A 72,089-nucleotide genomic window follows, 5' to 3' on the forward strand; every position below is an offset into this window, starting at 1 on the left:
GGGGCGTGGTAACAAACGAGGAATCAAAATAAACGAGCAGGGCGGGACAAACAGGCAGGGAACACAGACATGAGGGAACCCAGAGTGACAGCTATGAGAGGGGGCGTTGCCCTACGTGACAGTGTGACACTAGTGTGCAATATTCTGTAAGATTCTGTTTGGTCATGTAGAGTTTTCTTTTCACCTACTGCTTGAGTCCACATCAGGTTCTTCCAAATGGACAGCAGAATCCTTTTCATATCTAAAAGGTAAAGACATTGAAGAGAGTGTGATACAGGACACCAACATTTTTTTTACTGAATCATGATTGATGCAATGACATTTTATATTTTTCACTCTTTATGAGTTTTGGCTGACTTGGTCTTTTTCATTTTTCCACCCATACCTTTTGAGCACAACTTGAACGGAACAGCAGAGGACAGAACAAGCATTAGAAGATGAAGGTAATCAAAGACACATTGAATACAACATGTGTACATAATAAATTGTCTGCATTAAACAGTAATTGGTGTGACACTAGTGTGCAATATTCTGTAAGATTCTGTTTGGTCATGTAGAGTTTTCTTTTCACCTACTGCTTGAGTCCACATCAGGTTCTTCCAAATGGACAGCAGAATCTTTTTCATATCTAAAAGGTAAAGACATTGAAGAGAATTCGATACAGGACACCAACATTTTCATTACTGAATCATAATTGATGCAATGACATTTTATATTTTTCACTCTTTGAGTTTTGGCTGACTTGGTCTTTTTCGTTTTTCCACCCATACCTTTTGAGCACAACTCGAACGGAACAGCAGAGGACAGAACAAGCATTAGAGGATGAAGGTAATCAAAGAGACATTGAATACAACATGTGTACATAATAAATTGTCTGCATTAAACAGTAATTGGTGTGACACTAGTGTGCAATATTCTGTAAGATTCTGTTTGGTCATGTAGAGTTTTCTTTTCACCTACTGCTTGAGTCCACATCAGGTTGTTCCAAATGGACAGCAGAATCCTTTTCATATCTAAAAGGTAAAGACATTGAAGAGAATTCGATACAGGACACCAACATTTTTATTACTGAATCATGATTGATGCAATGACATTTTATATTTTTCACTCTTTATGAGTTTTGGCTGACTTGGTCTTTTTCGTTTTTCCACCCATACCTTTTGAGCACAACTCGAACGGAACAGCAGAGGACAGAACAAGCATTAGAGGATGAAGGTAATCAAAGAGACATTGAATACAACATGTGTACATAATAAATTGTCTGCATTAAACAGTAATTGGTGTGACACTAGTGTGCAATATTCTGTAAGATTCTGTTTGGTCATGTAGAGTTTTCTTTTCACCTACTGCTTGAGTCCACATCAGGTTGTTCCAAATGGACAGCAGAATCCTTTTCATATCTAAAAGGTAAAGACATTGAAGAGAGGTTGATACAGGACACCAACATCTTTATTACTGTATCATAATTGATGCAATGACATTTTATATTTTTCACTCTTTATGAGTTTTGGCTGACTTGGTCTTTTTCGTTTTTCCACCCATACCTTTTGAGCACAACTCGAACGGAACAGCAGAGGACAGAACAAGCATTAGAAGATGAAGGTAATCAAAGACACATTGAATACAACATGTGTACATAATAAATTGTCCGCATTAAACAGTAATTGGTGTGACACTAGTGTGCAATATTCTGTAAGATTCTGTTTGGTCATGTAGAGTTTTCTTTTCACCTACTGCTTGAGTCCACATCAGGTTCTTCCAAATGGACAGCAGAATCTTTTTCATATCTAAAAGGTAAAGACATTGAAGAGAATTCGATACAGGACACCAACATTTTCATTACTGAATCATAATTGATGCAATGACATTTTATATTTTTCACTCTTTGAGTTTTGGCTGACTTGGTCTTTTTCGTTTTTCCACCCATACCTTTTGAGCACAACTCGAACGGAACAGCAGAGGACAGAACAAGCATTAGAAGATGAAGGTCATCAAAGACACATTGAATACAACATGTGTACATAATAAATTGTCTGCATTAAACAGTAATTGGTGTGACACTAGTGTGCAATATTCTGTAAGATTCTGTTTGGTCATGTAGAGTTTTCTTTTCACCTACTGCTTGAGTCCACATCAGGTTCTTCCAAATGGACAGCAGAATCTTTTTCATATCTAAAAGGTAAAGACATTGAAGAGAGTGTGATACAGGACACCAACATTTTCATTACTGAATCATGATTGATGCAATGACATTTTATATTTTTCACTCTTTATGAGTTTTGGCTGACTTGGTCTTTTTCGTTTTTCCACCCATACCTTTTGAGCACAACTCGAACGGAACAGCAGAGGACAGAACAAGCATTAGAAGATGAAGGTAATCAAAGACACATTGAATACAACATGTGTACATAATAAATTGTCTGCATTAAACAGTAATTGGTGTGACACTAGTGTGCAATATTCTGTAAGATTCTGTTTGGTCATGTAGAGTTTTCTTTTCACCTACTGCTTGAGTCCACATCAGGTTCTTCCAAATGGACAGCAGAATCCTTTTCATATCTAAAAGGTAAAGACATTGAAGAGAGTGTGATACAGGACACCAACATTTTTATTACTGAATCATGATTGATGCAATGACATTTTATATTTTTCACTCTTTATGAGTTTTGGCTGACTTGGTCTTTTTCATTTTTCCACCCATACCTTTTGAGCACAACTTGAACGGAACAGCAGAGGACAGAACAAGCATTAGAAGATGAAGGTAATCAAAGACACATTGAATACAACATGTGTACATAATAAATTGTCTGCATTAAACAGTAATTGGTGTGACACTAGTGTGCAATATTCTGTAAGATTCTGTTTGGTCATGTAGAGTTTTCTTTTCACCTACTGCTTGAGTCCACATCAGGTTCTTCCAAATGGACAGCAGAATCTTTTTCATATCTAAAAGGTAAAGACATTGAAGAGAATTCGATACAGGACACCAACATTTTCATTACTGAATCATAATTGATGCAATGACATTTTATATTTTTCACTCTTTGAGTTTTGGCTGACTTGGTCTTTTTCGTTTTTCCACCCATACCTTTTGAGCACAACTCGAACGGAACAGCAGAGGACAGAACAAGCATTAGAAGATGAAGGTAATCAAAGACACATTGAATACAACATGTGTACATAATAAATTGTCCGCATTAAACAGTAATTGGTGTGACACTAGTGTGCAATATTCTGTAAGATTCTGTTTGGTCATGTAGAGTTTTCTTTTCACCTACTGCTTGAGTCCACATCAGGTTCTTCCAAATGGACAGCAGAATCTTTTTCATATCTAAAAGGTATAGACATTGAAGAGAGTGTGATGCAGGACACCAACATTTTCATTACTGAATCATAATTGATGCAATGACATTTTATATTTTTCACTCTTTATGAGTTTTGGCTGACTTGGTCTTTTTCGTTTTTCCACCCATACCTTTTGAGCACAACTCGAACGGAACAGCAGAGGACAGAACAAGCATTAGAACATGAAGGTAATCAAAGACACATTGAATACAACATGTGTACATAATAAATTGTCCGCATTAAACAGTAATTGGTGTGACACTAGTGTGCAGTATTCTGTAAGATTCTGTTTGGTCATGTAGAGTTTTCTTTTCACCTACTGCTTGAGTCCACACCAGGTTCTTCCAAATGGACAGCAGAATCTTTTTCATATCTAAAAGGTATAGACATTGAAGAGAGTGTGATGCAGGACACCAACATTTTCATTACTGAATCATGATTGATGCAATGACATTTTATATTTTTCACTCTTTATGAGTTTTGGCTGACTTGGTCTTTTTCATTTTTCCACCCATACCTTTTGAGCACAACTCGAACGGAACAGCAGAGGACAGAACAAGCATTAGAACATGAAGGTAATCAAAGACACATTGAATACAACATGTGTACATAATAAATTGTCAGCAATAAACAGTAATTGGTGTGACACTAGTGTGAAATATTCTGTAAGATTCTGTGTGGTCATGTAGAGTTTTCTTTTCACCTACTGCTTGAGTCCACACCAGGTTCTTCCAAATGGACAGCAGAATCCTTTTCATATCTAAAAGGTATAGACATTGAAGAGAGTGTCATGCAGGACACCAATATTTTCATTACTGAATCATGATTTATGCAATGACATTTTATATTTTTCACTCTTTATGAGTTTTGGATGACTTGGTCTTTTTCATTTTTCCACCCATACCTTTTGAGCACAACTCGAACGGAACAGCAGAGGACAGAACAAGCATTAGAAGATGAAGGTAATCAAAGACACATTGAATACAACATGTGTACATAATAAATTGTCCGCATTAAACAGTAATTGGTGTGACACTAGTGTGCAATATTCTGTAAGATTCTATTTGGTCATGTAGAGTTTTCTTTTCACCTACTGCTTGAGTCCACATCAGGTTTTTCCAAATGGACAGCAGAATCCTTTCATATCTAAAAGGTATAGACATTGAAGAGAGGTTGATACAGGACACCAACATTTTTATTACTGAATCATGATTGATGCAATGACATTTTATATTTTTCACTCTTTATGAGTTTTGGATGACTTGGTCTTTTTCATTTTTCCACCCATACCTTTTGAGCACAACTCGAACGGAACAGCAGAGGACAGAACTAGCATTAGAAGATGAAGGTAATCAAAGACACATTGAATACAACATGTGTACATAATAAATTGTCAGCATTAAACAGTAATTGGTGTGACACTAGTGTGCAATATTCTGTAAGATTCTGTTTGGTCATGTAGAGTTTTCTTTTCACCTACTGCTTGAGTCCACATCAGGTTTTTCCAAATGGACAGCAGAATCCTTTCATATCTAAAAGGTATAGACATTGAAGAGAGGTTGATACAGGACACCAACATTTTTATTACTGAATCATGATTGATGCAATGACTTTTTTATATTTTTCACTCTTTATGAGTTTTGGCTGACTTGGTCTTTTTCATTTTTCCACCCATACCTTTTGAGCACAACTCGAACGGAACAGCAGAGGACAGAACAAGCATTAGAAGATGAAGGTAATCAAAGACACATTGAATACAACATGTGTACATAATAAATTGTCAGCATTAAACAGTAATTGGTGTGACACTAGTGTGCAATATTCTGTAAGATTCTGTTTGATCATTTAGAGTTTTCTTTTCACCTACTGCTTGAGTCCACACCAGGTTCTTCCAAATGGACAGCAGAATCTTTTTCATATCTAAAAGGTATAGACATTGAAGAGAGTGTGATGCAGGACACCAACATTTTCATTACTGAATCATGATTGATGCAATGACATTTTATATTTTTCACTCTTTATGAGTTTTGGCTGACTTGGTCTTTTTCATTTTTCCACCCATACCTTTTGAGCACAACTCGAACAGAACAGCAGAAGACAGAACAAGCATTAGAACATGAAGGTAATCAAAGACACATTGAATACAACATGTGTACATAATAAATTGTCAGCATTAAACAGTAATTGGTGTGACACTAGTGTGCAATATTCTGTAAGATTCTGTTTGGTCATGTAGAGTTTTCTTTTCACCTACTGCTTGAGTCCACATCAGGTTCTTCCAAATGGACAGCACAATCCTTTTCATATCTAAAAGGTATAGACATTGAAGAGAGGTTGATACAGGACACCAACATTTTTATTACTGAATCATGATTGATGCAATGACATTTTATATTTTTCACTCTTTATGAGTTTTGGATGACTTGGTCTTTTTCATTTTTCCACCCATACCTTTTGAGCACAACTCGAACGGAACAGCAGAGGACAGAACAAGCATTAGAAGATGAAGGTAATCAAAGACACATTGAATACAACATGTGTACATAATAAATTGTCCGCATTAAACAGTAATTGGTGTGACACTAGTGTGCAATATTCTGTAAGATTCTGTTTGATCATGTAGAGTTTTCTTTTCACCTACTGCTTGAGTCCACATCAGGTTTTTCCAAATGGACAGCAGAATCCTTTCATATCTAAAAGGTATAGACATTGAAGAGAGGTTGATACAGGACACCAACATTTTTATTACTGAATCATGATTGATGCAATGACATTTTATATTTTTCACTCTATGAGTTTTGGATGACTTGGTCTTTTTCATTTTTCCACCCATACCTTTTGAGCACAACTCGAACGGAACAGCAGAGGACAGAACTAGCATTAGAAGATGAAGGTAATCAAAGACACATTGAATACAACATGTGTACATAATAAATTGTCAGCATTAAACAGTAATTGGTGTGACACTAGTGTGCAATATTCTGTAAGATTCTGTTTGGTCATGTAGAGTTTTCTTTTCACCTACTGCTTGAGTCCACATCAGGTTTTTCCAAATGGACAGCAGAATCCTTTCATATCTAAAAGGTATAGACATTGAAGAGAGGTTGATACAGGACACCAACATTTTTATTACTGAATCATGATTGATGCAATGACTTTTTTATATTTTTCACTCTTTATGAGTTTTGGCTGACTTGGTCTTTTTCATTTTTCCACCCATACCTTTTGAGCACAACTCGAACGGAACAGCAGAGGACAGAACAAGCATTAGAAGATGAAGGTAATCAAAGACACATTGAATACAACATGTGTACATAATAAATTGTCAGCATTAAACAGTAATTGGTGTGACACTAGTGTGCAATATTCTGTAAGATTCTGTTTGATCATTTAGAGTTTTCTTTTCACCTACTGCTTGAGTCCACACCAGGTTCTTCCAAATGGACAGCAGAATCTTTTTCATATCTAAAAGGTATAGACATTGAAGAGAGTGTGATGCAGGACACCAACATTTTCATTACTGAATCATGATTGATGCAATGACATTTTATATTTTTCACTCTTTATGAGTTTTGGCTGACTTGGTCTTTTTCATTTTTCCACCCATACCTTTTGAGCACAACTCGAACAGAACAGCAGAAGACAGAACAAGCATTAGAACATGAAGGTAATCAAAGACACATTGAATACAACATGTGTACATAATAAATTGTCAGCATTAAACAGTAATTGGTGTGACACTAGTGTGCAATATTCTGTAAGATTCTGTTTGGTCATGTAGAGTTTTCTTTTCACCTACTGCTTGAGTCCACATCAGGTTCTTCCAAATGGACAGCACAATCCTTTTCATATCTAAAAGGTATAGACATTGAAGAGAGGTTGATACAGGACACCAACATTTTTATTACTGAATCATGATTGATGCAATGACATTTTATATTTTTCACTCTTTATGAGTTTTGGATGACTTGGTCTTTTTCATTTTTCCACCCATACCTTTTGAGCACAACTCGAACGGAACAGCAGAGGACAGAACAAGCATTAGAAGATGAAGGTAATCAAAGACACATTGAATACAACATGTGTACATAATAAATTGTCAGCATTAAACAGTAATTGGTGTGACACTAGTGTGCAATATTCTGTAAGATTCTGTTTGATCATTTAGAGTTTTCTTTTCACCTACTGCTTGAGTCCACACCAGGTTCTTCCAAATGGACAGCAGAATCTTTTTCATATCTAAAAGGTATAGACATTGAAGAGAGTGTGATGCAGGACACCAACATTTTCATTACTGAATCATGATTGATGCAATGACATTTTATATTTTTCACTCTTTATGAGTTTTGGCTGACTTGGTCTTTTTCATTTTTCCACCCATACCTTTTGAGCACAACTCGAACAGAACAGCAGAAGACAGAACAAGCATTAGAACATGAAGGTAATCAAAGACACATTGAATACAACATGTGTACATAATAAATTGTCAGCATTAAACAGTAATTGGTGTGACACTAGTGTGCAATATTCTGTAAGATTCTGTTTGGTCATGTAGAGTTTTCTTTTCACCTACTGCTTGAGTCCACATCAGGTTTTTCCAAATGGACAGCAGAATCCTTTCATATCTAAAAGGTATAGACATTGAAGAGAGGTTGATACAGGACACCAACATTTTTATTACTGAATCATGATTGATGCAATGACATTTTATATTTTTCACTCTATGAGTTTTGGATGACTTGGTCTTTTTCATTTTTCCACCCATACCTTTTGAGCACAACTCGAACGGAACAGCAGAGGACAGAACTAGCATTAGAAGATGAAGGTAATCAAAGACACATTGAATACAACATGTGTACATAATAAATTGTCAGCATTAAACAGTAATTGGTGTGACACTAGTGTGCAATATTCTGTAAGATTCTGTTTGGTCATGTAGAGTTTTCTTTTCACCTACTGCTTGAGTCCACATCAGGTTTTTCCAAATGGACAGCAGAATCCTTTCATATCTAAAAGGTATAGACATTGAAGAGAGGTTGATACAGGACACCAACATTTTTATTACTGAATCATGATTGATGCAATGACTTTTTTATATTTTTCACTCTTTATGAGTTTTGGCTGACTTGGTCTTTTTCATTTTTCCACCCATACCTTTTGAGCACAACTCGAACGGAACAGCAGAGGACAGAACAAGCATTAGAAGATGAAGGTAATCAAAGACACATTGAATACAACATGTGTACATAATAAATTGTCAGCATTAAACAGTAATTGGTGTGACACTAGTGTGCAATATTCTGTAAGATTCTGTTTGATCATTTAGAGTTTTCTTTTCACCTACTGCTTGAGTCCACACCAGGTTCTTCCAAATGGACAGCAGAATCTTTTTCATATCTAAAAGGTATAGACATTGAAGAGAGTGTGATGCAGGACACCAACATTTTCATTACTGAATCATGATTGATGCAATGACATTTTATATTTTTCACTCTTTATGAGTTTTGGCTGACTTGGTCTTTTTCATTTTTCCACCCATACCTTTTGAGCACAACTCGAACAGAACAGCAGAAGACAGAACAAGCATTAGAACATGAAGGTAATCAAAGACACATTGAATACAACATGTGTACATAATAAATTGTCAGCATTAAACAGTAATTGGTGTGACACTAGTGTGCAATATTCTGTAAGATTCTGTTTGGTCATGTAGAGTTTTCTTTTCACCTACTGCTTGAGTCCACATCAGGTTCTTCCAAATGGACAGCACAATCCTTTTCATATCTAAAAGGTATAGACATTGAAGAGAGGTTGATACAGGACACCAACATTTTTATTACTGAATCATGATTGATGCAATGACATTTTATATTTTTCACTCTTTATGAGTTTTGGATGACTTGGTCTTTTTCATTTTTCCACCCATACCTTTTGAGCACAACTCGAACGGAACAGCAGAGGACAGAACAAGCATTAGAAGATGAAGGTAATCAAAGACACATTGAATACAACATGTGTACATAATAAATTGTCAGCATTAAACAGTAATTGGTGTGACACTAGTGTGCAATATTCTGTAAGATTCTGTTTGATCATTTAGAGTTTTCTTTTCACCTACTGCTTGAGTCCACACCAGGTTCTTCCAAATGGACAGCAGAATCTTTTTCATATCTAAAAGGTATAGACATTGAAGAGAGTGTGATGCAGGACACCAACATTTTCATTACTGAATCATGATTGATGCAATGACATTTTATATTTTTCACTCTTTATGAGTTTTGGCTGACTTGGTCTTTTTCATTTTTCCACCCATACCTTTTGAGCACAACTCGAACAGAACAGCAGAAGACAGAACAAGCATTAGAACATGAAGGTAATCAAAGACACATTGAATACAACATGTGTACATAATAAATTGTCAGCATTAAACAGTAATTGGTGTGACACTAGTGTGCAATATTCTGTAAGATTCTGTTTGGTCATGTAGAGTTTTCTTTTCACCTACTGCTTGAGTCCACATCAGGTTCTTCCAAATGGACAGCACAATACTTTTCATATCTAAAAGGTATAGACATTGAAGAGAGGTTGATACAGGACACCAACATTTTTATTACTGAATCATGATTGATGCAATGACATTTTATATTTTTCACTCTTTATGAGTTTTGGATGACTTGGTCTTTTTCATTTTTCCACCCATACCTTTTGAGCACAACTCGAACGGAACAGCAGAGGACAGAACAAGCATTAGAAGATGAAGGTAATCAAAGACACATTGAATACAACATGTGTACATAATAAATTGTCAGCATTAAACAGTAATTGGTGTGACACTAGTGTGCAATATTCTGTAAGATTCTGTTTGATCATTTAGAGTTTTCTTTTCACCTACTGCTTGAGTCCACACCAGGTTCTTCCAAATGGACAGCAGAATCTTTTTCATATCTAAAAGGTATAGACATTGAAGAGAGTGTGATGCAGGACACCAACATTTTCATTACTGAATCATGATTGATGCAATGACATTTTATATTTTTCACTCTTTATGAGTTTTGGCTGACTTGGTCTTTTTCATTTTTCCACCCATACCTTTTGAGCACAACTCGAACAGAACAGCAGAAGACAGAACAAGCATTAGAACATGAAGGTAATCAAAGACACATTGAATACAACATGTGTACATAATAAATTGTCAGCATTAAACAGTAATTGGTGTGACACTAGTGTGCAATATTCTGTAAGATTCTGTTTGGTCATGTAGAGTTTTCTTTTCACCTACTGCTTGAGTCCACATCAGGTTCTTCCAAATGGACAGCACAATACTTTTCATATCTAAAAGGTATAGACATTGAAGAGAGGTTGATACAGGACACCAACATTTTTATTACTGAATCATGATTGATGCAATGACATTTTATATTTTTCACTCTTTATGAGTTTTGGATGACTTGGTCTTTTTCATTTTTCCACCCATACCTTTTGAGCACAACTCGAACAGAACAGCAGAAGACAGAACAAGCATTAGAAGATGAAGGTAATCAAAGACACATTGAATACAACATGTGTACATAATAAATTGTCAGCAATAAACAGTAATTGGTGTGACACTAGTGTGAAATATTCTGTAAGATTCTGTGTGGTCATGTAGAGTTTTCTTTTCACCTACTGCTTGAGTCCACACCAGGTTCTTCCAAATGGACAGCAGAATCCTTTTCATATCTAAAAGGTATAGACATTGAAGAGAGTGTGATGCAGGACACCAACATTTTCATTACTGAATCATGATTGATGCAATGACATTTTATATTTTTCACTCTTTATGAGTTTTGGCTGACTTGGTCTTTTTCATTTTTCCACCCATACCTTTTGAGCACAACTCGAACAGAACAGCAGAAGACAGAACAAGCATTAGAACATGAAGGTAATCAAAGACACATTGAATACAACATGTGTACATAATAAATTGTCAGCATTAAACAGTAATTGGTGTGACACTAGTGTGCAATATTCTGTAAGATTCTGTTTGGTCATGTAGAGTTTTCTTTTCACCTACTGCTTGAGTCCACATCAGGTTCTTCCAAATGGACAGCACAATCCTTTTCATATCTAAAAGGTATAGACATTGAAGAGAGGTTGATACAGGACACCAACATTTTTATTACTGAATCATGATTGATGCAATGACATTTTATATTTTTCACTCTTTATGAGTTTTGGATGACTTGGTCTTTTTCATTTTTCCACCCATACCTTTTGAGCACAACTCGAACGGAACAGCAGAGGACAGAACAAGCATTAGAAGATGAAGGTAATCAAAGACACATTGAATACAACATGTGTACATAATAAATTGTCAGCATTAAACAGTAATTGGTGTGACACTAGTGTGCAATATTCTGTAAGATTCTGTTTGGTCATGTAGAGTTTTCTTTTCACCTACTGCTTGAGTCCACATCAGGTTTTTCCAAATGGACAGCAGAATCCTTTCATATCTAAAAGGTATAGACATTGAAGAGAGGTTGATACAGGACACCAACATTTTTATTACTGAATCATGATTGATGCAATGACTTTTTTATATTTTTCACTCTTTATGAGTTTTGGCTGACTTGGTCTTTTTCATTTTTCCACCCATACCTTTTGAGCACAACTCGAACGGAACAGCAGAGGACAGAACAAGCATTAGAAGATGAAGGTAATCAAAGACACATTGAATACAACATGTGTACATAATAAATTGTCAGCATTAAACAGTAATTGGTGTGACACTAGTGTGCAATATTCTGTAAGATTCTGTTTGATCATTTAGAGTTTTCTTTTCACCTACTGCTTGAGTCCACACCAGGTTCTTCCAAATGGACAGCAGAATCTTTTTCATATCTAAAAGGTATAGACATTGAAGAGAGTGTGATGCAGGACACCAACATTTTCATTACTGAATCATGATTGATGCAATGACATTTTATATTTTTCACTCTTTATGAGTTTTGGCTGACTTGGTCTTTTTCATTTTTCCACCCATACCTTTTGAGCACAACTCGAACAGAACAGCAGAAGACAGAACAAGCATTAGAACATGAAGGTAATCAAAGACACATTGAATACAACATGTGTACATAATAAATTGTCAGCATTAAACAGTAATTGGTGTGACACTAGTGTGCAATATTCTGTAAGATTCTGTTTGGTCATGTAGAGTTTTCTTTTCACCTACTGCTTGAGTCCACATCAGGTTCTTCCAAATGGACAGCACAATACTTTTCATATCTAAAAGGTATAGACATTGAAGAGAGGTTGATACAGGACACCAACATTTTTATTACTGAATCATGATTGATGCAATGACATTTTATATTTTTCACTCTTTATGAGTTTTGGATGACTTGGTCTTTTTCATTTTTCCACCCATACCTTTTGAGCACAACTCGAACGGAACAGCAGAGGACAGAACAAGCATTAGAAGATGAAGGTAATCAAAGACACATTGAATACAACATGTGTACATAATAAATTGTCAGCATTAAACAGTAATTGGTGTGACACTAGTGTGCAATATTCTGTAAGATTCTGTTTGATCATTTAGAGTTTTCTTTTCACCTACTGCTTGAGTCCACACCAGGTTCTTCCAAATGGACAGCAGAATCTTTTTCATATCTAAAAGGTATAGACATTGAAGAGAGTGTGATGCAGGACACCAACATTTTCATTACTGAATCATGATTGATGCAATGACATTTTATATTTTTCACTCTTTATGAGTTTTGGCTGACTTGGTCTTTTTCATTTTTCCACCCATACCTTTTGAGCACAACTCGAACAGAACAGCAGAAGACAGAACAAGCATTAGAACATGAAGGTAATCAAAGACACATTGAATACAACATGTGTACATAATAAATTGTCAGCATTAAACAGTAATTGGTGTGACACTAGTGTGCAATATTCTGTAAGATTCTGTTTGGTCATGTAGAGTTTTCTTTTCACCTACTGCTTGAGTCCACATCAGGTTCTTCCAAATGGACAGCACAATACTTTTCATATCTAAAAGGTATAGACATTGAAGAGAGGTTGATACAGGACACCAACATTTTTATTACTGAATCATGATTGATGCAATGACATTTTATATTTTTCACTCTTTATGAGTTTTGGATGACTTGGTCTTTTTCATTTTTCCACCCATACCTTTTGAGCACAACTCGAACAGAACAGCAGAAGACAGAACAAGCATTAGAAGATGAAGGTAATCAAAGACACATTGAATACAACATGTGTACATAATAAATTGTCAGCAATAAACAGTAATTGGTGTGACACTAGTGTGAAATATTCTGTAAGATTCTGTGTGGTCATGTAGAGTTTTCTTTTCACCTACTGCTTGAGTCCACACCAGGTTCTTCCAAATGGACAGCAGAATCCTTTTCATATCTAAAAGGTATAGACATTGAAGAGAGTGTGATGCAGGACACCAACATTTTCATTACTGAATCATGATTGATGCAATGACATTTTATATTTTTCACTCTTTATGAGTTTTGGCTGACTTGGTCTTTTTCATTTTTCCACCCATACCTTTTGAGCACAACTCGAACAGAACAGCAGAAGACAGAACAAGCATTAGAACATGAAGGTAATCAAAGACACATTGAATACAACATGTGTACATAATAAATTGTCAGCATTAAACAGTAATTGGTGTGACACTAGTGTGCAATATTCTGTAAGATTCTGTTTGGTCATGTAGAGTTTTCTTTTCACCTACTGCTTGAGTCCACATCAGGTTTTTCCAAATGGACAGCAGAATCCTTTCATATCTAAAAGGTATAGACATTGAAGAGAGGTTGATACAGGACACCAACATTTTTATTACTGAATCATGATTGATGCAATGACTTTTTTATATTTTTCACTCTTTATGAGTTTTGGCTGACTTGGTCTTTTTCATTTTTCCACCCATACCTTTTGAGCACAACTCGAACAGAACAGCAGAAGACAGAACAAGCATTAGAACATGAAGGTAATCAAAGACACATTGAATACAACATGTGTACATAATAAATTGTCAGCATTAAACAGTAATTGGTGTGACACTAGTGTGCAATATTCTGTAAGATTCTGTTTGGTCATGTAGAGTTTTCTTTTCACCTACTGCTTGAGTCCACATCAGGTTCTTCCAAATGGACAGCACAATCCTTTTCATATCTAAAAGGTATAGACATTGAAGAGAGTGTCATGCAGGACACCAATATTTTCAATACTGAATCATGATTTATGCAATGACATTTTATATTTTTCACTCTTTATGAGTTTTGGATGACTTGGTCTTTTTCATTTTTCCACCCATACCTTTTGAGCACAACTCGAACGGAACAGCAGAGGACAGAACAAGCATTAGAAGATGAAGGTAATCAAAGACACATTGAATACAACATGTGTACATAATAAATTGTCAGCATTAAACAGTATTGGTGTGACACTAGTGTGCAATATTCTGTAAGATTCTGTTTGGTCATGTAGAGTTTTCTTTTCACCTACTGCTTGAGTCCACACCAGGTTCTTCCAAATGGACAGCAGAATCCTTTTCATATCTAAAAGGTATAGACATTGAAGAGAGTGTCATGCAGGACACCAATATTTTCATTACTGAATCATGATTTATGCAATGACATTTTATATTTTTCACTCTTTATGAGTTTTGGCTGACTTGGTCTTTTTCATTTTTCCACCCATACCTTTTGAGCACAACTCGAACGGAACAGCAGAGGACAGAACAAGCATTAGAAGATGAAGGTAATCAAAGACACATTGAATACAACATGTGTACATAATAAATTGTCAGCATTAAACAATATTGGTGTGACACTAGTGTGCAATATTCTGTAAGATTCTGTTTGGTCATGTAGAGTTTTCTTTTCACCTACTGCTTGAGTCCACACCAGGTTCTTCCAAATGGACAGCAGAATCTTTTTCATATCTAAAAGGTATAGACATTGAAGAGAGGTTGATACTGGACACCAACATTTTCATTACTTAATCATGATTGATGGAATGACATTTTATATTTTTCACTCTTTATGAGTTTTGGCTGACTTGGTCTTTTTCATTTTTCCACCCATACCTTTTGAGCACAACTCGTACTGAACAGCAGAGGACAGAACAAGCATTAGAAGATGAAGGTAATCAAAGACACATTGAATACAACATGTGTACATAATAAATTGTCTGCATTAAACAGTAATTGGTGTGACACTAGTGTGCAATATTCTGTAAGATTCTGTTTGGTCCTGTAGAGTTTTCTTTTCACCTACTGCTTGAGTCCACATCAAGTTCTTCCAAATGGACAGCAGAATCCTTTTCATATCTAAAAGGTATAGACCAGAGGTGGGGACTCGAGTCACAACGTGAATTGTTACCGGGCGGGGTGTAAAATGGACACAAATTAAGTATTATATCGCGATCGATCGATCGCCAGTGGTTGTTGCCAGAGCGAACTTGTAACTCATTGAATCATAGATAAGGATCAGAGGTAAATAAACTAGATTTTTTTTTTCGGCGTGAGAAATCTGGGGGGCCTTATAAGAAAAGGCTCTTCCCCCTACTGTTACCTCATTCATTTGTGGAACTAATAAAAGACCAGCACTCTGTGATCTTAGTGGACGTGGGGGTTCATAGTAGAAAATAAGTTCCTGGAGGTATTCAGGAGCAAGCCCGTGCAGTGCTTTATATGTTAATAATAGAATTTTAAAATCAATACGGGGGAAGAGCCTTTTCTTATAACGCCCCTGTTACGGAACAGCTCCGGACCCTTCCCTGTGGGCGTGCCGCTATGTTGTCTGCGTGTCGTTATGTCCATGTTTGTACTTCCGTGGGTGTGGGTTGTTTGTGAGCGTGTTCGTGGTTACACCTGTGCCTTGTCTCGAGGTCACGTGGGTCTGTGTAATTCACCTATTTAATGTGCGTTAACGCGGTGTCTTGTGCTCGTCTTTGTCTAAAGTTTCGTGTCTGCGTGAGTGTGTCTGTCGTGCTGCTCGCGCTCCACCCGGAGCTTCACATTGTGCAAATAAAACGTGTGTTTACCGTCAACGGCGTGGTGCCTGCCTCCTTCACCTCGCCGTCACAGCCCCCCAGCTTTGGAACAACCTTCCAAATTGCATACGGGACTCTGACACAGTCAAAATCTTTAAGTCTAGGTTGAAAACCCACCTATTTGGTTTAGCGTTTGATAATTAATATCCCCCCTTAGATAAATGTACAGATTCAGGGGTTTATAGACGAAGGGTTTTATGGTAGACTGGGGCGCTGGTGCTGTCGTCCTGTCACTGCTCGTGGTCACTCAAGTTTGTTGACAGGGCAGTGGATGGATGCCATTGTCTCAGAATGCCCCCAAGCCTATGTTACCTTCTGGTTCTGCCTTTTTAGCTAGGCTGTAATAGTTTAACTTAATGCCGGAGTTGCTGCCACACTCCTGAAATGTGTTTAATTTTATCTGTCCTGTATATGTCCTCATACAGAGCTAATTTTCCCTGTTTTATTTTCTCCACATGGCTGCCCGCCTGCTCGAGGAAAAATGAGATGAGGAGAGACAAGCGATCCATCCAGTGCCAGCCACCTACTGCCTGACCGGATGAGCCTACACCATGATGGACATTACTACATCTTTTCCTTTTCTTTATTTCTTTCTGTTTAAATTGTTGTTGTTGTCATGGTGACCGGTGTCGGCCAGAGGAGGAAGGGTTCCCCTCCTGAGTCTTGGTTCCTCTCAAGGTTTCTTCCTCATGCAAAAAACTAGGGAGTTTTTCCTTGCCACTGTCGCCCTTGGCTTGCTCACTGGGGGCTAGGACTCAGCACTTGTAAACTGCTTTGTGACAACAACTGTTGTAAAAAGCGCTATATAAATAAAATTTGATTGATTGATTGAAATCGGATGTGTGGCGTGAGAGCGTGTGAAGACAGTCAAATGCGTGTGTCTCACGCTCAATGCGTGAGAGTTGGCAACCCGGGGTTCTGTATCTGAACTCAGGGAAGAGAGCCTCTCTCTGTCACCATCATATCCAGTTCTATCTCAGCATGGATTGTGTATTTGAAGACATCTACGTCGAGAAAAAAAAATATTGACAAAAGTGGAGCGAGTTTTCAGCTATGGGGACATCATTCTACGGCCTCATCGTGCACAAATGACATACAGACTTTTGGCCAGTTTGGTCTTTTGCAAATGCAATGCAGAATAGTTTACTGAAATGTCTAAAGTTGCATTCCTGATTCCTGTTCATTGTTCAGTTCTTATATTTGTTTGTCTTGTGTCACTCACACATGGACACACATGTTCTCCAAGAAACCAGATAAGAGAAGAGAGGGAAAAATGCTGTTATGGTTCTTTGTATTGTACTGTGAAAATATCAGCACTTTTTATTTGAACATGGAGTTCTACTTATGACTTTTTCACAGAATATTTATTTCTGGAAAATTGTAGTTTAAAGTATGAATATTTTTGCAGCTAATTTTAACAAATTGAACTGTGCAATAAAGAGGTGTAATTTAAATTTTTTTTATACTTCGTGTTTTCAGTTGCACATGTTTTATCAAGATTTGGGGAGAATACAGATTTAAAAAAGAACACATGTCTATTATTTACATTTAAAATATACCTGCAACATTGGTTAAAAAAAAAAAGACTCGAAAGGACTTGAAATTCCAAGTTTCAGACTTGGGACTTGACTTGACTGTTGCCTGTCTTGACTCGAGACTTGACTTGACTTGACTGTCTTTGCTTGAGACTTGACTCGGGACTTGAGGATAAAGACTTGGACTTACTTGAGACTTGCAAAACACTGACTTGGTCCCACCTCTGATAATTCATATCCAATATACAGTCATGTCCTTCAGGTAACTTCTGTTTACCCTCCACTGACTGCAGGCCTTGTTGCATATATTTTGCAATTAGTAAATCAATATAGGCCTACAATTAAGACAGTAAAAGACCGTAAAGTAGGAGAAGGAGTTATAGGCTACTGAATGTTGTCATTACATGAATGCAGATGGGCATTTTTCACAGGTAATGGGGAACTTCCCGTTTCTTCTTTCACAAATGAATGTAATTTATGTTGCCTAACAAAACCTATACAACAGAAGACGTTCAGCTTAACACATAGATTTGCAAACTCTACCTTAATTATTTGTATGTGGTCGTCCTCACGTTATCTATCATTGATTTCGGCTAGTGCGACTAGTTTATCAGGTGACCAGTCGGCTAAAAATGCTTAGTAGTTTAGTGCTGTATGAGACATTTTACAACACAAGAAAATGATTTCACGTTGGGCTTAGAGGGCAAACGGTACGATTTGACTTGATGTGTATGTGACCTGGCTGGTGGGGACGGGAGAAGAAGTCTATCTGTGAGCGTGTGTGCTGTGCTGAAGACGCTTCCTTCCACTCGCTGAACTGAACTGCTGCAGCGCATCTGGTGTTAAAGGAAGAGAGAGGTCGGGTGTGTGAGGTGGTGGCTCATTTCAGGGCATTGTTTTTAATCGCTCAGGCTTTCAAAAGATCATTTCAAGCCGACCTCAGTAAAATGATAATAATAAAAAAAAAAAAAACGAAGTTTCAAAAGGGCACTTTCGTTGATAAAGGGCAGAGTTGGTGGTGCTTTAGCACCACCTGATGTCTATGTGTGCACGCCACTGTTATATATACATATTATCATAACATGTATGTAAATTATCGAATGAATATCAAGTTCATTTCGGCATCATGGACAGTTAAATGACTTCATGAATTCAGTTAAATGATTTCGTTCATGTATATCAATATCAACATTGCACTGAATCCTATCGCATTATCAACGTGCCGAATTTGGAATGTTCCAGAAATCACAACAATTATTAATTTTATATGCTTTACAAGGCAATAAAATGACTTCATTGCTGTTTTGGTTAACTCATTTTGCTCGTAATCTGCCAGTTAAAATCCAAAGTTTTTGTTAGCCTCAGATGTGGCACGAAATTATCACTTTAATTCTGATGCTAAATTAACGAGCTAATCAAACACGTTGAGATGAGTTTTAGACATAAAATCAGTCAAGCAGGTTCCAGCACAAAAGTCAGACAGGTGCGCTGTAAAAGGTTCGGTCACACTTTATCGCTCGGGCTGCGCTACAGCGTCTGTTCTCAGATGCGCTCCCACTACTGATCGGTAAGGGGGCTTTGACCTGCTCTGTTTCCGACCTGGTGGCCCGAAGCTCCCTCAGGGACACCATATCGACAGCGAGCTTAGTGCGGAAAACCGATCAACACAGCGCGGTGCAGCCCAGAAGCCCCGAACTCACAAGCTCCTCCAAGCTCTGCCTCCAAGTAACGTGGATTACAGGTACGCACCACTGCGCCCGGTGGGTTTTGGAGAGATCTGCTCAGCTCTTAATAAAGAGACTTAGCCGGTGCTGACATGTTTCCAGTGGCCTTATATATGAATAGTCTGTTTTAAAAACTACAAAAAGTGTGAATACAAAGTGTGTTGGTCATGGGACTAATGTTTCAAACCAAATAAGCGCCTGGGGTTTATGGAATGAAAGTAATCATAAAATGAAGGTTAATTCAAGGTGGGTTCTTAAAACGCCTGATGAAATTAGTAATTTAATACGATAAATCGTTTCAAACTATAACTATAGGTGACCTTGCCCGTTCTTGGCGTAATGGGTAGCGCACTGGTCAGTCACGCAGAACGACGAGAGTTCAAATCCGCCACCGGGTGTGTGACCCCATAACTTCAATAATGATATTGAGCGTGGAGGCCCTGGATCAGGGAGCCGAGAGGAAACGCGCTGCGCTAGGTTTCTTAATGACAGTGATGAGAATGACGGGCTCAGTTACAGGAGGATCACAAGGGCCAATAGATCAATACCCAGTGCCCACCTCACCGGTGCCTGATAGCCAACAGGGCACATTTTTAGTTGCCACTACCGGTTTTTTTTTTTTTTTGTTCAATCTGAAAAATCGAACTATGCATTATTTATAATATATACGTAAAATATCCAATGAATATCAAGTTCATTTCAGCACCTTGGACAGTTAAATGACTTCATGACTTTATTTAAATGACTTCCTTCGTGTATATCAAAATCACCTTTCCACTATACAAAAGCTGTTCAGTCCATCTCATGACATTATGTCAATGCACAGAATTTGAAATGTGCCGGATATCCTGACGTCGTAATCGCAATGCGCATGCGCATATGTCGTGTATTTTAACATGCGCATATACCGGCAGTATCATTTCCGGTTATCTCGGGCTCGACTACAGAGACACGTCAACAATGACGTTTTACAACACGGAGACTGCTGTTTAACCTGTCTCAGGACTGAGTTATCTCACTTCACTATTAAACACATACTGTGATTAAGTCTATTCTTTTATTTGCATTTTAGTGTGGAACAAAGATCAGGTAGACAGGAGAGATGTGTGTGAGGGCGACCTGTTTTAGGTCGATGAAGAAGTAGGAGAAGCCACACGGCTCGAGTGTAGGGTGACAGTGCTTTAGAAGATAGATGCTATGAATGTTGTTTTTAGATTTATGTTTATGGGGACTAAAACATTTTGTTGGTGAAAAGTAAGTAGTGGAGTAATGTTTTGAGTAATGTTACCTGGCAATGTGAGTATGACTTAATGTCAGGAAAAGTAAATGTTAAAAGGCAAAACCCCCAGAAACTGTATTTGTTCAGATGTTTCCTGATTTACTTTATTGTAAATACTATTGAAGCTGGTAAATTGTTGATGTCAAATGAGGGCCACATTAGGCAACACTGTAGACTATTAGTGACAGTGTATTCTAATTATATAGCCTTTCCTGGCTGATTTTATTTTGTAAACAGTTTTTTTTTTTTATTAAATTGCACTTGATACTGTTTCTCATTGTATTTGCTACATTTTGTATTTTTGCAGATTTCTTTAGATGATTCGAGACCTGCTCATGTGTTGCTGGGACAACTTTGTGCAATCATGTGGTGGCATTGCTTTATCAAACTGCACATTATTCACAACTAAGAGTTCCTGCTGTTCCTCCTGTCCTGAGCTGCACAGAGAGTGAGCAGCAATGGCACAAGCCAAGATCTTTGGTAAGTAATAATATTCTAAACTTTGTACATTTGTGTAAAAATGTAGGGTGCTATGAAAAATGTCAATAAACACAGAATACAGTCATATTGTCACGTAGGGCTACGCCTCCTCTCGTAGCTGTCACTCTGGGTTCCCTCATGTCTGTATTCCCTGCCTGTTTATCCCGCCCTGCTCGTTGTCTCTGTGATTTCCCATTGTTTGCCACGCCCCTGTTATCATTGTTCGCACCTGGTCCTTGTCTAGTCCTGTGTATAAAAGTCCCTGTGTCTCCCATGTCCGTATTGGTCTTTTTGTTCAAACCTGTGCCTAGTCATTCCAGCTGTTCGTAAGTTTGCGCCTTTGTGTTATCCGTCTCCCATGTGTTTTGCCTTTTGTTCCTTAGTTAGTCTGTCTTGTTGTTTTCTGTACCCGTTGTCATGCCTGTGTATATTTCATGTATGGACTGCCTTCCCGATCTGACCTGCGCCCGTTATTTCGACTCTGTCAATGGAATTTCCTTTAATAAATCTCGCTCTCAGCGTTTGTGTCCGCCTCCCTGTTCTGCCCAGCGCAGGTCGTTACACATATACTACTTATTTTAAATTACAAAGACATCATTTCAGATATTAAGACTGCAAAATGTAATTGATTTAAAAAATAAAAAGCACATATACCACTGTGCTGCTGACAGTGATCCACCACCCATATAATATCTGCTCAGGGGTGGTCTGGGCCATAAATGAGTGGAGTGAAGACAATCAATCTATGCAGAGAAATTGAATGATCTTTAGTTGTTGAACTACTAAGCTGGCCTGAAAAGAATTGTGCCAACTAAAGTGGCCAATAATTATACCTACTCACCATAACGGAAGTACTGTTTTGCATAAACAAACTTTAGTATGCATCATTACAGTAACATACAAATGAATATAAAATACCACAGTATAGATTGAGTTATTCAACCATGCACATTAGCAGTATGAGTATAAATAAAGTGATCTCTGTAGATATATCTCTGATCATTAGGATCCTCTGCTCTGTAAGTTATGTTGACTGCTCTTACCTAGAAGCAAAGCAGGGCACACTGCAGCTGAAGTGTCATCATAACTACTACTGGCAGATCCAGGGGCAGATGCTCATCACAGGAATGGACTGGTGTGACTTTGTTGTTTTTGCTGAGGAGGACATGTTGGTGCAGCGCATATTGAAAGATGCACAGGTAATTAACACCATTAAACAAAAGGTGGACCATTTCTTTTTTCACATATACATGCCCAGATGTCTATAAACTCAGTTTGTATGTTTGTATATATTGTTGTATTTGTTTAAAATGTTCTTATAACCCTGATAAGGATCTGTAGAATAGAAAAACATTTGAATGTCATTGGCACAGTTCTGATATTTAAAAAAAAAAAACAACTCAATAGACAAATCACAAGCACTTTGTTTCAAAATAAAATTATTTATTTTCCTTCACTTTGTCATTGTTTTACATTTCGTCAAGCTTAAGTACAAACAAGTGAAACATTTATATTAAATATTAAACATTAAAAGTGAAGCCCATTAGATGTGAAGTAACTATTTAGAAAAAGTAAGTGGTCATAGTTCAAACTGCAGGAAGTGTACATGAAAAGTAAACACATGGATAACATGCATATGCACCCTTAAATATTTATCACACATTTGCAACATTGGTCCTGGGGGCTATTCCACGAAGCGAGCTTATGAAAGCGGCGCTTATTAGAGTGAGCCTCGCTTGAGTTAGCCAAACAGTTCACTTCCGTCTAGTTCCGTTCCACTAACGAAATCCAGACTCAACCTGTTCCCGCTAATTCAAGCCCGGCTTTTGTAATCGGCGATCATGCGCGTGCACACAGTATTTACACAGCCTCACTAATCGATATTCGAAAAGGCAAGAAAATGTCGAAAGAGCTGAAAGAACAAGCAGCTTTTTTTTCTTCTGCTGAACAGGAGCTACTCATACGTCTTTATGAGGAATATAAAGACGTTATTATGAAGAAAGGCAACACGTCCTGTATTAATAAAGCCAGAGAAGCTGCCTGGCACAATATTGCAGACAGATTAAATGCGTGAGCATATAATTTAATCCATTCATTGGCATTTTAAAAGTGTTATAGTAAATTAATAATGTTAATAATTTCCTGATGTAGAAGTAACATGAGCGGGGTTAGGAGAACGTGGCAACTGTATAAAATATTTTAGCAACCAGAAAGAAAACTGCTACTGCTGCTGCTGCTGGTGGGCCTCCTGTAGCAGCCCTCACTCCTGCAGAAGACCTTGCTTTAGAGCAAAACAGCGGACGCCCCATCATTGTGGGAATCGAAGGAGGAACATCATCTGATCCTGTCTGTCCTCATGATACACAGCCTTATGTTAAAGGTAGGTTCAGTTGTTTCTCAGATTTTACATTTTTGTTCTTTGTTTCTTCTGTCCACAGGCTCAGCAAGACAATTAATACATTTCTCTTTCCAAAAAAAACGCCTCTTGTTTTATGTTAATAGTGTTAATGAACAAATTCAAACAAAATATTCCCTTAACTAAAGTAAGTGTTTGCATACATGTCCCTCACAGCTCTACCATCCATGTGGTCTGCAATTAAAATGTCATCTTCCCATTGCTCCAACTGCACTCTTGGCATTTCTTCTTTTTGCAGTATTGCCACATTGTGCAAAACTGCACAGGCTGCTTTAATGTCACAGGCTCTCTCAGGGGTCACTCTGAGATGGCGCAAGCAGTTAAATCTGCTGTTTAACTGTCCAAATGCCATCTCAATGCATGCCCTTGTCTTTGAATGTGCATGATTGAACCTCCTCTCTGCATCTGTTGTAGAGTCTGCATATGGGGTAAGGAGAAAAGGTTGGCAGGGGTAACCCCTATCCCCAAGCAGTAAGCCAGGAAAAGCACCTACGATTATAAGGAGTAGAGTTAAACACTGAGGCCAAATCTGCACTATTTTGTGTGGTTGGAGTATTCTTACCTTGGGCAAACCTCTGTGCCAGTGAGGAGGCACGAAATATCCTGGAATCGTGCACCGAGCCGGGCCATTTTACCTCAATGTTGGAGAATAGAAATTGGCTGGTGCAAACCATTTAGAACAATGGCAAAAGTGACAAAGGGTGAAAGTTATTCAAACCCATGAACTGACATGCTTTACATTTTCTGTTGGGTAGGCAAAACTTGCATGTACCTGTACATTGATGCTGTGAAATAATTTTTTGGTTCACATAGTCTGCCTCCATGGGTACAGATGGAGCCTTTATCCAGATGTGAGTACAGTCTATAGCACCAATGACATTTGGAAATCCTAGACAATTCAATGCGTTTTGAATTGAAGGAATTTTAGCATGAAATAGTTGATTAAGATGAATACAAAGCACTTTGGTAAGTGCTCTGGATAAGAGCGTCTGTTAAAGTCATATAAATTTAACTCCAAGTTACTGATCAAACCAACACTACTTCTCATGAATACATGCCAGCTGTTCTGAAAAGGATGGGAAGGATGCCTCTGTGACCAGGGAATTTAATGAATATATTAAGGAAGCGCTTAAGCGCAAGGTAAACCTTTCGAATTTCGCTGCAGAACGTTGCCTTACTAAGATGTTATGCATCCCCAAAGCTGTACAGAAATGCACGACTGGCAAAGAAGCACAAAGCGATACAGACTGTTTGGGGTTTGGTAAGAGCTTTACTACGTCTAGTGGTCTTCTCAATATATGGCCCCGGTAATTTACAAAGATATATAATACTGTGTCTTCTGAACCTGTAGCATCGGCGCAGATGGAAATTCTGAAGTGAGGGGGACCAAGCTGTACAATATATGCGTTTATGCTTGTAGATGCTAGATTTCGGATGGGGTCAATATAAATCTGGAGGGGACATGTCCCCCCCGTCCCCAGTGCCATCTGCGCCCCTGACCTGTAGTGCTCAAATAAGTAGTCATCTGGAAAGCCCAGTGGATCTGTCCTGTCCTGGAATGACCTTGGAGCTGATAGCATGAATGCTCTGTGCACTATACACACTCCCTCATCTACTGGATTCTCTACAAATGGGCATGCCATGGTCAATCAGCCTTCAGCCTTCACTGTTAGCTGCTCTTTTTATAGCTTACATTTTGGATTATTTGTATCACCTGTATGAAAATCTTGGTAAGGTATTTGTCTGTATCCATTTCCTTTTTGCACCATTAAGTTAACCACACATTTACATTATTTATACTGAACATATGTAAATTGCAAAGTGATATGATTTGCTTGTAATTTGAACACAAAAGAGGAAGTATGGGGATAAATATATACCTAAAAGTATCTTCACCTAAATTACTCAGTATTAATAATTATTAATACTCAGGTACAAAGAATTGTATTTTTTGTGATATAGAGTTTATGCTAATGTATGTTTCTGCACCATAACTGCGATTAGACACTGTATTCCATTTTACACTGACCTGAATTTGTGAAGATTAAACCAATACATTAAAATGTGCAGAAACCTCACTGAATAACATTGAATATGTACTCTTAAGATCGAAATATAAATTGCATTTTGAAATATAATTATTAAATTTTGATAATAATAACCTGCAATCATTCCAAACTAATAATTCCCTTCCCTTAACTAAAGTAAGTGTTTGCATACATGTCCCTCACAGCTCTACCATCCATGTGGTCTGCAATTAAAATGTCGTCTTCCCATTGCTCCAACTGCACTCTTGGCATTTCTTCTTTTTGCAGTATTGCCACATTGTGCAAAACTGCACAGGCTGCTTTAATGTCACAGGCTCTCTCAGGAGTCACTCTGAGATGGTGCAAGCAGTTAAATCTGCTCTTTAACTGTCCAAATGCCATCTCAATGCATGCCCTTGTCTTTGAATGTGCATGATTGAACCTCCTCTCTGCATCTGTTGTAGGGTCTGCATATGGGGTAAGAAGAAAAGGTTGGCAGGGGTAACCCCTATCCCCAAGCAGTAAGCCAGGAAAAGCACCTACGATTATAAGGAGTAGAGTTAAACACTGAGGCCAAATCTGCACTATTTTGTGTGGTTGGAGTATTCTTACCTTAGCAAACCTCTGTGCCAGTGAGGAGGCACGAAATATCCTGGAATCGTGCACCGAGCCGGGCCATTTTACCTCAATGTTGGAGAATAGAAATTGGCTGGTGCAAACCATCTAGAACAATGGCAAAAGTGACAAAGGGTGAAAGTTATTCAAACCCATGAACTGACATGCTTTACAATTTCTGTTGGGTAGGCAAAACTTGCATGTACCTGTACATTGATGCTGTGAAATAATTTTTTGGTTCACATAGTCTGCCTCCATGGGTACAGATGGAGCCTTTATCCAGATGTGAGTACAGTCTATAGCACCAATGACATTTGGAAATCCTAGACAATTCAATGCGTTTTGAATTGAAGGAATTTTAGCATGAAATAGTTGATTAAGATGAATACAAAGCACTTTGGTAAGTGCTCTGGATAAGAGCGTCTGTTAAAGTCATATAAATTTAACTCCAAGTTACTGATCAAACCAACACTACTTCTCATGAATACATGCCAGCTGTTCTGAAAAGGATGGGAAGGATGCCTCTGTGACCAGGGAATTTAATGAATATATTAAGGAAGCGCTTAAGCGCAAGGTAAACCTTTCGAATTTCGCTGCAGAACGTTGCCTTACTAAGATGTTATGCATCCCCAAAGCTGTACAGAAATGCACGACTGGCAAAGAAGCACAAAGCGATACAGACTGTTTGGGGTTTGGTAAGAGCTTTACTACGTCTAGTGGTCTTCTCAATATATGGCCCCGGTAATTTACAAAGATATATAATACTGTGTCTTCTGAACCTGTAGCATCGGCGCAGATGGAAATTCTGAAGTGAGGGGGACCAAGCTGTACAATATATGCGTTTATGCTTGTAGATGCTAGATTTCGGATGGGGTCAATATAAATCTGGAGGGGACATGTCCCCCCCGTCCCCAGTGCCATCTGCGCCCCTGACCTGTAGTGCTCAAATAAGTAGTCATCTGGAAAGCCCAGTGGATCTGTCCTGTCCTGGAATGACCTTGGAGCTGATAGCATGAATGCTCTGTGCACTATACACACTCCCTCATCTACTGGATTCTCTACAAATGGGCATGCCATGGTCAATCAGCCTTCAGCCTTCACTGTTAGCTGCTCTTTTTATAGCTTACATTTTGGATTATTTGTATCACCTGTATGAAAATCTTGGTAAGGTATTTGTCTGTATCCATTTCCTTTTTGCACCATTAAGTTAACCACACATTTACATTATTTATACTGAACATATGTAAATTGCAAAGTGATATGATTTGCTTGTAATTTGAACACAAAAGAGGAAGTATGGGGATAAATATATACCTAAAAGTATCTTCACCTAAATTACTCAGTATTAATAATTATTAATACTCAGGTACAAAGAATTGTATTTTTTGTGATATAGAGTTTATGCTAATGTATGTTTCTGCACCATAACTGCGATTAGACACTGTATTCCATTTTACACTGACCTGAATTTGTGAAGATTAAACCAATACATTAAAATGTGCAGAAACCTCACTGAATAACATTGAATATGTACTCTTAAGATCGAAATATAAATTGCATTTTGAAATATAATTATTAAATTTTGATAATAATAACCTGCAATCATTCCAAACTAATAATTACAGTACTCAATTAAATGTATAAAGATGTTATAATATATGCTACATCCACAGCCATTTAATGGATAGAACTGCAGCGGAACCTTGTTCCTCAATTCAGTTTCCCGGATGGCGAGACTGACATCACGCTGCTCAGCCAATAGAAGCGGTCCGGCTAAGCTAAGCCTCAACTCTAGCCTGGTACGGAGCAGGTTAGTTCAAACGTATATGTTGCTGTAGTAACTGAGCGAGGCTCAAGTCTAGCCTCTTTTGTGGAACCGAATTTGAGCAAAATGAGCCAGGCTTGTCTTTAAAAGCCCGGCTTACTGAGTTAGCTCGCTTCGTGGAATACCCCCCTGGAGTACCATTGCCCTGCTGTTTTTCCTTATTTAGTAAACCTACCTCAAATCATGAAAGCCTTAATTGCAGCAGGGAAACATCAGGAGAAATTCTGTAACATTTCTAAAATAATAACAAAAAGCCCTGTACATGAATGTAAAAAGTATTCTTGGGAAAGAGCAAATGTTATATATTCTGTACTCATACAGACCTTTCCACCATCCGAGGCCCATTTCTTGACAAGAGGACCATTCTGGTAGCTGGAGAGAAGACATGCCACAGTAAACAATTTGATTGATACTTCCTGTGATGGAGAGTGGTATTACAGTGTCAAATAGTTTGTTTTCTTTAATTCGTCTAATCATCCTCTCCACATGTACCCTTAGACGTGCAATATGCTGGGTCTCTCTCACATCATCTTCCAGCATCTGTGTTCTCTTGTGCAGGAAAGCAGGCCTGTGTACTTTACAAGGAACCAGGTCATCAACAAGGAATCCCTTGTCTACCATAATGGCCATGTGAGGTGTCAGTAGAGATGTGATGCCTGACTGCCTGAAGATTTCCTTGTCACTAATGGACCCCTGGTAAAGTGCTGATACAAATGTCACAGCTCCATGTGGTGCCATCCCCAACATACCTTTGAAAGTGCAGTGGGACTTGTATGTTGAAAATACTTCACTTTGCAGCAGTAAAGATGATGGAGTCTGGCAGCGAAGCTCTGTGCAGTCAATCACTACCTGTGTGTCTGGGTACCTTGAGAACTCCTTGGGCAGGTGAGCCTTTATGACTTCGGGTGGCATCCAGATACACATGGATCCCAGCAGGGTGTAAAGGCCTGTAAAGGGTGTAAAGAAGTTGGCCCACGTAATGATGATCCGGCTCACAGTGGTGCGGTGAATAAAAAATCTGTGCCCAAGATCCCTCTGTTTTAGGCCAACCGACAAGTACATCAGAAAGAGGAACAGCTCTTCAATTGGTGTTAGCTTCTGGATTGGGCAAAAACAAAGAGAAAACATACACAAATTATATTTTTAAAAGATTAAAATAATATACACAGTCCGGTCACATTATAAACAGCCCTTGTAACCGTACTCTTTGTGGATGTTTTCAGTTAATTAGGTTATATAGGATCAGATCATATAGCACTTTGTAGTTATACAATAATCAGACTGTAATCTCAATGTGACCTCAATGTGACAGACTCCCCCACCAAGGGCACTACCCGTCCCGGGGTGCCAACAGGACCCGGTGCCCCGAACCCACATCGGGAGCGGGAACATGTGCATGTGTTTCCCTACTCCAGTTCTCAACACACCTCTACCATATTGTTCTTACTGATAAACATGTGTGTGTTAAGAGCTGGGTGAGGGAGAAAAAACATGAACTGTCAACATGGATAGCAAGGGTGAAATACCTGATTTAAGAAAATGCAAATATTTGTTACTACCAAAATAACGACATGAACTGAATTTTAGCCAGTCTTTTCAACATCCAAATAGTGCATTGAATACACCAGGGATATATTTTAGGATTCAAGCAACTGCTGCACGTTCGCCTGCTAAACTTAAAGTACATTAACTGCCTGTAAATAAAACGTATTTTGTATTCTACTTAGTGCACTACACAATGAGTGGGGAGCTATTTGGGTCATGATCTAATCAAACACAGCTACACGGTTACGCGGTTATGTCTTGTGATTATCCGTCTCACCTGTGGCTCGTCTCGTCATCACTTGGGGTTTATGGGGTCTGTCTATTTAATGTACGTTCGCGCAGTGTCCTGTGCTCGTCGTTGTCTGAGTCATACGTTTTCTGTGAGTAGCTGTGTGTTTTACGTGCGCCATCTGCGCAATATATGTACTCATATTAAAGTGACTCTGAGTGCACGGACAGCGAGCTATGTACGGAGGACGAGGGTAGTTCGCCACCCACTGAGCGTTCTGCCGGGACCGTCAAGGGGAGTAACAGCCTGGGGGTGAGCGCTCCCCCTTACCGCTCCGAGGGGAGCGCGATGGACGGCTCCCGGGGTGGGAGCCCAGCCACGCCCATGAGCTGGAGCCTGGGCAGTGAGGAGGAAGAGGAGATAGAGGTTACAGACAGCGCTCCCACTGCCAGGTTAGGAAGGCTCACACCCGGTGGAGGGTTTGCGGCGAGGGCAGGAGGAGGACCGCCCACCGCAGCGCCTGCAGCTCCCGCTCCCGACGTAAAACACACAGCTACTCACAGAAAACGTATGACTCAGACAACGACGAGCACAGGACACTGCGCGAACGTACATTAAATAGACAGACCCCATAAACCCCAAGTGATGACGAGACGAGCCACAGGTGAGACGGATAATCACAAGACATAACCGCGTAACCGTGTAGCTGTGTTTGATTAGATCATGACCCAAATAGCTCCCCACTCATTGTGTAGTGCACTAAGTAGAATACAAAATACGTTTTATTTACAGGCAGTTAATGTACTTTAAGTTTAGCAGGCGAACGTGCAGCAGTTGCTTGAATCCTAAAATATATCCCTGGTGTATTCAATGCACTATTTGGATGTTGAAAAGACTGGCTAAAATTCAGTTCATGTCGTTATTTTGGTAGTAACAAATATTTGCATTTTCTTAAATCAGGTATTTCACCCTTGCTATCCATGTTGAAAGTGCATGTTTTTTCTCCCTCACCCAGCTCTTAACACACACATGTTTATCAGTAAGAACAATATGGTAGAGGTGTGTTGAGAACTGGAGTAGGGAAACACATGCACATGTCTGGAGGAGTGCAAGGATCAACTTAGGAATCGGTGTTGGTTATATATATATTTTTGCCACACACTATGTTTGCCACATATGAGCATCTAATGGCCTTCTGGAGTCTTATTGAGCCATCAACATCCAAAATGCTTCGTGTTGGTCAGGCCAGTGGAGGCTCCCACTTGAGTGCCCTTGAGGAAGCGTTGTCAAGACCCACTGTAAGTACATCTGTTTTTTTTTCTTTCTCATATTTAATGTGTAATCTATACATGCCAGTCAGATTATTATGACCACCTCCTTGTAAATCAAGTCTTTGTGGATGTTCTCAGTTGCACTGATCATATAGGTGAACTTTAGGGTGGTAGATCTCCAGGACCAGGATCCAGCACCCCTGTTCTACAGTATCAGACTGTAGTCAGTACCTTTTTGTATACTTTATTGATCCTATTTAAACACTACAGAGCAGCTATTATTCAGGATTGGATCAGATAAAGCTTGATCCAATGTACATTTTTAAACACTCAGATTTACTGCTTGCTAAAAAAAGTCCACTAACCCAGTGTTTCTCCAAACCTGGTCCTGTGCATGCCCTGAACATTTGAGTGCTTTCACTGCTTTAACACCCCTTGCAACTTGAAAAGTGTGCTGGGAGCAGCAAAGACACTAAAATATAAAGGACAGGGCGTCTACAGGACCAGGATTGCAATTACCAATAATTTACAGCCAAAGGTATAATGTGTGCAGTGCTCTGTGAACACTGATGAATATCTAGATGACTTAGAAACTGTGAACAGACAGATCAGTTATTGTCTCTGACTTTACACCTACAAGGTGGACCCACATGGTAGGTATGCCTAGTAAAGTGGAAAGTATGTGGACAAAGCCACATTACCACACCACTACCACATCAGGGTCACGACCAGAGGCGGACGAAGTACTCAATTTCATTACTTGAGTCAAAGTACAGATACCACTGGTCAAATGCTACTCCGATACAAGTGAAAGTTGCATGTTCAAAATCTTACTTAAGTGAAAGTACTGAAGTACTTGCTTTTAAAAATACGTATTAAATCACATTAAATAATGTGACGGAAGTACACCTTCTGTCACATTTGTATAAAATACTTTATAGTTTAAAAGTATTATACATCCTACCAAATCCTCTTTGGGCATAATATTCATACAGTCTTTGATAATAATCAATAAGGCATATTCCAATGATGTACATCATTCAGGTAGTGGTAGCAGAAAAGTTTAACCTACACTTTAGTTTAAGGAACAAAAACATTTTCTAAAAACACAATTCACTGATTAGCCTAGCCTAACCTGTTTAAGCAAATTATGTTACCATATTAAAAGTCAATAATAAAATGACGGTTTTCTCTCTTTGCTAGTTAGGTATTCAGTCATCCAATACAACATTATGCTACAGTCAATATAAACAAAGACAAAGTAAAATTAGCAGTGTGGCATCTTGGTAGTCTAACCTTGCTACAACCTTTTGCAGTATGGCTAAAGCCCACCAACTCCATGCCACCCAACATGCTAACAAACTCTTTTCAAACTAGAAATCACAGCCACATTAGAATTATTGACATTAATTCTACACTGACATTAGAATGGAAACATTATTTGACAAGATTCGATTAACCCACACAGTTTCCCTTATTGATGTTTCCGTAGTTTGAATTACTTGCCAATATAATGTTAACATTATTTATAGTGATCCTAGCAGACCTAGCAGTGGAGTGAGCAGGCAAAGTCATTTCACTAGCCTTACTGCAAAGCTCCTCTGACTACATAGTCACTTAACAAAACATTTAGGCTGCATACCGTAATATACTTCCTCAGGTGGGACGGTGAATTTTGGTATGCAGTGATATAGTTTGTTTTTGGCAAACAAAGCATGCATTTAAAACGATAGGAATGATTCATCCGTTCAGAAAACTGGAACATTTTGTCGAGATACGGCCATGGGTGCAAAAGAGCATGCCAGGGTTGCCAGCTCTCACGCATTGAGCGTGAGACACACGCATTTGACCGTTTTCACACGCTCTCACGCCACAGTTCCGATATCTCACGCCAATAAAAAAATCTAGTTTATTTACCTCTGATCTATATCTATCAACCACCGGTGATCACGATATAATACTTAATTTGTGTCCATTTTTCACCGCCCCGGTAACGTTCGCCACCCCCCGATCAACAATTTACACTCGCCACCAAGTCCAGGTTCAAATCTCCCTCCAAGCGATCTTGAAAAGTTGGCAACCCTGGCATGCTCCATCACCGCCGTCTCCGCTCATGTTGCTGTTATTTAGGAGAAGAACGACTAGCGACACCGAACTTGATTTTACACCTCACAGACACATCCTTGATTGCTGATAGGCTGTCACCTGTGAAAATACTATCGGGGGAGGGGAGGAGAGTTGTGTGTGGAAGTAACGAGTAACGAGAGCTGGACAGAAATGTAGTGGAGTGATAAGTACTGTATTTGTTATTCAACTGTAGTGAAGTGAAAGTCATAAGTATTTAAAAAAAATCAACTTAAGTAAAGTACAAATACTTAAGAACTGTACTTAAGTACAGTACTTAAGTAAATGTACTTCGTTACTGCCCACCTCTGGTCACGACAGTGCTGGCAATGCTCACCCAAACAATAGCTGCTATTTACCGTAGAACAGGACAAAATCTGGTTAATAAAGTATACAGAGAAAGAGACAGATTACAGTCTTTTTTTTTTGTTAATGGCCCACCTCCACCCCCCAATCTTTGGAGGACAACTTTGTTCTTATGTACAGTTCAAATGACAATTATAACAATTCTGTATAATATAGTGATAACAATATGCAAAGTGATAATTATTGGGGTTAGGTGGACCAAGAAAAGAGGGGGAGAGAAAGAATAAAAAGGGAAAAGACAGAAGGGCAGGAGGAAAAACAACCAGCTCAAATGACTACTGCAAAGAAGAGCAGAAAGTGTACCCAAGACATATAGCACACATGACTGTGATGTATGTGTGTGTGTGAGTGTGTGTTTATGTGCAACCTAAAAGTGCAACATAGTATAAATGTACGGAATATGCTTACCAGCAAGGGTAAGAAAGCCGCGACAACATTCCCCCAGAGGCCAGAGGCAGGCAGAGAAAGACCCGGGAATCCCACCCACCCACGGCCCCTCCAGGAGCAGTGGAGTCCCAGGGCCGCACATCCCAGTGACCCTCGCATGCCCGCCCCCGCAGGCGGGAGAGGGAGACCCCGGAAAGCGGGGTCACGCAGGGTCACCTGCGGAAGAGAAACAGGTTAGCAGACTCTTCTAAAAGCAAGGCAAGCTACAAGACTGGGAGAATGCCGCCAAAAAGAGTTCCACCAGCAACGAGTCAACCACAGCAAAGAGAAGATGACCCGCTTCTAATCTCTAGCACCGAAGCTGCGTCTGGCGACCCACCCGCAGATGTAGAACAGCTGTGTGCAATGCTCCAGAGCTTCATGACAGAGCAAAAAGGAAGGGATGACTATTTCCAAAAAGAAGTAGCAAAACAGGAGCAAAGATGGTGCTCAATGCAGCACCAGTTCGGTTTACTGCAGGAAGAAGTCCACAAGGACCGGGCTGCAGGGAGACGCGAACAAGACTAGAGTGAAGAAACAACGGACTTCGCTCATTCTCGGATTATACGACGCACTCAAGCAGAGAGTGCAGACCAAGCAAATGAAAGTGAAACACGGCAATCTACATCGCAAGTTTCATCACACACAGTGTGGCCAACACCAAGACTGCCAACGCTAAAAGAGTCAGATGACATCGAACACTTCCTCACAATGTTCGAACGCATAGCGCAAACGGCAAACTGGCCAAGTGGAAGTTGGGCGCTACATCTGGCCCCGCTCCTGGAAGGAAAAGCCAGGGCGGCTTACGTAGCTATGGATGGTACGGACATCAGCGACTACCACAAAGTAAAAGACGTTATCCTGCGAAAATACAAAATAAACAAAGACACTTACCGCCAGAGGTTCCGGATGAACGACATACTCGAGGCAGAGACACCACGGGAGCTCTACACTAGGCTGAAAGGTCTCTACGAGAAGTGGATGACGCCACAGGAGAAGACTAAGGAAGAGATTGGCGACGTGATCATGCTGGAACAGTACCTGCGCATGGTCAAGCCAGAGCTCAGGAGGTGGATTATTGAGCGTAGTCCCGGGTCAACTCTCCAAGCGGTAGAGATGTCAGAGGCATTCGTGGCAGCGAGACAGACAGAAGGCAACTTCCGCTTTGACGAAGTCAACAAACCGCGTCAGCACAACGAGTTTGGTATGTTTGCTGGGGGACGGGGTAGTATTCCGATGCCACAATATAGCAGACCACCTACACACGGGCGCTCGAGTGCGATTAATGTGAGAGCAGCTAGCGATAGACGCCCCGCAGATAAAACACTACGGTGCTTTAACTGTAACCAAACCAGCCACAAAATTAGTGCTTGTCCTAATTTATCGAGTAGCTCCAGTCGTTTGTCGTACAGCCTGTGGTGGAAATTTGGTGACCTCCTGGTGCGTGTATACACAGGCGACGCCAGACGCAGTTCATAGGGAACTGTCAGGATCAGGGGATCTAACTCGACAAGAGTCGAGAGGTTTGGCGGTCGAACTCCACGGGGGTGGGGGGGGGGGGTTATACAGGTGGCACCATCGGTGGTTACCGGACAGGGTAACTGAGTGATTGGGAGTTTCACCCTCGACTGGGAGTCGAGCACCAGGTGGCCACACGCAACTGTGGGTTGACGAGCACACAGTTTGCATAAAACCAGTGAGAGTGAAGGTCGCGCTCTGTGTGAGTGTTTGTGGTATGAGAGAGCGTGGGTGAGTAGTTGTCTCTCTCCGCAGAAGCAGCAAAATGGGTGCATGTAATAGTAGCCGTACTGACGGTGAGGTCAGTGAGATACTGTGTGAACATCCTAGAAGGGAGTGCAGTGATTTGTTTTAACGGGGCATGGATTAACCCTGAGATCTCCGGGGGAGAACGGGCCTGAGTCCGTTTGAGATCTTATTTGGCAGGCCGCCAAATACAGTAATGATGCAATGATGCCATGTTGAATTATTGTGCAAACCTGTCCTCTCTCTTGTCACAAGTTCAAAGGGCGGTGAAAGAGGCGTTACCTAAGGTCCACAGCACAACCTGGAACATGGATTCACGCCAGCCATTGCAAGAAGGTTCTTGAACCTGAGCAGACGAAGAGCAGTCCTGAAGCATCCCAGCTTCTGTAGAGTGAAAGGAGGGTGTTCAGGCGCCTCAGCTGAGTGGGTGGAAGTGCAGATAGGGCGTGACCCGCACTCCAAGCACAACGGCTGTCAAGAATGGTCAACAATCACCCACCATGAACCCTGTGCTTTTGCTCATCCAGGGATGGAGCACAATGGCGATTGTTGTTGATGGCTTTCTGTGGGCCTTGTATGCTGTCACTTCTGAGGAGTTGTGTCTTGCAGGCTGCAGACACGGCGCCAACACCTGAGGACCTCACGATGTGGACGGATGTCAAGGCCACAAATCTACCACCTGATGTTGATTCTGTTTGTAATCAGGTGTAGTTTGTTTGACCATCCATGTACTTTCTGTAAGTGACACTACGATCGAAAGCCTGTATTGGAGTGGTCTGTAGTCGATGTGATTTGTCCATAAAGGACAAAAAGGACGGAAATGTGGTGGAAATTTGGTGATTTCCATTTATGTCAGGCTTTCTTAGTATACATTAAACACATTAGATATAGGTGTTAGATCTTTTTACATATACGTGTGTTAATCATGGCACTGAAGCCATTCTCGTGACTTCAGTAGGGCTCAGATGTGTGTGCGTGTGTTCTCTGGCCTCGGCTGAGGCCTAATCTGATGTTCCTCTGGTGTTCCTAAACTGACCTCGCTGGAGACGGCTAATCTCTACTTGGAAGGGACTACGGCGACACTCAGTCTGTCATGACATCACGAGGATGCTGAGCTTGGAGGGGACATGCGTCATATGCATCTGTCAAATCAGTGTTAATTATTTCATGTATTGTCCAATCACATTTGGTTGATCACCTCGTGTTCACCTCGTGGACACCGTGTGTATTGATGATTAAACGTATAAAAGATGAGAGTTTGGAATGGGGAATTAGCTCTCTCTGTGACAGACACCTGGCGTGTTTGTAACGGAGATCTCAGGGGTTAATCCATGCTTTGTTGAAATAAATCATTGTACTTTATTATCTAACCCAACTGCTTCTGACTTTTATTGTGCTCACCATTTAAGGGTTTCAGAATTTCTATCACAAGCCCAAGGAGAGTTTAGCTTTAAAACTGTTGATGATACTAAAGACAGCACAATTACTGTAAAAATAGGCAGTAGAAAGTTCAAAGCGCTCATTGATACGGGAGCTAGTCAGACGCTGGTATCGGCTAAATGTTTTCCCAACAATGAAGTAGTACACACCGGGAAATTACGGGTAAAGTGCATACACGGGGACGAGCAGGTATATCCCACAGCAGAAGTAAGCATAGAGGTACAGGGGCAGGCTTATCTGTTAAACCTGGGTATAATTCAGCAATCTCCCTACTCCGTGATTTTAGGCAGAGATGTACCCGTTTTAATAGACCTCTTAGCAGATAGGCAGAAAACAGCTGATGTAATGGTTGTAACCAGGCTGCAGGCTAAGCAGGAGAGTGTAGCAGGGGAAAATCAGACCCTCTTGAGGGAGTTACCCTATAATGAGACTCCTAAAATTTAAAAAGTCCAAACGACAAAAAAGGCAAGATAAAATCAGAGGCACTGCTATAGAGGAACAAGTAGAATGTCCTGATATAGAGGTAGACGCATTGCCTGGTAGCGTGGCGCAGTTACAACGTCAGGACAAGTCACTTGAGCCACTATTCCTAAAGGCAGAGGAACAGAGATCCAGTTCACAATAATTAGGGACATTCTTTTCCGAGTAAAAGGTGAAATAGAACAACTTGTGGTACCTGTAGGTTTGAGGCAGGAAGTACTTAAATTAGGGCATTCTGACCCATGGGCAGTGTTGGAAAAAAGAAAATTAAAGGCTAATAACTTGATGTGTCAATTTAGTGTTTTTCAGGAAGACTGTGGGAAAGCAGGAGTAAGGAGGCCTCAGTGGCCTTGAGGAGAACAGAAGGGGCCTATTCAGTGCAGGATGTGTAGCAAGCAGTTTTTAGATAACCAGGCACACAGACTGGGAGAAGAGGAGCAGGTGATTTTCCATGGAGAGCAGCCAGGATTGGGGAGTTATCGAAACTTAACAAATCGAAAACTTATGGACAGAGAGTATGAAAGAAAGGACATCGCCCAGCACGAGAGGCTTTTCGCTTGGACACTGCTGAGATCCACTTGGGTTAGGTAGATTCCTAGGCAACTAGCACCAGTGCACTGAAGAGTTTGTACCACGTATACTTCTATTATATTGCATTCATTAATATTCTATATAAATCATTTTAAAAGAACTTTTTGTTGTCAAGACTTTGCTTGGACCACTCAGTCAAAAACCAGTCGGTTCATCGGGGCGGTGTTGGGGCCCGTCTGGGTCGGAGAAGAAAATTCCCAACAAATTGGTAGCAGAGGATGGTTTTTGGCTGGAGTCGAATTCTGCAATTAGGACAAGAGAGGAGGTCAATCCGTCCGTGAGGTGACTGAACTAAACCGCGCGGTCTGAAAAAAGGTAAGGAGCCATTCTCTCCTATTGGCTGATGTTACTACGTCATAGGCTAAATTAAAGTTCAGTCACTAAATGGCCGAGGCGAAATACTCTCTGTAAATTTAGTATTGAAATTGTATACGTGTTACAAACTCGATATATAGACAGGAGGATTGCCCTACGACTCATAAAGTCGGGAGGAGGACGCCCTGTAAACTGCAGTAAACGGTTGAAGAGTAGGCAGCCCACGTTCTAAAAAGAACCTTGGTTCTAAAAGAGAACGGTGGAGGACGCGCTCAGAGAAAGTAGGCAGCCCACGTTCTAAAAAGAACCTTGGTTCTAAAAGAGAACGGTGGAGGACGTGCCCAGAGAAAGAGCAGGTAGCCCACGTTCTTAAAAAGAACTTTGGTTCTAAAAAAAGAACGGTGGAGGACGCGCTCAGGTGACGAGTAGGTAGCCCACGTTAAAAAAAGGGGAACTATTGTTCTAAAAAAAAAAAAAAAAAGAGAGAACGGTGGAGAATGCGCTCGGTCACGGTTAAATGAATGAGTAGGTAGCCTGGGATTCCAAGAATAATAGATTATTCAAAGAAATTCCGGAGGACGCGCTCAGCCGGTTTTGGGGGGCCCCCGTGTGTTTTGTTGAAATTGCGTGCGTGATTGGTGAAACTACAGCTGTATCTGTGTATGCGTGTTTGCAAAATTGCAGTGTTGGGTTGGTTTTCATGTACCGTGTGGTTTTATGTTGAATAAAGACCTGTATAAATTGTTTGAGCATACGTGCTATAATAAAACTTGAGAGCCTTTCATTGGGGGACTTACAAACCCACGCCCATAAATCCATGAGCCTCTTATGTGAGGACATTTGAACCCCTGAGTAAATTGCATGAGCCCCCAAGAAAGACGTTCATCATTGTGTACACAAGCACAAGAGAAACATTTCATAAGAGGTTAAAGTGTAAAACAAAAATTATTATATATTTTCATGCATGAAATTATAATTTGGTTTATGACGCTCCGTAAACGTACGATTTAAGTGCTGGAAGTGAAACTCGCGTGAGCTGTGTTGAGCTGAAGTTGTTTGGAGTGTGGAGATATTAACTTGTGTCTGTCTGCCCTTGGGGTGCGCGCTGGCGAATTAAAGCGCTTGCGAACACGACGATAAAGTGATAAAGTTTACTGAATTAATTTGGGGGTATTAAAGTGCTAGTGAGTACAACGAAAAAGTTTTAAAATTTACTGAATCGAATCGAAGCAAAAGTAATTTGGAAGTAGTTTAAAAACCGGAGTTATATCATGGATAACATTAAGGGTTTGGAGGATTATTTGGTTGATACTATGGAGAAACGTGCTGTGCCGAAAATGAGGTCAGACACAGTGATGTATGTGAAAAAATGTTTTGAGAAGATGCGATCCGAAGGGTTGTGGCCAGACCCGGATGATCGCGGTGTGTATCAGGTTGATTGGGAGCACATCGAGAAGCATTGGGTCACACAGGTTAATAAAGAGAAAAAAAGATTAGAGGCTAGCGGAGCCCTAACTAAGCAAAAGCGTAAAATCCAGCTGGAAGAAGCTGAAACTTATTTGTCGTACGTGAGAACATTTCGAAAAATTTGTCAGAAGATTAATGATAAAGAACGATTTGAAACCAAAAAGACAGAACTCCCTGTGCCCCCTCCCTATGCAGAAAAAGCGTGTGAACCCAGTGCTCCTCAATGTCCGCGTGCAGCGCTGATGATGCCTGTGTCTGTGAGTGAAATGAGTGACGTTGATGTGGACGGGGCTTCTGCACGTCCAAAATCAGTGAGAGAGCGTGAATGTGATGAGGGGAGACAAGTGGTAATGGAGGTTGTCAGTGATGTGGCTATGGATAAAATAGAGAGTAGACTAGCGAGGCTCGAAGACCGTGATCGCGAGAAAGCTGGAGAAACAGAGATAAATAATGCATTGCAAAGAATTGAACAGCGAATGGATGAGAGTTTGAGTCTGAGTGCCCCCACCCGGTTCGAACAGACGTTGAACAGAGCAGAGAAAGTGGTCTGTGACGTGGAGAAGGCCATCAGGCAGGAAGAGGCTAAGTTGGAAAAAGAGCGTGCGAGACAGCAAAAGAAATGCGCTGCGGATGATAAAAGGAGAAATAGAGGCGCACCTGACTGTAGAGATACATTGATTGTGACTGGTGAAAATTTAGAATGGGAAGCGGAGAATGACGAGGGTGGGGCGAACAGACGAGTGAAAACTCCCTCTTCAGAGGAGAGCGAGGTGGGAGATGAATGTATTAACCTGTCTGAATCCGAGGAATGGGTGAGAGTGCCCGCCTACTATGACAGGCACGGTGTAGTCACGCGATCAAAAGCCAAGAACATGTCGACCCCTGGTGGTCATTATCCGATAATGGCAGTGCCAGGGAGCAGTTACGCACACACATACGCTCCGTGGACACACAGAGATTTGCACACTATGATAGATAAATTACCCAATCCTAAAAAGGGCATTCAGTATTTCTTGTCTAAATTTGAACAGTACACGGCTGGGGACATGTTGGGTTTGGGAGACATAAGAACATTGTTTAAAGCCATGGGAGTTTTAAGTATGTTGTCTACAGCCGAGAAGGCGGCTGGAACAGAGCATCTGGCCGATGAGGCTCCGTTCGGTAGAATAAGAAGTGCTTTGTGGGGACAGCTGAGATTGCAGAATCAGGACACGTTTGACACGGCAGCCTTATCAGGGGTTAAACCTAAAGAAGATGAAGACCCGATGTCGTACTTAGATAGGTGCAAAGAAATCTGGCAAGCTAAAACTGGCGTTAGGCATGATAAATCAATCCCAGTGCGGGCTATGTACAGAGCAGCGGTCGTGGCGAGTTTATCTGAGGGAGTGCAAACGAAACTGAAAGATGTGGTCGCGCTGGATCAAAAGGAAGACAGTGAATGGGAAGCTGCAATTACACACCATATGAAGCGTGAGGCAGAGAAGGGCGAAAACACTGATAAGTTGATGAAAGATGCATTACTTAAATTGTTAAGGGAGAAGGACAATTCAAAGCCTAAAAAGCAATTAGTGTCAAAGGAAGACACTTCTGTACAGGCAGTGGCCGTAGAGCCGCCCGCGCAACCAGTGATGCAACCCATACAACCCATGATGCAACCTTATGTTATGCCACAACAGGTCAACAGCTGGGCGGCGCCACAACAGCCCGGTTACTACGCCCAGGCAGGCCCATACCGAGGCAGAGGCAGGTCCAAAGGTAGATTCAGGGGAGGCAGAGCAGGGAACTTCCAAACCACACAAAGCAACGGCTGTTTTGGTTGTGGCCAGATGGGCCACTGGGCAAGAGATTGTCCGATGACGCAGCAGCAGCAGCCAATGCTGTACCAGCAGCCGATGCAGCAACAGCCAGCATACCAGCAACCAATGCAGTATCAGCAGCAACAACCAGTACAGTATCAACAGCCAATACAGTACCAGCAACCCCAAAACGTAAATTACCAGCAGAAACCCGCACTCACACAAGGACAACAGGTTGTGCCTCCTGGCATGCAATACATGCCAGCGCCACCTGGTGGCCAATGAAGCTGCCCGATGTCCAGTTCCCCCACATGCAGTGAACCAGTTGTATGTCTATTGGTGGAGGGGGAGCCAGTGGAGTTCTTAGTCGACACGGGAGCCACCACGTCAGTCTTAACAGACAGGAAGTGGAAAGGCTACTTGTCGAAGATGTCACTATCCACTACTGGATTTCTGGGAAAAACTACACTGCAGCCACTGACTGTGCCCTTGAAGGTGTCAGTGGGCTCAGGCCCACAGGTCGAGCACACATTTTTGTTTTCAGAACAGTGCCCAATTAATTTGTTAGGTAGAGATTTGTTGTGTCAATTTTCAGCCATTATTGAATGCACACCGAGTGAAGGTAAATTAGCTGTCTCTGTCACCAACCACGATGAGCGCCTCAGAATACTTAATCAACAAGCAGCAGACGGCCCAGCTCACATTTACTGGGCCACATTACAACATCCTGAGGAACAAGCAACTGCAAAAAATTTGCTTTACACGTTTAATTTATGGAAACCATGGTTCCTGTCACTTCAGAGTATGACCCCACCAATAGACAGCACACACTGCACTTTTAATTACATCAGAGGGGAGGATGGGGTTTACGGACAGCTGTGGAATAACATTGAAGGTCAATTACAAAATATAATTTGTGAATCAATGATTGTTGGACCTGAAGGTGTGGCTGCACTAGTTGTGTTAACAGGAGAACAGATGACGTACTGGAGAAACCCGGACCAGCAGGATTCACTACCACATGTCTCGCTGTTGGTCTCGGCTGGACACGAACCTCGTGAGCTGGGCCCCATGCTGGCCACTGCCATGAAGGAACAGTTTCGCCCAACCTGTCTGCCAGGGGTAGAGGGTACGTCGGATGGTAAGTACTGGAGAGTCGCATGTGACACCAGTGACTTGGCGTACTTCTGTAACCAGCCCCTGACAGCCACACACGGCAGAGCACTGTTGGATCACCCCCAGGCCAAAGAACAACTAGAGACGGTCCCAGCCAACTTGTGGACCACGACAAAGGTAGATGTAGGATGTGCATCACACCACATGGCTCCTATTAGGTTAAAGCCAGGAGAAACAGTCGTTCATCAGCCACAGTACCGAATCAAGCCAGAAGCCATGGCAGGTATTACAGACACCATTGCAGATTTGATCAAAGTTGGAGTTCTGAAACCCACGACGTCACCGTGGAACACGCCCATACTACCTGTTAAAAAACCTGGAAAAGATGAGTATCGTATGGTGCATGATTTGAGGCGCATTAATGATGTCACTGTAACTGAGAACATACCAGTACCTGACCCCTATCGATCTTTGCAGAACCTAACGACTGAACACTGCAGCTTTTCATGCATAGATTTAGCTAATGCTTTCTTTTCTATACCAATTGATGAGAATGTGAAAGACATTTTTGCGTTTACCTTTAAAGGTCAACAGTACACATACAACAGGCTACCTCAAGGCTACAAAGACTCACCAGGCATCTTCAATCAATGTCTGTTGAAAGATCTGTCTAGATTAACTGACAATGATTTGATTGACTCTAACACCGTACTAATACAGTTCGTGGACGATTTGTTAATAGCTAGTACTTCACCTGATAAGTGCCTTAGAGACACCATAACCATTCTAACCTTGTTAGCTGAATTAGGTTACAAAGTGAACAAGTCAAAACTCCAGGTGGCCAGGCCGATGGTCACCTTTCTGGGGAGAAACATCTCACACAAAGGTCACACCCTGACTCCAAATCAGAGACAGTCAATACTGTCATTTCCAAAGCCCACTACAGTGTCCCAAATGATGTCATTTTTAGGCCTGACAGGCTACTGCCGCAACTACATACCTAACTACAGTGATTTAGCTCACAGCCTCAGAAAACTCGCAGTGTCAAAAGGTCTGAGTAACGGGAAGGTGGAGCTTGACTGGACGGTTGAGGCAGAGAGGGATTTCATAACTCTGAAACAAGCACTTGCTAGCGCTACTGAATTAGCAGCACCAGACTACACACAACCTTTTCATTTAAATGTTTCTGTAAGAGACAATCATGTTCATGCTTGTCTCTTTCAGAAGGGGGAGAGTGAAGGAAGGAACATTTTATTTTTTCACAGTTCCAAATTAGATCAACCAGTGATAGGAACAGGACCATGCACAACATACATGGCAGGACTCACCACAGCGATAGAGAAGACAGCACACTTGGTAATGTGTCACCCACTAATAGTCAGCACCAATCACGGAGTAATGGCGTTCATAAACTCACAAGCCTTTTCTTTGTCAAGAGCACGACAGAACAAGATAAAAGCCATACTCACACAGCCACACATCACGTACAACACTGCGTCAAAACTTGTGAATCTGACTGATAACATTGAAGTAGCAGAAGATGCGACACCACATGACTGCGCTGACGCCACAGAAAGATACATTCAGCTCAGACCAGAACTGCACAAGGTCAGAATTACTAAACCAGGAGCATGGGAACTCTGTTCAGATGGGAGTTGTTGGAGACAAGGTAACGAACTGAAGGCCTCTTATGCTGTGGTACAAGCATGTGGGGAAGAGTGGGAGGAGGTGGAATCAGGAGTGGTTCCACAACCAGCTTCAGCTCAGCTGGCAGAAATGGTCGCACTCACTAGAGCACTGGAACACGCGTCAGGTCAGATTGTGAACATTTACACAGATTCAGCATACGTGCATGGGGTCATCCACCATGAACTAGTCAGGTGGATGGATAATGGGTACACTAACGCCACAGGACAGCCAATCAAACATTTGAGAGCAGTACATGAGTTGAGTGAAGCTATCATGTTACCCAAAGAAGTGGCTGTGATAAAGGTAAGAGGACATCAGGGTAATGACAGTTTTGTTTCTAGAGGTAATGAAGCTGCTGACAGAGCAGCCAAAGCTGCTGGAGGGTACAACCCACAGAGCTTGTTGTTGCTGGAAACTCATAACATGCCTGAGTTGACGGAGAGCCACCTGGCACAGATCCAAGAACAAGCCACGGTCTATGAGAAGCAATTGTGGATAGACCGGGGAGCCACAGTCACTAAAGGACTCTGGAGGAGTCCAGAAGGGAGAGTAGTTTTGCCCTTAGAGAAGATGAAATTGATACTATGCGAAGCACATGGGCCTACTCACTCCGGAGTGTCGGCCATGGTGACCAAATTAGAATGTTTATGGTGGCATCCATACCTCAGAGACCACGTGAAGCAATACGTGAGCGAATGCGATATCTGTCAGTCATACAATGTGAAGAAACCATACCGGGTGAGAATTGGAGGATACCCAGTGCCCACGGGGCCATTTGAGGAGATTGTGATCGATTACACAGACATGGGGCCAGACAACAGGGTAAGGGGGTACAGGTACCTGTTGGTCATGGTAGACAGATTCACCAAGTGGGTAGAAGCTATACCCACCAAAAAGGAAGATTCAAAATCAGTCATAAAATGGTTGCAAAATGAGTTGATTCCCAGGTACGGCCTACCAAAAGTGATTAGGAGTGACAATGGGTCCCACTTTGATAACAAACACTTGGCAGAAGTAGAACAAAAGCTGGGCCTAACCCACAAGTTTGGCACTGTCTACCACCCACAGTCACAGGGGTTGGTGGAGAGAGCCAACCAGACCATTAAGACTAAACTGGCCAAAGTGTGCGCAGCAGGAGACATGGACTGGGTTCAGGCGCTGCCACTAGTGTTGATGTCCATGAGAGCGACCCCCACGGGAGAATACAATCTCTCACCACACCAGCTCATGACAGGACGACCCATGCCAGGGTGCCCTCGACCAAGGATTGAGGGACCAGCTTTGGAAATCCAGGAACAGGAGATGTCAGAGTCCATGAGAGAATTAACCAAATTGCTTTGTGAAATCAATAAGTCTGTTCAACAGGAAAAAGGAAAAGAAGACCTGGAATCACCCAAGGTGAAGGTGAAGCCAGGGGATTGGGTAAGGATCAAGGTGCACAAGAGGAAGTGGAACGAGCCACGGTGGACAGGCCCGTGGGAGGTTGAAGGTGCCAACGAGCACTCAGTGAAAGTGAGGAAAGACAAAGGTAAGACTTGGTACCACATTTCACACTGTGTTGCAGCAAAAGAACCAACAAGAACCACAGGAGAGATCAAGACACACTTGGAGGAGACAGGAGAAGCCCCAGGGAAGGAGTTGGTGGTGAGTACCGACCCCAGTGTAGCTTTTTACAGAGAATACATCACAGCCGAGGACTGGTGGGAGGAAGGTGAAGGAGACCTGTTGGAGACTGACTGTGAGGCTATAGCACACTGTGTGAGCGCAGACCTGAACCTGGGAGCTGGAGTGGCTCTGCAGATCAGACAAGCGTTTGGCACTACAGGTATAGCCAAGGTGCACATAGGCAAGTGTGCCACACAAACCACACAGACACACATCATATTCCATTTAGTGACCAAAAGATATTACAGGGAGAAGCCAGAATTAGGAGATCTGATTTCAAGCATACAACACCTGGCCACATTGTTAATATCATTGAACATTAACACTCTAGCCATACCGAAGCTGGGTTGTGGATTAGACGGATTAGACTGGAGGACTGTGAAATCATTAAAACTTTACTTAAACCAACCGGTACCAAGGTGGTGGTGCATCATCTTCCATCCTAGGATGGAACTGTGGGAAATAAGAGACATGTTGTCGGGACGTGTGGGACGTCCAGATGAGGCTCAGTACCAACAATATGTTAGAGTAGGGAGATTAACTTTGAGAACATGGACTTGGCTATGGGGGGGAACATTTCTAGCCGCGGTGATAATAGGAGCAGTGGTGATATTTAGTGTAGGAAATCAGAAACAACCCAATAACGTGAACGTAACTTTGTGTCGGTGGGACGACAATCACACTGTCTGCAAAGAGGTGAGGCCCGATGAGATCCACAGCCCTAACCCGCTAGTAAACGCGACCAAACCAGAGAAAATAGACTTTAAAGTAAGAAAACCAAGAGGAGCGGGAACCAGGCCAGTAGGACAGTCCAAGGACCGGTGTGTACGGACATACGGAGGTGTGGAATTGAGTTATAGAGATGGTACAGCCTCGAGCTGGACTTTTGACTTATGTGAGGTAGTGGACTGCGGGGGAGCCAATGCCTCATACAGAGGATGTGATTTGTACATATGTTGGACCAATCAAGTTAATGCGGGCTGTCATGGAAGGGGGAGTTTCTATAGTGCAGACTGGTGTCCTGGTTGGGGGTCGGTGATAAAGTACTCGGGGAGATGGAAACCGACATTAGGAGATAAGAAAGGTAACCCTTCCACGACCTCTTTGAGCAAATGGTGGGTCGATGTGTCGTTTCAGCGAGATTATCACGTGTCCCAAAATCCAGTGACTTTTTCTGTCAAATGGAATGGGCAGATATGGGGTAATAACAGACCGTTGTACTTCACCCTGGGGGTGGAACAATCAGGACGTGACATATGGGGAATAATTAAACTCAGCTATTTAGCCAAACCCAAGCCACTCAGCCCAGCAAAACCTGAGGCAGAAATAGAGAAGATGGAGGATTCAGCAGACAAGTTCACTCTAACCACAGATTTCACTAAATTATCGTCCCAGCAGTTAATAGAATTAGCAACCGGTTACAGCGGCTCGAATTTGTGGTTGTCATGGCTAGAACAAAACAGTAGAGAAAATGGGTTAGAAGGTTGTGTGGCCTGTGCAGCGGCCCGACCCGCGTTAATGACCTCACCAGCCCCACTGAATCCTGAAACAGATCCAGTAGGATATCAGTGTATGTTGAATTTAACTAAGGTGAGAAGTATTACGACCTCAAATTGTTCCAGCCTGGACAGTATTTTTCCGTATGTCAAAAATTTGGAAGGAGGTAACGCTCCTTTCGTGCCAGTAAAACTTAAAGGACAATACCAATGTTTTAACTTGACCGAGAAAGACGCAATCATGAGTGTGGGAGAAATTGAACCAGATTGGTGTAACGCCACAACGAAGGTCCCGGGGATAGGGAGAGTAGCCCGGGCAGGGATCTGGTGGTACTGCGGAGGACACACTCTGTTGGCATTACTACCAGGAAGAGCTAAAGCAATCTGTGCTATGGTAAGACTAATCACACCAATAACAATGATAGGGCTGAGGGAAATCACACCGCAGCCTGCTACCGCCCAAGGGAGAAAGAAGCGTGATGCCTTTGATTTGTCCATAGGGTCACCAACATACATTGACTCCATAGGAGTGCCTCGGGGGGGTTCCCAATGAATACAAGCTAGTTGATCAAATAGCTACGGGCTTTGAGAACATTCCAATTATATCAGCCTTGTTTCCAGTAACACCGAACAAGAATGTAGATAGGATCAACTTTGTCCATTACAATGTACTGAGATTAACCAACCTAACGAGAGACGCAATAGAGGGGCTGAGCGAACAACTGAGAGCTACCTCACTGATGGCCGTACAAAACAGAATGGCTCTAGATATGCTCCTGGCGGAAAAAGGGGGTGTATGTTTCATGTTTGGCGACAACTGTTGTACCTTCATTCCCAATAACACCGCACCGGACGGGTCGGTGACCAGAGCTCTGGACGGACTGAAGGCTTTATCTAAGGAGATGCAGGAGGCCTCAGGTATCAGTAACCCCATGGAGGAGTGGTTCACGAAGGTGTTTGGGAAATGGAAGGCACTAATTATGTCCTTGTTTATGTCAGTAGCAGTGTTTATTGCAATTGTTGTTATTTGTGGATGTTGTTGTATACCATGTATCAGATCTCTCACCCAAAGGTTGATCACAGCCGCGATTGAGAAGGGGGATGCAAAGAACCCACCACCATACACCATGGCACTGATGGTGGAGGATGATGATGACATATCATCTGAAGAAGACGATTCTGTGTGAACAACTTGTTGTTTTTGATTAATTATGCTTGCTTTGTAGGTATTGGCAGCGTCAGCGACTGATGAAGAATGAAGACGCACCACACATTAGAGCACAACCAACAGCACATGAAAGCTGATTCACTAGTTTAAAAGTAATATGCATGACACATGGGCACATTAATAGAACGGGTCGAGGTGATCTCCCACCAGGCGGGACCTGGGTCTCGGGGACAACGTCAAGTCACGAGACCGTGGGAGATGAAGGGGGGCATCTCCGAATAGTCTGAAAGGTCTCGGCCCACGACTGGGGAGTGATCCAGAACCCAACAATCACATAAAAGAACACATAGACATTGTACTAACTGACATAGTCACACTATGAATGTATACACATTTAGGGATTTTTATGATTGTCTTTCTTTTAATAAGTGCACTGGGCTAGATAGATTTTAGTATTAGACTAGAGTTAGACCAATGTTTTGGTCTAAAAGGGGGAATGTTGGAAAAAAGAAAATTAAAGGCTAATAACTTGATGTGTCAATTTAGTGTTTTTCAGGAAGACTGTGGGAAAGCAGGAGTAAGGAGGCCTCAGTGGCCTTGAGGAGAACAGAAGGGGCCTATTCAGTGCAGGATGTGTAGCAAGCAGTTTTTAGATAACCAGGCACACAGGCTGGGAGAAGAGGAGCAGGTGATTTTCCATGGAGAGCAGCCAGGATTGGGGAGTTATCGAAACTTAACAAATCGAAACTTATGGACAGAGAGTATGAAAGAAAGGACATCGCCCAGCACGAGAGGCTTTTCGCTTGGACACTGCTGAGATCCACTTGGGTTAGGTAGATTCCTAGGCAACTAGCACCAGTGCACTGAAGAGTTTGTACCACGTATACTTCTATTATATTGCATTCATTAATATTCTATATAAATCATTTTAAAAGAACTTTTGTTGTCAAGACTTTGCTTGGACCACTCAGTCAAAAACCAGTCGGTTCATCGGGGCGGTGTTGGGGCCCGTCTGGGTCGGAGAAGAAAATTCCCAACAGCAGGTCACCTCGGACACGCTAAAACTCAGAGCAGAATAGCGAACCGATTCTACTGGCCACGTCAGCAGTTAGACATAATAGAATTCTGCAAAGCATGTCCAGAGTGCCAGCTAACCGCACCAAAAAGAAAATCAGACAGACAGAGTACCCATGATAAGCTTACCGGTTATTGACGTCCCGTTTTCACGGATCGCCATGGACGTAGTAGGTCCCCTATCCAAGAGTCAGAGCGGCAAACGCTATATTTTAGTAATTGCTGACTATGCAACGCGCTATCCAGCAGCATTTGCACTAAGTAAAGTGAAAACACGCCAGCTGGTTAATGCCCTTCTACAGTTAATATCCAGAGTAGGCATACCACGTGAAATACTCACAGATCAGGGAACAAACTTTATGTCCAAGCAGCTTAAAGACGTCTTTGCGTTAATGGGTATAAAAGGCATCAGGACGACCCCCTTTCACCCACGGCTTGGTTGAGCGCTTCAATAAGACCCTGAAGTGCATGCTTTGCAAGTTTGTGTCAGAGACTGGCTCTGACTGGGACAAGTGGCTCCCATACGTGAGCCTTTATTCCAAAGAATAAAGAATAAAGAATAAAAGATAAAGCTAGGGGTGATTAAGCCATCCAGCTCTGGCCCATCACCAAGTCTCTAAAAGACATGTGATTGATTATAATGTTGTACTTACCTGTTCCGGGATACTCAGGGGACTGGCGGCCCATCCAGCTCCTCCTCTTATAGTGGCCGAAGGGCCCTCGGCCTACTGAAGGAGGGGAGGGGGTTACAGTTCCTGGAATACCTGAGGACGGAGTTGTATGCAACAAATGGACATATTAATTATTATTCTTGTCATAGTAGTGCACTAAATGTAAAATGTTATGTATATATTGTGTTACTGCAGTAATGTATGTATGTCATGTTTGTGTTTGTAGGTAACCCCTGCTAGTAGTAGTGGTGTGTCCCAGCTAAATTAAGGGGAGGGGCTACTAGTATAAGAGGCCTTCCTCTCAGAGGCTAAGGAGGTTGAGGTTGGTTGGTTAATGTTGGTTGTTTGATATTGGATGTTATTGTGTTGAGCCCAAGAAACGTAGGGGCTAGACTGGCTGCTGATTGCCAGCGCTTACTGGAGGTACTGCTTATAAGCCTTTGCGGGCTTGAGTACTTTTTATATGTTTGTTCTCCTTTTATACAGTTTTTCTTTTCGTTTACTAGTATTGGTGATTTACTCCTTTGCTGGAAAACACAATTAAAACACCTGGATTGGGAACACCAATGTCTGTATTCACCTCACTCTCTGTAGTGAACCCACCTCCATATTCACCCACTCGTAGTACCACGCTCACAGTATGGTTACTAGGGGTGTTCATAATGTGACCGGACTGTGTATATTATTTTAATCTTTTGTCTTTGTTTTTGCCCAATCCAGAAGCTAACACCAATTGATGAGCTGATGAGGCCTGATTTCCTGCACAAGAGAACACAGATGCTGGAAGATGATGTGAGAGAGACCCAGCATATTGCACGTCTAAGGGTACATGTGGAGAGGATGATTAGACGAATTAAAGAAAACAAACTATTTGACACTGTAATACCACTCTCCATCACAGGAAGTATCAATCAAATTGTTTACTGTGGCATGTCTTCTCTCCAACTACCAGAATGGTCCTCTTGTCAAGAAATGGGCCTCGGATGGTGGAAAGGGCTGTATGAGTACAGAATATATAACATTTGCTCTTTCCCAAGAATACTTTTTACATTCATGTACAGGGCTTTTTGTTATTATTTTAGAAATGTTACTGAATTTCCCCTGATGTTTCCCTGCTGCAATTAAGGCTTTCATGATTTGAAGTAGGTTTACTAAATAAGGAAAAACAGCAGGGCAATGGTACTCCAGGACCAATGTTGGAAACCTGTGATAAATATTTAAGGGTGCATATGCATGTTATCCATGTGTTTACTTTTCATGTACACTTCCTGCAGTTTGAACTATGACCACTTACTTTTTGTAAATAGTTACTTCACATCTAATGGGCTTCACTTTTAATGTTTAATATTTAATATAAATGTTTCACTTGTTTGTACTTAAGCTTGACGAAATGTAAAACAATGACAAAGTGAAGGAAAATAATTTTATTTTGAAACAAAGTGCTTGTGATTTGTCTATTGAGTTGTTTTTTAAAATATCAGAACTGTGCCAATGACATTCAAATGTTTTTCTATTCTACAGATCCTTATCAGGGTTATAAGAACATTTTAAACAAATACAACAATATATACAAACATACAAACTGAGTTTATAGACATCTGGGCATGTATATGTGAAATAAGAAATGGTCCACCTTTTGTTTAATGGTGTTAATTACCTGTGCATCTTTCAATATGCGCTGCACCAACATGTCCTCCTCAGCAAAAACAACAAAGTCACACCAGTCCATTCCTGTGATGAGCATCTGCCCCTGGATCTGCCAGTAGTAGTTATGATGACGCTTCAGCTGCAGTGTGCCCTGCTTTGCTTCTAGGTAAGAGCAGTCAACATAACTTACAGAGCAGAGGATCCTAATGATCAGAGATATATCTACAGTGATCACTATTTATTTATACTCATACTGCTAATGTGCATGGTTGAATAACTCAACCTATACTGTGGTATTTTATATTCATTTGTATGTTACTGTAATGATGCATACTAAAGTTTGTTTATGCAAAACAGTACTTCCGTTATGGTGAGTAGGTATAATTATTGGCCACTTTAGTTGGCACAATTCTTGTCAGGCCAGCTTTGTAGTTCAACAACTAAAGATAATTCAATTTCTCTGCATAGATTGATTGTCTTCACTCCACTCATCTATGGCCCAGACCACCCCTGAGCAGATATTATATGGGTGGTGGATCACTGTCAGCAGTGCAGTGGTATATCTGCTTTTTATTTTTAAAATCAATTACATTTTGCAGTCTTAATATCCGAGATGATGTCTTTGTAATTTAAAATAATTAGTATATGACTGTATTCTGTGTTTATTGACATTTTTCATAGCACCCTACATTTTTACACAAATGTACAAAGTTTAGAATATTATTACTTACCAAAGTTCTTGGCTTGTGCCATTGCTGCTCACTCTCTGTGCAGCTCAGGACAGGAGGAACAGCAGGAACTCTTAGTTGTGAATAATGTGCAGTTTGATAAAGCAATGCCACCACATGATTGCACAAAGTTGTCCCAGCAACACATGAGCAGGTCTCGAATCATCTAAAGAAATCTGCAAAAATACAAAATGTAGCAAATACAATGAGAAACAGTATCAAGTGCAATTTAATAAAAAAAAACTGTTTACAAAATAAAATCAGCCAGGAAAGGCTATATAATTAGAATACACTGTCACTAATAGTCTACAGTGTTGCCTAATGTGGCTCTCATTTGACATCAACAATTTACCAGCTTCAATAGTATTTACAATAAAGTAAATCAGGAAACATCTGAACAAATACAGTTTCTGGGGGTTTTGCCTTTAACATTCACTTTTCCTGACATTAAGTCATACTCACATTGCCAGGTAACATTACTCAAAACATTACTCACACATTTTCACCAACAAAATGTTTTTAATCCCCATAAACATAAATCTAAAAACAACATTCATAGCATCTATCTTCTAAAGCACTGTCACCCTACACTCGAGCTGTGTGGCTTCTCCGACTTCTTCATGGACCTAAAACAGGTCGCCCTCACACACATCTCTCCTGTCACCTGATCTTTGTTCCACACTAAAATGCAAATAAAAGAATAGACTTAATCACAGTATGTGTTTAATAGTGAAGTGAGATAACTCAGTCCTGAGACAGGTTAAACAGCAGTCTCCGGCGCGGATTCCGTGTTTGTAAACAAAGCACAATATTCGTTGTTTTGTAAACAAACACGCGTCGGCGAACACCGTCGAGTTGCGCTTTGTTTACAAACACAGATTCCGCTGTTTAACCCAGTCATGGCCGGGCTAAACACAGGGATCCGCCGGGTTTGTGTTGATCTTGAGTTTAAGCTCTTACGAAGTTTAGTGTTCAGACACGACCAGCTAGCTAACACACACACACACACACACACACACACACACACACACACACACACACACACACACACGCGCACGCACACACACACACACACACACACACACACACACACACACACACACACACACACACACACACACACAATGCTAACGCTAACTGATTTACGTTTAGCTGTGTGCTAGCGCTAACACGGAACACTCACCTTCGTAGTTGTCAATATAACTAGATATGTACATCTTGAAATCTTTCTCTTTCTCGCTCGAAGAAGCCGCGGCATGTGTGTCTTGACGATCCGATGAACATCGTTGACCGTCACCCGAGGGAGGTCCTGCAAACAGCGCGTGTAAAACGTCATTGTTGACGTGTCTCTGTAGTCGAGCCACTGCCGGTATATGGGCATGCGGAAGCGTCACGTGCACAGAGCGAATTCATAATATTTTATTTTTTATTTTTTTTTTTTATTGGCAATATTCAAATACAATACAGGTATACAAAACAGGTATACAAACATGAGAACAAACGACCAGGGGTGTTAATTAAACAAAAACATAAATAGGTACATATAGAAATTGTCCTTTGAGCCTTTTCATTCGTAGAGTCTGATATTGATTTCACATATAATTCCACATCTTTGATAAAGTGAGGAAAACATGGTGTTTTATTAGCAAATTTGCATTTATGAATATGAAATTTAGCAAAAAGAATAAGCAAATTTATTATAAAAAAACAGTTTGCATCCTTTCTGGGGAAACTATAGAAGCAAAATAAGACATTTTCCCAGCATAAGGTGAAATTCCTTAAAATGTGGTTATTAATAAATTTACTAAACTCCTTCCAAAACCTTTGTGTGAAGGAGCAAAGCCAAAAAAGATGTGTTACAGATTCTGGAGGGCCATCACAAAAACTGCAATTAATATTTATGTCTTTTTTAAATTTTGTCATATAGTGCTTAGCAGGGTAGATTTTATGGAGAATTTTAAAAGACACTTCCTTCACCTTGTTTACAATTAAATATTTATTAGGGATCAACCAAACCATTCTCCAGTGGATATCTGGGACATAACGGTTCCAATAGAATGTTATATATGGACGAGATATGATAATTTCTTGGAATAGCCTGCGTATTCCCTTATTACTCTTCTCGTTCTCCTGTGAAAAGCAGATTTTCCCTATAGGGGATTCAGATAGGTCAGGGAGACTGAGTGGAACAGACAGAGTATAATTAGTGTTTTTCAACAGCATTAAAGTGCCCGAGGGTATCGCATCAATTACCATGGAGAATTCCTGGAGACTAACTGGAAAATTATATAATGAGCAGAATTCACTGTAATTGAGTAAACGTCCTTCCTTATTAACAAGTTGAGCCACTAGTAGGATTCCATTTTGAAGCCAAGCCTCAAAGAAAAGTGACTTGTTTTTAAACAAAATATCTCTGTTGTTCCAGATAATGTATTTGTGTGGGGAGAAGTTGTGTTTATAAATGAGGGTCCACGCTAGGAGTACCTGCTTATGGAAAGAGGAGAGTTTTACAGGAAGTTTCTCAACATTGTAACTACAGTTAAAAATGAAGTTAAGGCCACCAACACGCAGGAAAACATGATATGGTATAAGGTTCCAGATAGAAGTCGGGTTCTTAAAGAAGTGTTTAGCCCAATTAATTTTGAAAGCGTGATTGAGGGTAGAGAAATCCAGAAAATTAAGACCACCTGAATCATAGTTATTCATAACAACAGTTTTTCTAATATAATGTGTACGGTTTTTCCATATAAAATTAAAGAGCATGCAATCAATATCTTTAGCAATTTTGTTATCTAAGTGTAAGGAGAGAGCAGCATATGTTAATCGAGATAATCCTTCAGCTTTAGTGATCAATACTCTACCTTTAAGAGATAAGTCCCTCTGCAGCCACTGGTTTAGTTTATTTTTGGTTTTCTGTATAATTGGTGTAAAGTTTGAAGAGCATCTTAAATTTTGGTCTTTAGAGACTAAAATTCCTAAATAAGAAACTTCTTGTTTAACAGGGATGTTGCAAATAATATTTGCTGGGCTATCTTTAATTGCCAGCAATTCGCACTTGTTCAAATTTAGACATAAACCAGAGGCCTTGGAAAAGGCACTAATCATATCTAAGGCGAGAGGGATCTGGTTTGCATTCCTTAAAAAGATTGTGGTGTCATCAGCCAATTGACTGATTAGAAGCTCTTTATCGGCTATAGTGATTCCCTGTACAGCACTATTGGAGACATGAGTTGCAAGAATTTGTGAACAAAGTAAGAATAAATATGGTGAAATGGGACATCCTTGGCGAATACCTCGTTTCAGGTCAAATCTAGGGGTGGAGCCATATGGCATTTTGATAGAACTATTACTATTGGAGTATAATGTTTTGATAGTGTTACAGAAGAAGGGACCAAAACCAAATTTTTCCAGAGATTGAAAAATGAATTGATGTTCAATTGTATCAAATGCCTTATAGAAGTCCAGCAAGAGAATAAAACTATCATCAGGCAACAAATATGAGTAATCGAGTAGGTCTAGAACTAGTCTGATATTGTTAGAGATGTGCCTATTCCTCATAAAGCCTGACTGTGTCTCATCAATGCGAATTCATAATATACAAAGTTAAAATACACGACATATGCGCATGCGCATTGCGATTACGACGTCAGGATATCCGACACATTTCAAATTCTGTGCATTGACATAATGTCATGAGATGGACTGAACAGCTTTTGTATAGTGGAAAGGTGATTTTGATATACACGAAGGAAGTCATTTAAATAAAGTCATGAAGTCATTTAACTGTCCAAGGTGCTGAAATGAACTTGATATTCATTGGATATTTTACGTATATATTATAAATAATGCATAGTTCGATTTTTCAGATTGAACAAAAAAAAAAAAAAAAAAAAAACCGGTAGTGGCAACTAAAAATGTGCCCTGTTGGCTATCAGGCACCGGTGAGGTGGGCACTGGGTATTGATCTATTGGCCCTTGTGATCCTCCTGTAACTGAGCCCGTCATTCTCATCACTGTCATTAAGAAACCTAGCGCAGCGCGTTTCCTCTCGGCTCCCTGATCCAGGGCCTCCACGCTCAATATCATTATTGAAGTTATGGGGTCACACACCCGGTGGCGGATTTGAACTCTCGTCGTTCTGCGTGACTGACCAGTGCGCTACCCATTACGCCAAGAACGGGCAAGGTCAAAGGTCAAAAATTCATAATATACAAAGATAAAATATTCGAAACGTGCGCATGCGCATTGCGATTATGCCGTGACACCGCACCAGCGGATAAACCTCTCAAAGAAGCCTATGTTTCAAGCACAAAGTGGACTTTTGCTTTCTTTCCATTTTATTTCACCTATAGTTATAGTTTGAAACGATTTATCGTATTAAATTACTAATTTCATCAGGCGTTTTAAGAACCCACCTTGAATTAACCTTCATTTTATGATTACTTTCATTCCATAAACCCCAGGCGCTTATTTGGATTGAAACATTAGTCCCATGACCAACACACTTTTGTATTCACACTTTTTGTAGTTTTTAAAACAGACTATTCATATATAAGGCCACTGGAAACATGTCAGCACCGGCTAAGTCTCTTTATTAAGAGCTGAGCAGATCTCTCCAAAAGCCGCCGGGCGCAGTGGCGCGTACCTGTAATCCACGTTACTTGGAGGCTGAGCTTGGAGGAGCTTGTGAGTTCGGGGCTTCTGGGCTGCACCGCGCTGTGTTGATCGGTTGTCCCCACTAAGCTCGCTGTCGATATGATGTCCCTGAGGGAGCTTCGGGCCACCAGGTCGGAAACAGAGCAGGTCAAAGCCCCCTTACCGATCAGTAGTGGGAGCGCATCTGAGAACAGACGCTGTAGCGCAGCCCGAGCGATAAAGTGTGACCGAACCTTTTACAGCGCACCTGTCTGACTTTTGTGCTGGAACCTGCTTGACTGATTTTATGTCTAAAACTCATCTCAACGTGTTTGATTAGCTCGTTAATTTAGCATCAGAATTAAAGTGATAATTTCGTGCCAAATCTGAGGCTAACAAAAACTGTTTGGATTTTAACTGGCAGATTACGAGCAAAATGAGTTAACCACAACAGCAATGAACTCATTTTATTGCCTTGTAAAGCATATAAAATTATAAAATTGTTGTGATTTCTGGAACATTCCAAATTTGGCACGTTGATAATGCGATAGGATTCAGTGCAATGTTGATATTGATATACATGAACGAAATAATTTAACTGAATTCATGAAGTCATTTAACTATCCATGATGCCGAAATGAACTTGATATTCATTCGATAATTTACATACATGTTATGATAATATGTATATATAACAGTGGCGTGCACACATAGACATCAGGTGGTGCTAAAGCACCACCAACTCTGCCCTTTATCAACGAAAGTGCCCTTTTGAAACTTCGTTTTTTTTTTTTTTATTATTATCATTTTACTGAGGTCGGTTTGAAATGATCTTTTGAAAGCCTGAGCGATTAAAAACAATGCCCTGAAATGAGCCACCACCTCACACACCCGACCTCTCTCTTCCTTTAACACCAGATGCGCTGCAGCAGTTCAGTTCAGCGAGTGGAAGGAAGCGTCTTCAGCACAGCACACACGCTCACAGATAGACTTCTTCTCCCGTCCCCACCAGCCAGGTCACATACACATCAAGTCAAATCGTACCGTTTGCCCTCTAAGCCCAACGTGAAATCATTTTCTTGTGTTGTAAAATGTCTCATACAGCACTAAACTACTAAGCATTTTTAGCCGACTGGTCACCTGATAAACTAGTCGCACTAGCCCAAATCAATGATAGATAACGTGAGGACGACCACATACAAATAATTAAGGTAGAGTTTGCAAATCTATGTGTTAAGCTGAACGTCTTCTGTTGTATAGGTTTTGTTAGGCAACATAAATTACATTCATTTGTGAAAGAAGAAACGGGAAGTTCCCCATTACCTGTGAAAAATGCCCATCTGCATTCATGTAATGACAACATTCAGTAGCCTATAACTCCTTCTCCTACTTTACGGTCTTTTACTGTCTTCATTGTAGGCCTATATTGATTTACTAATTGCAAAATATATGCAACAAGGCCTGCAGTCAGTGGAGGGTAAACAGAAGTTACCTGAAGGACATGACTGTATATTGGATATGAATTAATTCAGAGGTGGGACCAAGTCAGTGTTTTGCAAGTCTCAAGTAAGTCCAAGTCTTTATCCTCAAGTCCCGAGTCAAGTCTCAAGCAAAGACAGTCAAGTCAAGTCAAGTCTCGAGTCAAGACAGGCAACAGTCAAGTCAAGTCCCAAGTCTGAAACTTGGAATTTCAAGTCCTTTCGAGTCTTTTTTTTTTTAACCAATGTTGCAGGTATATTTTAAATGTAAATAATAGACATGTGTTCTTTTTTAAATCTGTATTCTCCTCAAATCTTGATAAAACATGTGCAACTGAAAACACAAAGTATAAAACAAATTTAAATTACACCTCTTTATTGCACAGTTCAATTTGTTAAAATTAGCTGCAAAAATATTCATACTTTAAACTACAATTTTCCAGAAATAAATATTCTGTGAAAAAGTCATAAGTAGAACTCCATGTTCAAATAAAAAGTGCTGATATTTTCACAGTACAATACAAAGAACCATAACAGCATTTTTCCCTCTCTTCTCTTATCTGGTTTCTTGGAGAACATGTGTGTCCATATGTGAGTGACACAAGACAAACAAATATAAGAACTGAACAATGAACAGGAATCAGGAATGCAACTTTAGACATTTCAGTAAACTATTCTGCATTGCATTTGCAAAAGACCAAACTGGCCAAAAGTCTGTATGTCATTTGTGCACGATGAGGCCGTAGAATGATGTCCCCATAGCTGAAAACTCGCTCCACTTTTGTCAATATTTTTTTTTCTCGACGTAGATGTCTTCAAATACACAATCCATGCTGAGATAGAACTGGATATGATGGTGACAGAGAGAGGCTCTCTTCCCTGAGTTCAGATACAGAACCCCGGGTTGCCACCTCTCACGCATTGAGCGTGAGACACACGCATTTGACTGTCTTCACACGCTCTCACGCCACACATCCGATTTCAATCAATCAATCAAATTTTATTTATATAGCACTTTTTACAACAGTTGTTGTCACAAAGCAGCTTTACAAGTGCCGAGTCCTAGCCCCCAGTGAGCAAGCCAAGGGCGACAGTGGCAAGGAAAAACTCCCTAGTTTTTTGCATGAGGAAGAAACCTTGAGAGGAACCAAGACTCAGGAGGGGAACCCATCCTCCTCTGGCCGACACCGGTCACCATGACAACAACAACAATTTAAACAGAAAGAAATAAAGAAAAGGAAAAGATGTAGTAATGTCCATCATGGTGTAGGCTCATCCGGTCAGGCAGTAGGTGGCTGGCACTGGATGGATCGCTTGTCTCTCCTCATCTCATTTTTCCTCGAGCAGGCGGGCAGCCATGTGGAGAAAATAAAACAGGGAAAATTAGCTCTGTATGAGGACATATACAGGACAGATAAAATTAAACACATTTCAGGAGTGTGGCAGCAACTCCGGCATTAAGTTAAACTATTACAGCCTAGCTAAAAAGGCAGAACCAGAAGGTAACATAGGCTTGGGGGCATTCTGAGACAATGGCATCCATCCACTGCCCTGTCAACAAACTTGAGTGACCACGAGCAGTGACTAACTTTAACTTTAACTTTAACTTTAACTTTGTATATTATGAATTTTGATCCGTAAGCGGCCCTATGTTGGCCTAATGGGTAGGGCACTGGTCATTGAAGCACTTGGGTCAGCAAGACCCGGGTTCGAACCCCACGCTAGATTAAGTGTAACAAAAAAAGGTATACCAAAAAAACGAAAAAAAGACAAAAACAAAAAAAAACAAAAAAAAAAAAAAAAAAAAAAAAGCCCAGTGCTGATCTGACCGGTGCCTGATAGCCAACAGGGCCTATTTTTAGTTGCCATGTATCAACGTTATTTTTTCTCCTCAATCTGAATATATATACATATTATCATAACATGTATGTAAATTATCGAATGAATATCAAGTTCATTTCGGCATCATGAACAGTTAAATGACTTCATGAATTCAGTTAAATGATTTCGTTCATGTATATCTTATAATTTTAGTTACATTTTAAAAATATAAACAAAAACCTTTGCGAAATATTTAATGATATTTTTATTGCTTTGCGCCCTACATCGCCGTTTGCCGCTTGTTTCCCGCTTGCAAACGCGCGGTTCAGTTTCAGCTCAAGCAGCAATGACAGACGCCTTCAAGCACTGGACATTTAAGAAGCGTTTGTTTTGTTTTCGTGTTGTCAATAAATGTGAACCATGTGCCACCATCGGCAACTATTTGTGATTATGCCAAGCCTTTGTGTAAATTTCGGAGTTTGGAGGTTTATTTCCGATCAGAAGGCAACCACTATTGAGGTTGTAAGCGAGCTAACAGCAAGGTATGCTGACCGTCACACTGTGGTTTCCACAGTTAGCTACCTGCTAGGCTAGCTACTACCATTCACTTGAATGTGTTTGTTCTTTAGCATGCTAGCTTGATTTACAGGCTAACCAAATTAGCTGTTTAAAGTCCTAAACAGGTATTCGCTGGAATCATACATGACTATTAGAGACAATGACAGACGGTATCAAATGAATATTTATTACTGTTTGGTGTTGGAAAAACGTTTGTCGATGTCTATGACACGACCTAGCCTACCCAATTGGTAGGCTATCATTGGACCTATCTTAGACCTACCGTTCGACAAGCAATACATTTGAATTAAATTTGTATGAAGTAATGAAATGCAGTTTGGTATCTAATCAAGTGCAACACGTGCAGATTGTATAGAATGCAGTATTTAGAGATACAATGCAGTTAGTTACAGCTAGTGTAAGTAAAGATGGTTAATAGATATGTGCAGAGTAGATAAATTACCTAGGGAAATGCATGTGTGTGTAATGTAGTTATGGCAGTACAATGCACAGGGCAAAGAAAAATAGCATGGCATAAATAAATGTGATAAATACAGATGGAATCATACAGATTATCCTATACCACTGTAGATAGGGCTATACAGATGTGAATTGAAGAGGAACACTGTACAGATTTTGTATGGATGGTAAGGTATGGATAGAGGGGAAGGAAAGAATGGTCTTTGGGAAGAGTTCAATAAGGTGACCGCTGTGGGAAAGAAGTGGTTTCTGAACCTGCTTGTGTTAGTCCGCAAACTGTGAAAATGGTAGAGCCTGGGGGAGGAGCAGAAAAGAGCATGGCCCGATGACAGTAGTCTGATCTTACATGCCTGGTGCAGGCATCTCTTCTTGTGGACCTCCTGTGATTGCCTGTCAGCAATTCTCTCTCAGCTTAGTACTCTTTTAAGGTTCACACTGTCAGTTCTCAAAAATTAAATGTTGATCATGCGTCAATACTCATTTAAACCTTAAAGTAATCAAAATGTAATCCAAAAGTAATTAGTTACATTACTTTTCAAAAGTAATCAGAAAAGTTACACTACAATTACATTTTAAACAAGGTAACTTGTAACTGTAACGGATTACTTTTTAAAAGTAACTTACCCAACACTGCTGATAGCCAACAGGGCATATTTTTAGTTGCCATCAGAGGTGGGGACTCGAGTCACATGACTTGGACTCGAGTCAGACTCGAGTCATTAATATTAAGACTTTTGACCTGACTTGAAAAAATATTCAGAGACTTAGACTTGACTTGGACTTTTACACCAATAACTTGGGACTTGAATTGGACTTGAACCTGTTTACTTGCAAAGACTTGATTTTTTTACCCCAAATCTAAATTTTAAAACGCATATTAATATTTATAAAGTGCACCCCATTAATTTCATTTCCGTCCTTCTGACGCAGACCGGTCCTCTGCTTTTCCACACTCTGTACGTTGTGTGTGTGTGTATGTGTGTGTGCATGAGCTGCAGCACAACCAATCAAATGGGGGGGTCAGCGAACGTGAATTGTTACCGGGCGGGGTGTAAAATGGACACAAATTAAGTATTATATCGCGATCGATCGATCGCCAGTGGTTGGTGCCAGAGCGAACTAGTAACTCATTGAATCATAGATAAGGATCAGAGGTAAATAAACTAGATTTTTTTTTTCGGCGTGAGAAATCTGGGGGGCCTTATAAGAAAAGGCTCTTCCCCCTACTGTTACCTTATTAATTTGTGGAACTAATAAAAGACCAGCACCTGTATTCTGTAAGATTCTGTTTGGTCATGTAGAGTTTTCTTTTCACCTACTGCTTGAGTCCACATCAGGTTCTTCCAAATGGACAGCAGAATCCTTTTCATATGTAAAAGGTAAAGACATTGAAGAGAATTCGATACAGGACACCAACATTTTTATTACTGAATCATGATTGATGCAATGACATTTTATATTTTTCACTCTTTATGAGTTTTGTCTGACTTGGTCTTTTTCATTTTTCCACCCATGCCTTTTGAGCACAACTCGAACGGAACAGCAGAGGACAGAACAAGCATTAGAAGATGAAGGTAATCAAAGACACATTGAATACAACATGTGTACATAATAAATTGTCAGCATTAAACAGTAATTGGTGTGACACTACTGTGCAATATTCTGTAAGATTCTGTTTGGTCATGTAGAGTTTTCTTTTCACCTACTGCTTGAGTCCACATCAGGTTTTTCCAAATGGACAGCAGAATCCTTTCATATCTAAAAGGTAAAGACATTGAAGAGAGGTTGATACAGGACACCAACATTTTTATTACTGAATCATGATTGATGCAATGACTTTTTTATATTTTTCACTCTTTATGAGTTTTGGCTGACTTGGTCTTTTTCATTTTTCCACCTATACCTTTTGAGCACAACTCGAACAGAACAGCAGAAGACAGAACAAGCATTAGAAGATGAAGGTAATCAAAGACACATTGAATACAACATGTGTACATAATAAATTGTCAGCATTAAACAGTAATTGGTGTGACACTAGTGTGCAATATTCTGTAAGATTCTGTTTGGTCATGTAGAGTTTTCTTTTCACCTACTGTTTAAGTCCACATCAGGTTCTTTCAAATGGACAGCAGAATCTTTTTCATATCTAAAAGGTATAGACATTGAAGAGAGTGTCATGCAGGACACCAATATTTTCATTACTGAATCATGATTTATGCAATGACATTTTATATTTTTCACTCTTTATGAGTTTTGGCTGACTTGGTCTTTTTCATTTTTCTACCCATACCTTTTAAGCACAACTCGAACGGAACAGCAGAGGACAGAACAAGCATTAGAAGATGAAGGTAATCAAAGACACAATGAATACAACATGTGTACATAATAAATTGTCTGCATTAAACAGTAATTGGTGTGACACTAGTGTGCAATATTCTCTAAGATTCTGTTTGGTCATGTAGAGTTTTCTTTTCACCTACTGCTTGAGTCCACATCAGGTTGTTCCAAATGGACAGCAGAATCCTTTTCATATCTAAAAGGTATAGACATTGAAGAGAGGTTGATACAGGACACCAACATTTTTATTACTTAATCATGATTGATGGAATGACATTTTATATTTTTCACTCTTTATGAGTTTTGGCTGACTTGGTCTTTTTCATTTTTCCACCCATACCTTTTGAGCACAACTCGAACGGAACAGCAGAGGACAGAACAAGCATTAGAAGATGAAGGTAATCAAAGACACATTGAATACAACATGTGTACATAATAAATTGTCTGCATTAAACAGTAATTGGTGTGACACTAGTGTGCAATATTCTCTAAGATTCTGTTTGGTCATGTAGAGTTTTCTTTTCACCTACTGCTTGAGTCCACATCAAGTTCTTCCAAATGGACAGCAGAATCCTTTTCATATCTAAAAGGTATAGACCAGAGGTGGGGACTCGAGTCACAACGTGAATTGTTACCGGGCGGGGTGTAAAATGGACACAAATTAAGTATTATATCGCGATCGATCGCCAGTGGTTGTTGCCGGAGCGAACTTGTAACTCATTGAATCATAGATAAGGATCAGAGGTAAATAAACTAGATTTTTTTTTTCGGCGTGAGAAATCTGGGGGGCCTTATAAGAAAAGGCTCTTCCCCCTACTGTTACCTCATTCATTTGTGGAACTAATAAAAGACCAGCACTCTGTGATCTTAGTGGACGTGGGGGTTCATAGTAGGAAATAAGTTCCTGGAGGTATTCAGGAGCAAGCCCGTGCAGTGCTTTATATGTTAATAATAGAATTTTAAAATCAATACGGGGGAAGAGCCTTTTCTTATAACGCCCCCCAGCTTTGGAACAACCTTCCAAATTGCATACGGGACTCTGACACAGTCAAAATCTTTAAGTCTAGGTTGAAAACCCACCTATTTGGTTTAGCGTTTGATAATTAATATCCCCCCTTAGATAAATGTACAGATCCAGGGGTTTATAGACGAAGGGTTTTATGGTAGACTGGGGCGCTGGTGCTGTCGTCCTGTCACTGCTCGTGGTCACTCAAGTTTGTTGACAGGGCAGTGGATGGATGCCATTGTCTCAGAATGCCCCCAAGCCTATGTTACCTTCTGGTTCTGCCTTTTTAGCTAGGCTGTAATAGTTTAACTTAATGCCGGAGTTGCTGCCACACTCCTGAAATGTGTTTAATTTTATCTGTCCTGTATATGTCCTCATACAGAGCTAATTTTCCCTGTTTTATTTTCTCCACATGGCTGCCCGCCTGCTCGAGGAAAAATGAGATGAGGAGAGACAAGCGATCCATCCAGTGCCAGCCACCTACTGCCTGACCGGATGAGCCTACACCATGATGGACATTACTACATCTTTTCCTTTTCTTTATTTCTTTCTGTTTAAATTGTTGTTGTTGTCATGGTGACCGGTGTCGGCCAGAGGAGGATGGGTTCCCCTCCTGAGTCTTGGTTCCTCTCAAGGTTTCTTCCTCATGCAAAAAACTAGGGAGTTTTTCCTTGCCACTGTCGCCCTTGGCTTGCTCACTGGGGGCTAGGACTCGGCACTTGTAAAGCTGCTTTGTGACAACAACTGTTGTAAAAAGCGCTATATAAATAAAATTTGATTGATTGATTGAAATCGGATGTGTGGCGTGAGAGCGTGTGAAGACAGTCAAATGCATGTGTCTCACGCTCAATGCGTGAGAGTTGGCAACCCGGGGTTCTGTATCTGAACTCAGGGAAGAGAGCCTCTCTCTGTCACCATCATATCCAGTTCTATCTCAGCATGGATTGTGTATTTGAAGACATCTACGTCGAGAAAAAAAAATATTGACAAAAGTGGAGCGAGTTTTCAGCTATGGGGACATCATTCTACGGCCTCATCGTGCACAAATGACATACAGACTTTTGGCCAGTTTGGTCTTTTGCAAATGCAATGCAGAATAGTTTACTGAAATGTCTAAAGTTGCATTCCTGATTCCTGTTCATTGTTCAGTTCTTATATTTGTTTGTCTTGTGTCACTCACACATGGACACACATGTTCTCCAAGAAACCAGATAAGAGAAGAGAGGGGGAAATGCTGTTATGGTTCTTGTATTGTACTGTGAAAATATCAGCACTTTTTATTTGAACATGGAGTTCTACTTATGACTTTTTCACAGAATATTTATTTCTGGAAAATTGTAGTTTAAAGTATGAATATTTTTGCAGTTAATTTTAACAAATTGAACTGTGCAATAAAGAGGTGTAATTTAAATTTGTTTTATACTTTGTGTTTTCAGTTGTGTTCAAGTGCTCATGGGAGGTAGCGAACTCCATGCTCCACCCCTATAACCAGTGGCAACGCCACAATATTGATATACATGAACGAAATCATTTAACTGAATTCATGAAGTCATTTAACTGTCCATGATGCCGAAATGAACTTGATATTCATTCGATAATTTACATACATGTTATGATATGTATATATAACAGTGGCGTGCACACATAGACATCAGGTGGTGCTAAAGCACCACCAACTCTGCCCTTTATCAACGAAAGTGCCCTTTTGAAACTTCGTTTTTTTTTTTTATTATTATCATTTTACTGAGGTCGGTTTGAAATGATCTTTTGAAAACCTGAGCGATTAAAAACAATGCCCTGAAATGAGCCACCACCTCACACACCCGACCTCTCTCTTCCTTTAACACCAGATGCGCTGCAGCAGTTCAGTTCAGCGAGTGGAAGGAAGCGTCTTCAGCACAGCACACACGCTCACAGATAGACTTCTTCTCCCGTCCCCACCAGCCAGGTCACATACACATCAAGTCAAATCGTACCGTTTGCCCTCTAAGCCCAACGTGAAATCATTTTCTTGTGTTGTAAAATGTCTCATACAGCACTAAACTACTAAGCATTTTTAGCCGACTGGTCACCTGATAAACTAGTCGCACTAGCCCAAATCAATGATAGATAACGTGAGGACGACCACATACAAATAATTAAGGTAGAGTTTGCAAATCTATGTGTTAAGCTGAACGTCTTCTGTTGTATAGGTTTTGTTAGGCAACATAAATTACATTCATTTGTGAAAGAAGAAATGGGAAGTTCCCCATTACCTGTGAAAAATGCCCATCTGCATTAATGTAATGACAACATTCAGTAGCCTATAACTCCTTCTCCTACTTTACGGTCTTTTACTGTCTTAATTGTAGGCCTATAGCCTATTGATTTACTAATTGCAAAATATATGCAACAAGGCCTGCAGTCAGTGGAGGGTAAACAGAAGTTACCTGAAGGACATGACTGTATATTGGATATGAATTATCAGAGGTGGGACCAAGTCAGTGTTTTGCAAGTCTCAAGTAAGTCTAAGTCTTTATCCTCAAGTCCCGAGTCAAGTCTCAAGCAAAGACAGTCAAGTCAAGTCAAGTCTCGAGTCAAGACAGGCAACAGTCAAGTCAAGTCCCAAGTCTGAAACTTGGAATTTCAAGTCCTTTCGAGTCTTTTTTTTTTTAACCAATGTTGCAGGTATATTTTAAATGTAAATAATAGACATGTGTTCTTTTTTAAATCTGTATTCTCCTCAAATCTTGATAAAACATGTGCAACTGAAAACACGAAGTATAAAACAAATTTAAATTACACCTCTTTATTGCACAGTTCAATTTGTTAAAATTAGCTGCAAAAATATTCATACTTTAAACTACAATTTTCCAGAAATAAATATTCTGTGAAAAAGTCATAAGTAGAACTCCATGTTCAAATAAAAAGTGCTGATATTTTCACAGTACAATACAAGAACCATAACAGCATTTCCCCCTCTCTTCTCTTATCTGGTTTCTTGGAGAACATGTGTGTCCATGTGTGAGTGACACAAGACAAACAAATATAAGAACTGAACAATGAACAGGAATCAGGAATGCAACTTTAGACATTTCAGTAAACTATTCTGCATTGCATTTGCAAAAGACCAAACTGGCCAAAAGTCTGTATGTCATTTGTGCACGATGAGGCCGTAGAATGATGTCCCCATAGCTGAAAACTCGCTCCACTTTTGTCAATATTTTTTTTTCTCGACGTAGATGTCTTCAAATACACAATCCATGCTGAGATAGAACTGGATATGATGGTGACAGAGAGAGGCTCTCTTCCCTGAGTTCAGATACAGAACCCCGGGTTGCCAACTCTCACGCATTGAGCGTGAGACACATGCATTTGACTGTCTTCACACGCTCTCACGCCACACATCCGATTTCAATCAATCAATCAAATTTTATTTATATAGCGCTTTTTACAACAGTTGTTGTCACAAAGCAGCTTTACAAGTGCCGAGTCCTAGCCCCCAGTGAGCAAGCCAAGGGCGACAGTGGCAAGGAAAAACTCCCTAGTTTTTTGCATGAGGAAGAAACCTTGAGAGGAACCAAGACTCAGGAGGGGAACCCATCCTCCTCTGGCCGACACCGGTCACCATGACAACAACAACAATTTAAACAGAAAGAAATAAAGAAAAGGAAAAGATGTAGTAATGTCCATCATGGTGTAGGCTCATCCGGTCAGGCAGTAGGTGGCTGGCACTGGATGGATCGCTTGTCTCTCCTCATCTCATTTTTCCTCGAGCAGGCGGGCAGCCATGTGGAGAAAATAAAACAGGGAAAATTAGCTCTGTAAGAGGACATATACAGGACAGATAAAATTAAACACATTTCAGGAGTGTGGCAGCAACTCCGGCATTAAGTTAAACTATTACAGCCTAGCTAAAAAGGCAGAACCAGAAGGTAACATAGGCTTGGGGGCATTCTGAGACAATGGCATCCATCCACTGCCCTGTCAACAAACTTGAGTGACCACGAGCAGTGACAGGACGACAGCACCAGCGCCCCAGTCTACCATAAAACCCTTCGTCTATAAACCCCTGGATCTGTACATTTATCTAAGGGGGGATATTAATTATCAAACGCTAAACCAAATAGGTGGGTTTTCAACCTAGACTTAAAGATTTTGACTGTGTCAGAGTCCCGTATGCAATTTGGAAGGTTGTTCCAAAGCTGGGGGGCGTTATAAGAAAAGGCTCTTCCCCCGTATTGATTTTAAAATTCTATTATTAACATATAAAGCACTGCACGGGCTTGCTCCTGAATACCTCCAGGAACTTATTTCCTACTATGAACCCCCACGTCCACTAAGATCACAGAGTGCTGGTCTTTTATTAGTTCCACAAATGAATGAGGTAACAGTAGGGGGAAGAGCCTTTTCTTATAAGGCCCCCCAGATTTCTCACGCCGAAAAAAAAAAATCTAGTTTATTTACCTCTGATCCTTATCTATGATTCAATGAGTTACAAGTTCGCTCTGGCAACAACCACTGGCGATCGATCGATCGCGATATAATACTTAATTTGTGTCCATTTTACACCCCGCCCGGTAACAATTCACGTTGTGACTCGAGTCCCCACCTCTGGTCTATACCTTTTAGATATGAAAAGGATTCTGCTGTCCATTTGGAAGAACTTGATGTGGACTCAAGCAGTAGGTGAAAAGAAAACTCTACATGACCAAACAGAATCTTACAGAATATTGCACACTAGTGTCACACCAATTACTGTTTAATGCAGACAATTTATTATGTACACATGTTGTATTCAATGTGTCTTTGATTACCTTCATCTTCTAATGCTTGTTCTGTCCTCTGCTGTTCCGTTCGAGTTGTGCTCAAAAGGTATGGGTGGAAAAATGAAAAAGATCAAGTCAGCCAAAACTCATAAAGAGTGAAAAATATAAAATGTCATTCCATCAATCATGATTAAGTAATGAAAATGTTGGTGTCCTGTATCAAACTCTCTTCAATGTCTTTACCTTTTAGATATGAAAAGGATTCTGCTGTCCATTTGGAAGAACCTGATGTGGACTCAAGCAGTAGGTGAAAAGAAAACTCTACATGACCAAACAGAATCTTACAGAATATTGCACACTAGTGTCACACCAATTACTGTTTAATGCTGACAATTTATTATGTACACATGTTGTATTCAATGTGTCTTTGATTACCTTCATCTTCTAATGCTTGTTCTGTCCTCTGCTGTTCCGTTCGAGTTGTGCTCAAAAGGTATGGGTGGAAAAATGAAAAAGACCAAGTTAGTCAAAACTCAAAGACTGAAAAATATAAAATGTCATTCCATCAATCATGATTAAGTAATGAAAATGTTGGTGTCCAGTATCAACCTCTCTTCAATGTCTATACCTTTTAGATATGAAAAGGATTCTGCTGTCCATTTGGAACAACCTGATGTGGACTCAAGCAGTAGGTGAAAAGAAAACTCTACATGACCAAACAGAATCTTAGAGAATATTGCACACTAGTGTCACACCAATTACTGTTTAATGCAGACAATTTATTATGTACACATGTTGTATTCATTGTGTCTTTGATTACCTTCATCTTCTAATGCTTGTTCTGTCCTCTGCTGTTCCGTTCGAGTTGTGCTTAAAAGGTATGGGTAGAAAAATGAAAAAGACCAAGTCAGCCAAAACTCATAAAGAGTGAAAAATATAAAATGTCATTGCATAAATCATGATTCAGTAATGAAAATATTGGTGTCCTGCATGACACTCTCTTCAATGTCTATACCTTTTAGATATGAAAAAGATTCTGCTGTCCATTTGAAAGAACCTGATGTGGACTTAAACAGTAGGTGAAAAGAAAACTCTACATGACCAAACAGAATCTTACAGAATATTGCACACTAGTGTCACACCAATTACTGTTTAATGCTGACAATTTATTATGTACACATGTTGTATTCAATGTGTCTTTGATTACCTTCATCTTTTAATGCTTGTTCTGTCTTCTGCTGTTCTGTTCGAGTTGTGCTCAAAAGGTATAGGTGGAAAAATGAAAAAGACCAAGTCAGCCAAAACTCATAAAGAGTGAAAAATATAAAAAAGTCATTGCATCAATCATGATTCAGTAATAAAAATGTTGGTGTCCTGTATCAACCTCTCTTCAATGTCTATACCTTTTAGATATGAAAGGATTCTGCTGTCCATTTGGAAAAACCTGATGTGGACTCAAGCAGTAGGTGAAAAGAAAACTCTACATGACCAAACAGAATCTTACAGAATATTGCACAGTAGTGTCACACCAATTACTGTTTAATGCTGACAATTTATTATGTACACATGTTGTATTCAATGTGTCTTTGATTACCTTCATCTTCTAATGCTTGTTCTGTCCTCTGC

The 72,089-nt window shown here is 40.5% G+C and overlaps 1 protein-coding gene across 3 annotated transcripts; it reads right to left on the minus strand.

The window, feature by feature from the left end:
* Positions 1-24,532: 24,532 nt before the first annotated feature.
* Positions 24,533-54,754, minus strand: LOC143519519 (uncharacterized). 3 transcript variants are annotated; one of them, XM_077013064.1, is made up of 9 exons: positions 54,584-54,754; positions 53,404-53,576; positions 52,683-52,834; positions 51,008-51,118; positions 34,276-34,470; positions 28,825-29,430; positions 28,656-28,704; positions 26,505-26,615; positions 24,533-26,431 (listed from the first exon to the last, which is right to left on the minus strand). In XM_077013064.1, the coding sequence occupies exons 5-8, from the start codon at positions 34,411-34,413 to the stop codon at positions 26,578-26,580; spliced, it is 831 nt and encodes a 276-aa protein (XP_076869179.1). In that variant the 5' UTR covers positions 34,414-34,470; positions 51,008-51,118; positions 52,683-52,834; positions 53,404-53,576; positions 54,584-54,754; the 3' UTR covers positions 24,533-26,431; positions 26,505-26,577. The 3 variants fall into 3 exon arrangements, with proteins under 3 accessions (XP_076869179.1, XP_076869178.1, XP_076869177.1); XM_077013063.1 differs by lacking the exons at positions 51,008-51,118; positions 52,683-52,834; positions 53,404-53,576; positions 54,584-54,754 and adding an exon at positions 50,484-50,722 and having other exon boundaries at positions 26,505-29,430; XM_077013062.1 differs by lacking the exons at positions 51,008-51,118; positions 52,683-52,834; positions 53,404-53,576; positions 54,584-54,754 and having other exon boundaries at positions 26,505-29,430; positions 34,276-36,488.
* Between the last annotated feature and the right edge of the window lie 17,335 nt (positions 54,755-72,089).

Source organism: Brachyhypopomus gauderio, chromosome 7 (genome assembly GCF_052324685.1).
Source record: "Brachyhypopomus gauderio isolate BG-103 chromosome 7, BGAUD_0.2, whole genome shotgun sequence".
NCBI lineage: Eukaryota > Metazoa > Chordata > Actinopteri > Gymnotiformes > Hypopomidae > Brachyhypopomus > Brachyhypopomus gauderio.

What these genes read in the sequence shown, in the direction of transcription:
- LOC143519519 (XM_077013063.1), bottom strand. Translation starts at nt 34,413, where the DNA reads ATGCGAGGGTCACTGGGATGTGCGGCCCTGGGACTCCACTGCTCCTGG. An exon ending in CGGCTTTCTTACCCTTGCTG is followed by an intron (nt 29,431 to 34,275) that starts GTAAGCATATTC and finishes TGCCCAATCCAG; the next exon opens with AAGCTAACACCAATTGAAGA.